This window comes from Lutra lutra, chromosome X (genome assembly GCF_902655055.1).
Source record: "Lutra lutra chromosome X, mLutLut1.2, whole genome shotgun sequence".
Taxonomy (NCBI): domain Eukaryota; kingdom Metazoa; phylum Chordata; class Mammalia; order Carnivora; family Mustelidae; genus Lutra; species Lutra lutra.
This window is the reverse complement of record NC_062296.1, coordinates 97840093-97902831: the sequence shown is the minus strand read 5'-3', so window position 1 is coordinate 97902831 and position 62739 is coordinate 97840093. Positions and strand designations below refer to the sequence as shown.

Sequence of the window (62739 nt, the reverse complement as noted above, 5' to 3'; positions counted from 1 at the left end):
AAGATTTTATTTATTTATTTGACAGAAGGAGCAAGAGACCACAATCATGGGGAGCAGCAGAGGCAGAGGGAGAAGCAGACTCCCCACTGAGCAGGGAGCCTGATGCGGGGCTTGATTCTAGGACCCTGGGACCATGACTTGAGCTGAAGGCAGATGCCCAACTGACTGAGCCACCAGGTGCCCCAAAACCTTTGTTAATTCTAAACCAAGCTATGAAAATTGCCTCCTAACTAATTTTACCAGAAGCCCAGTTCATTTTTCTCAATGGGAATCAATCCAATTCTCCATCCCCTGCAATTAATTTTTTAAAAAAATTCCTTATTGGTCAAATAGTCTATGGTAGTGTCTTAAAACAAACAAAGTGGAAAATATTGCAACCCTTCCATGTTGACTATCCAATTCATTTCAGTATGGAACAGAGTTCAGAGCATAGTGCAAGGTACGTCTCCAGTGTTCTCTGGTACCCACATTCCATGAAATCCACATCCAGGCTAACTTGAACCACTGCCTGGTTCCCAAGACACCAGGCCTCTGCATCCCTGTGTCTTTCTCAAACTAATTTTCTGCCAGAGAACCTTCCCTTCCATTTCTGTTTGAGCAAATCTTAATCATCTGTGAGTCACCCTCTTCCTAAGACCCCTTTTCTCTCCAAATGTATTTCCCGTGTACAATTCTCCCAACCAATCATGTTAATGAGTGTTTAGTAGGAGGTCTACTCGGTCACTGGGGACACTGGGATATCTTCCTTATTTTCTCCATGAAATAGTGAATTGTTATCAACATCAGGTGTTCGGTAAACATGAGGAGATGTGAATGAATGAAACAGATGTATGGCACAATGCTGAATCATCCTATCTGTCTAGCTTAGGAGCTCCATGCAAGATGGACTAACCTTGGAATAAACATTTGACCTCTCTTAGAAGCCCCATGCAAGATGGACTAACCTTGGAATAAAAGTTTGAGCTCTCTTAGGAGCCCATGCAAGAAGGAATAACCTTGGAATAAAAGTTGGATCTCTCTATCTCAGGAGGCCCATGCAAGTTGGACTAACCTTGGAATAAAAGCTTGATCTCAAAAGGAAACTCACTTTGTAAACACATCAGGTTGATGTTCATCAGACATTAAAACACGTAAAAGAGTAAAAATGGCACCTTCATCACATAAACCCTCCATAAAGTAAAACAGTTTGCTACCTTGAGTTGCTTACAAACACAAGACAGAGTCTAGGAAAGAAAACAAACAAACAAACAAACAAAAAAATCCATGTTTCCAAGATCCTAAACATGCAGACATGCAGAATTTGAGTGGGAAGTGAAAGAACATGAATTCTTCCAAGTTATGCTCTTATTTTGTTCCTTTTTCTAACCACGTGGAACTCATTCATTGTCATTTCCGTAGAGCACTCTGGTACACAGAGGGAATGATTTCTGTGGAAATCAAAAGGGCCAGGCTGGGTGGGAAGCTGATTTCTGAGGAGGTGAGCATGTGGACCTTCAACAAGAAGAACCTTTAGAGAGAGATGGTGGTTTGCAAGGATCTCCTGTGAATTGCACCATCAAGGTCCCACCCCATCTATCCCTTTGGTTTCAGATCTCGCTCAAAGTCACAAACCTTGATTCATCAATCCTGTGGTTTGGATGTGCTTACTGAAGTGCCTTCTGTTTATTGCGGTAAACGATTTAAAAAGGGGGGGGGGGTCTTTTCTGTATTTGATGTAGATAATTCCAGGTAGGAAAGAGTTATGTATTCATGAAGTGGATTGAAAGTCCTGCAAAGTGACAAGGTCCAAGGTGATGCATCATTTCTTCAAGGAAATCTGGGAGCTCCTGGTCTGACTACATATGTGCGTTACAAACTCTGAAAGCATCTTATTTATATGACATATCACATCTGTGTGCATTAGCTGATTACTATTGAATCTTTCCCTCATTACTAACATTTTTATCTTTTGTCCCCTTGTCTGTACATGGAATATGGTCAAAAGATATTTACTGAATAAATAAATGCATGAATGAGATATCTTTCATAATAAGTGATGGGCTAAGAAAACCAGCTCTCTGGTTTCTCTAGGAAAACACACACACTCTGATTTGTGGTGTTTGCCCATTCCCATGGTGTAAATCCTCCACTGTGGTTGAATTCAAGCTACCTATGGCTGAACAGACGGCTCACAGAATTCCTGGATGTTTGATAATTGGCTTCTCAGAGCCAAGATGAGCCTCTCTGGTGCACGACTCATTTCCAGTGATGTGAATGCGGTCTTTGATTTATTTAACCCCCTTCCCAACAAAAGAACACACTTCATAATTCAGAGTCAGAAAGATTATTCTTAAATGTGATGAACATTTGCCTCAGGCTGCCTGGTGCAGATTTTCATGAGTAGAAATGCCCCCAATTGTACTTGGAGCATCCAGCAGAACCGGAACCAGACTTAGAACCAGAGGTCTGAGGGTGACCTAGGAAAACCTGTTCCATAGACCTATTCCTTTTGCAAGGATCAGAAATGTCGCCAACCATTTCTTTGGAACTTATAGCCAGTAGATCAAAACAAGAAAAATAAATAAGAACTATGACTATGGAGAAGAGAATAAACTCAAAGTGTTCACAGGCAATATCACCTTTTAAATAGCTTAGCTTAAAATGATGCAGATTAAAAAAAAAAAAAAGACCTCCATAAGAAAATTTAGCAAATGTGTTTGAGAATTCTATGCAGGAAAGACTGGACCCTTTTTGATACAGAAAGATGTTTGTAAACGAGGCACAACTTATGACCAACTTATGACCTTGCATGGGAAGACACACATATAAAACATATGTTAATATATAGCACATAATAACATATGTAAAAAAAATGTCTTAAAAACTTTGCAAAAAAACTCAGGCAAATTTGACATTTTGGTTGAAATCTCAATGATTTTTTTTTTCTGCAGCATGAAGTACTTTTTATTTTTTATTTATTTACTTTTTAAAATTTTTTATTTCTTTTCAGCATAACAGTATTCATTGTCTTTGCATCACACTCAGTGCTCCATGCAGTCCGTGCCCTCTCTAATACCCACCACCTGGTTCCCCCAACCTCCCACCCCCCACCCCTTCAAAACCCTCAGATTGTTTTTCAGAGTCCATAGTCTCTCATGGCTCACCTCCCCTTCCAATTTCCCTCAACTCCCTTCTCTCCATCTCCCCTTGTCCTCCATGCTATTTGTTATGCTCCACAAATAAATGAAACCAAAATCTCGATGATTTTTGTCATGAAATATTTAAATAAAATTTATCTCAAGGTAAAGATGGGCAAGAAAACACATGATAATAGGAAAAAGATTAAGAAACTTCCACTGTGGCATTAAAATATATTATAAAATACTCTACAACAGACCAGAGGAAACAAACATCACACAACTTCTATCCCTGGGAAAATGCTAAATTAATGTGTGACATTAGAATAATTGGTTTAATATTCAGTCCAAGAAAAGTTAGACTTTCCTCTTATAGCACAGAGTCAAGTAGGTTCCAAATGTTTCATGTTTTAACATTTAAAAAGGAAAAATATTATAAAAGCAGGGAGGGGACTATCTGGTCTCAGAATGAAGAAAGGCTTTCTAAACAGAGGGAGAAACCAGAAAAACATGAGAGACGCAGCTACCAGCAATTTTAAAAGCTTGTGTACTTCAAAAAAAAAAAAAAAAACAAAAAAACCAAAAACTGCAGTTCTACAAACAAAGTCGAAAGGAAAAGGATGAATAACAAAATGTCACAAAACATTGCTACAAAATACTGCCAGGACACTAACGCCTGTTGGAGCATTTGCTATATTTAGGATGTGCTAATGCCTTGTTATGTCAATTACTCTTGTTACTAAAAAAAAAAAAAATGTCTAAACCGCTCAATAGAAATGTGGGGACAGGCTAATAAATGCTTCCTTTATGAAACTGCCAAGTTCAGTAGTTTGTTAATTAATGTGCTTGAACGATAGAAAGGACATACTTCTTTTCTAAGTACCAAATGAGGGGCTGTTAATACGAGAGCAAGTCTTGGGCATAAAGTAGTTTGGTCCCATGCCAGTGTGGAGAAAACAGAAAATGGAAAGCCTTTGCCAAGAACCTCAGATGCATTCTCATTGTCTACTGTAGCAATCCTACATCCCAGAACTTGGGACATTAATGGAAGATCCTTGGCAGAGATAGCCAAGAAAATAGGAAATGATCCAGATGTCTACCAACACAGGATTAAAGAGTTTATGGTGTATCCGTGCAGTGAGATATTAGTCCCATTAAGGACACTGGAGTAAGAGAATCATAGATTGTTATGGAAAGTAGGTGGACCTTAAACCACATGGTTTGGCACATAAATACAAGTGAAATATATATATATATATATATATATATATATATATATATATATATACACATACACACACACATATATATATATTTTTTTTATTTATTTTTGGCATATACACTTACCCATATTTGAGGACATTCAGTGTATTTTGAGTAGTGTGATCATGAATAATTTTCATTTATTCCCTTTTTTCTGGATTGCTGTATCTCATCTATAGCATTTACAATATGAAATAGAGGCTGTACAAAAAGTCACTGTAGTACAGACCTTATGTGTGAAAACAGTAGAAATGTGGTCGTTCTCTCCCAAGTTCCTCCTGGCCAATTCCTTCTGGCCCTCTAACAACCTGGCCACATGGTGGGTGGCCTTCTGTTCACTTTTCTCGTTTCTGCTGGAAGGCTGTCAAAAAAGATTATTTTCCCTCATTTGAGATGTCCTAAATCCAGTATTTTCTGTAGGAAAAAATGTCCTCTCTTTTTTCTTCTTCTTCTTCTTATTATTGGTTTAAATCCTGGCTTGACAAAAGTCTCATTTTCCAGAATCAACTATGAGAAACATGAAAATGCAGTGGGTACCAATCCTGTCCTCTGAAAATTGTGTTTTTAATCTTCCTTTTACTATTTATTTAAAATAGAGCTCAACCTCCTCCCATCATCCAGAAAGAAAAACAGAAAGAAATTTTTAAAAAGCTTTTAACCAGATCTATTTTTATAAGCATTCAGAGCCAGATTCTGAGGGAATATCATAACCTCCACCATCTCGTTCACGGTACCATTGAATTATTTGGACATATTGCACAAAAGCTTATACAACATAAAACAATAAAAGGGACTTTGTGATTCTTTACGTTATAAAGATTCTGTTTGTTTGCTTTTTATTATTGTTTTAAAATTCACATGGCCAGACATTAATGGAAAAGAGCCCGTTTGTTTTTTTTCCTTTCCCAAAGCAGCCTGTCTACATTTTCTTGTTCATAACAGAAATGTTGAATTCAGTTTTCACTAGCAGCACATTGCTGCTGCTCTCAAAGCACTTTATGGCTTTAAAAAAAAATAAAACACACTTTTCTCTTTCTATTTCTTAAACGATCAAGAGAGAAGCCCTCAGCATCTGGACGTTTTGACTAGAGCATTGTAGAAAAATTTAATGTGGGGCGCCTGGATGGCTCAGTCAGTTAAGGGTCTGCCTTAGGCTCAGGTCATGATCCCAGTGTCTTGGGATCAAGCCCCACGTTGGGTTTACCTGTGCATTGGAGATCTGGCTTTTCCCTCTTTCTGCTGCTGCTCCCCCTGCTCGTGTAGGCTCTCTTTTTCTCTCTCTGTCAATAAATAAATTTTTAAAAATCTTTTAAAAAAGAAAATTTTAATATATGCCATGTTTAAACATCCACCTGAAATTGTGACCTGGACTGCAGGCAATCTTTCTGGGGCTCACAGAGGAGAGGAATGTGGGATTCCCCCCTCCCACCAGTAGTTCCTTGTTCTAGAAGAAATCCTGAATGCTTAAAGTCCTACTATACATTTTAGATCGCAGCATGTAACAGAGTTTGAAAACCACGACTCATGTTCACACTTGAGTTATCCTATCTACCCACCAAGAGGATCATAATAACGGCAAAAGTCAGAGTAGCTGGTTTTTCCGCATTTCCGTAGAAAGGCCTTTCCAAGTATTAGCTCATTTAAACATGGTAGTGTTTTTATGGTTCATAAGCTAATTGGGACTACACTGTGGGTAAAATAAATGGTTTGATCTCTTATGTGGGACCATCCTATGGGTAGAATAAACCCCAGGTTTGCAGAGGCATAAACCTAATAAGCATGGGCCTCTGCTTTCAAGGTGGAAATGGTTCTCAAGACCTATGGTGGCCACGAGAGGAAGGATTTCAGAAGACAGGAGCATAACAGAACCTGCAAGTTAGCCTATGCCGTGTTCTGGATTCCTGTCTTATCATCTCTATTGCATCATTTCAGCCTGGAACGGAAACACCTGATTGGTGAGGATTGGTCATATGATTGGATCTGGAGGGAAGGAAGTCTGGAAAAGGTGGTGTATCCTTTCTTCATCAGCTTAGACTGAAAGGAGACCTCTGATTGGTGAGAATTAGTCCCATGACTGGATCAGGAGACAAGGGAATCTGGGAAAGGTGGTGTATCCTTTTTTCATCATTGGTTTAACCTGGAAGGGAAACATATCATTGATGAGAATTAATGGTATGACCCCATTTGGATGCAAGGGAGTCTGGGAAATGTGGTGCATCCTTTCTTCATCAGCTTAGACTGAAAGGAGACCCTTGATTGGTGAGAATTAGTCACGTGACTGAGTCTGGCAGCAAGGGAGTCTGGGAAAAGTGGTGTATCCTTTCTTCTTCATCATCTCAGTCTGGAAAGGAGACATGTCATTGGTGAGAATGGGTCACATGCCCCTATCTGGAGGCAAGGGAACCTGGGAAATGTAGTCTGTGCCTGGGAAATGGCATCTCACCAACATTTTGCAATATGACTGCAGATACTTGACACTTCAGAGATAGCTAATTACCTTCGGGTCATGGAAATCACATTCTTATGGATATCTTAGCAAGGGAAGGGACTCACAGACTAGGAACTGTGAGCCAGACTCAGATCCAGGCTATCATCTGTGGTAGGGCTGCTTTTTAAAAATGTCTTCTATGTACCAAAATGGGAACGACCTTCAACAGATGAAAGGATAAAGAAGATGTGGTCCATACACGCAATGGAGTATTATGCCTCCATCAGAAAGGATGAATACCCAACTTCTGCTTCAACATGGACGGGACTGGAGGAGATTATGCTGAGTAAAATGAGTCAAGCAGAGAGAGTCAATTATCATATGGTTTCCCTTATTTGTGGAGCATAAGGAATAGCATGGAGGACATTAGGAGAAAGGAGAAATGAAGGGGGAGACATCAGAGAGGGAGAAGAACCATGAGAGACTATAGACTCTGGGAAACAAACAGAGAATTTTAGAAGAGAGAATGGTGGACGGATGGGTCAGCCTGGTGATGGCTATTAAGGAGGACACAGACTGCTGGAGTCCTGGGTGTTATACACAAACAATGAATCATGGGACATTACATCAAAAACTAACAATGTACTGCATGATGACTAACATAACACAATTAAAAAAAGAAAGAAAAGAAAATGGGAGTGACATAACAAATAAAATATTACCAAGATTTTTTTTTTTAATTCATGTTTTTGGGATTGAAAATGTTTACCGAGTTAGGCATTCCCTCCTCTGTGTAACTTTTGAAATTATCCAGATCTGCACTTGGAATCCCATCTCTTCATTTCTTCATCTTTTTATATGTATTCTAAGAGAAAAAAGACTTATAAAATAAGAAATAATGACTGAACCTATATTAAGATGTGAGAAAGGGGTTGGATACCATTCAGGATTGTGGCATTTTATTTTATAGGTGGAAGGTTTTTCATAGACACATAAGACTTACCTGGCCAGATGAGGTACAGTCGGTGTGGCAATGGGTCCTGAAAGGTGTCAGGTGTGATATTTTTATGGCATGTCAACTAGGAGCTGCTAGGGCATAGTGCACACACTAAGATTTATGTGGACATTTTGGATAGTAAAAGACTTAGCAGGAAATTTAGGAATTGATTTGATAGTCTGCTCAAATATGAGTCTTTGAATCTTGAGTCCCAATATAGTCATACATATATAGTTTTTATATTGATTTGTATATATGTTGTACATGTATATATTGTGTACTCTATTTAGCCATCTACCTACCTCTCTCTCTCTCTCTCTCTTTCTCTCCTGCTTTTCTTTTTTTAAGATTTTATTTATTTATTGACAGAGAGAGATCACAAGTAGGCAGAGAGGCAGGCAGAGGGAGAGAGGGGGGAATAGGCTCCCCGCTGAGCAGAGAGCCTGACACGGGCCTCGATCCCAGGACCTTGAGATCATGACTTGAGCTGAAGGCAGCGGCTTAACCCACTGAGCCACCGAGGCACCCCCTCTCCTGCTTTTTTGTTTGCAAATCCTCACTGCTTTGCTCTCACATCTCAATGTGTTTCTGATAGTCTAGACCAGGGCTGGACTTTCTTTTTACACAATCAAAAGGTGTCACAGAATTTCTAAAACAAACAAAAATGTATCTTTATCTTTCAGATGATTGATGCTACCCTAATATGTGGTAGGCACAGCTGCAGGATTTTTGTTTTAAATAGGAGTTTTGACCATTGTCCCATGATCTGCATGTTGTCTCAGTGTTTTTCCTAATAATCCTATAAAATGAGTGGTGTCATTGTCATCTAATGGACAAAGAAACAGAAGCTCAGGTAGATTCCACCTAGGTTCTCATAGCTGGTAAGGGACAGAACCTAAATTCATGCCCACCTCTCATTGATTCAAAGCCTTGTTTGTCCTGCTCTATTTTAATAAGCCTCATGGTTGAGCCAAGTCCAACCTAGTAGATAGCTTGCTTCTGTTCTGGTTCTGGTTCTGCTACATGGTTCTGGGTGGCCAGATCACAGCCAAAGCTGCATGACGTGGGAGCGGACTATATCATCACTAAGAACTCTTCCTCGGAATTCCAGTCTTCCAACAGTGTTTGTGAAAGCTAAATTGCTTTGAAAACCACAGCTAGTTTAAAAGCTCTGGAAATAAAAGCACCGAGTATGGAAATAACAATGCATACCAAGTACGTTCAGTGGGTAAGTCTCTGTTCTAAGCACAGTATTTTCTATCTTAACAATGACCCTATAAGGCGGGTTTGTAGTGAGCTTCCTCTTTCTCTCAAGTCTGGAAACAGAAGCACAGAAGCTTAGACAATTTAACTTAAATAAATAATGAGGTACGGATGTCTATATAGGGAGGAGACACCCTGCAACTTGGTGGAAATGAGCATATTAGATCACCCCACAGAGCGTTAAACCATAAGGAAATGCACGGTGGGCTGTGGTATATGTTCACCGCACAAAATCCTGGGCAGTGGTATAAATTTTCCAGACCACCTCTTAGCACTAAACCTGCCACTTGACGATCTCAAACCTTGACCTAGATTATAGTCACAGGGGCTGCTCCCTCAAAGACTCTCGTTTAATTGGTTAAAGATACTGGTTGGTATGTTGGGTTGATGGATGGTCCCACAAAAGATATGTCCACTTCCTAGACCCTGAAACCTACAAATGGATCTTATTCAGGAAAATAATCTTTGAAGACATAAATAGGTAAAACATTTCTACATGAGTTCATCCTTGATTAGCCAAGTGGACCCTAAATGCAATGGCAGGTGTCTTTATAAGAGACAGAAGAGAAGACACAGACACAGAGAAGAAGCCATGTGAGGACAGAGGCAGAGGTGGGACGGACGTGGCCACAAGCCCAGGCATGCCTGGAGCCCCAGAAGCTGGAAGAGGCAGGAAGGAGCCTCTCTGAAGCCTGTGGAGGGAACATGACCCTGCCCCACCTGGATCTCAGTCATCTGGTCCCCAGAACTGGTAGAGCATAAATTACAATTCTTCTAAATATCCCCCCAAATTTGTGATGATCTGTTACGGCAGCCCCAGGAAATGATCACACCAGGACATGAGGAATTTTCAATCCCCCAGGTGATCCCAACACAAAGCCAAAGAGGAGATCTACTGGCTTCTTAAGATGTAACAAGGTTAACTGTTAAGAAGGCTGAACAGCCAGACATTTGGGATGTAGTCAAAATGACCTTGGACTTTCCTTTCCAGAAATATCAGCTCCTTCTGGACTCCAGAAACTCCCACACTGCCCGTCTGTTGTTTGGTCTTACTCGATAAAAAGTGGAGAAAAGGCCCACATGGGATGCAGCATCCTGTGGTCTGGATTTAGTCTGGTTTTAGTGGTCGGATGGAGGCCTCCCTCCCCACATCTAGACTCCAGTCCTGCTTCCCTGGAATGAGATATGCACATGCCATTAGAAACCCAATTGTAAAGAGAATTACCTGGGTTGGATTTTGTTTTCCAGTGGAACCCTGAGAGCAATCAAAGGTGGACGACTGATGCTACTAAGGATTTCGCTTTAAGGCACAGATTTACGAGCCCATATACTACATGTTAGAAGTTGTGGAGCACAGGGGTGGGGAGAGACACACTCTAAGTTACTATACTATCTACAGATTGTAATAGAATCATGTGCGATTCCAATTAATGATCTGAAATCACACACATTCTCATTCTGGGCAAACTGATTTAAGTGTGTTTGCTCCTGGAGGAGCAGTCCTTGTCTCCCACCCATCTCATTCTGCCCCACCATCCATCTTATGACTTCTCAGTCATAAAAATGTCCCTTACTCTTCCATCTGATGTGGCCTTTGAGTCCCCTAGAATCTGAAAGCTCGCTGAACCACCTATAATGATTCTGAATGTTTCAGGCTTGGAGTAAGCTGATCTGTACATTTGTTTTACAACATTTGACAAGACATTGAGTGCAGAGGACCAAATGCCTCTTCATGCCATCCTATCTTGCCTACAGCAGGACATGGCAAGTCTTTAAGAATGTACATTGAGCCCACCCACGAAAGTATGTCATCAATCCATCTATCATCTATCCATCCATCCATCCATCCTTCTGAAAATCCCTGTTTCCCTTCTTCTCTCCCATCATCCATCCACCCATTCATCTATACATCCATTCATCTATCCCTATATCTATCATCCACCCTTCATATCTATCTATCTATAAATCATCTATCTAACGACCCATTCATCTATCCATCCATTCATCTATCCCTATATCTGTCTGTCTGCCCATCTATCTATCATGCATCCATCCATCATATCTATTTATCTATCTACCATCTATCTATCTATCATCTGTCTATCATCTATCTATCTACCTACCTATCTGTCTTCTTCATCTTCATCATCATCATCATCCATATTTTTAGCATCTAGGGCACTGGTTCTGAACTGGGGACAATTGAGCAGTAACATCTGACAATATCTGGAGCCAGCTTTTGGTTGTCAGCTTTTGGTTAGTCCCCTAGACTGGGACGTGCTACCTGCATTTGTTGGGGAGATACCAATGATGTTGCTCAACACCCTGTAGGGCACGGGATACCCCATTCACCCAGATGAGTACAGACATTGAGAAGCCTTCTAGCTGAAAGTCCATGTGTGGAGCATGAACTCTTGAAACAGGATGTGTTTCCTACACATCTGGGTATTTGCAGGGCCCCTCCCTGTGCCTGGCACATAGCAAAGGCTGTGCTGCATGAGGAAATGCTTGGGTTAATGAGTGAGACATCCTCTGTGCATACCACAGCATCACGAAAAGCCACACACTCTTACTTCAGTGACTGCCATTCATCAAAGACGGACAACACTGTCCTTCTGTCAATGGTGCCCTTCATGATTTCCCAAAGCTTTATCTTGCTTTTTGTTTTTCTTCTTCAGGGAATGACCATTTTTGCATGTTTCAGGAAGGCTAGTATATGTCCCCCAGATGTGGCTTTCCTAAAGAAAATTTCATGAGCGATTGCTAAGGAACCACGTTCCCATCCCCAACCCCAGACGGTCTTGCTCCATATTGGAACTGTCACGCTCCAGGACCAAGGGATCCCACCCTGTATTCCTGTCAAATACATCTTTGGAGCCACTGCCTTTGACTCTGTTTCCTTGCCTGCTACACCCTTGCAGAGAATAGAATAGTTCTAAAATTGTGGGAAAAAAGCAGTTTTTCCAAGAATTGCGCTTTACCTGCAAAATCACTCAAAATGCTCTTGCCCTGGAAAATAGGACTATTATCATTGCCCAGTTACTTGGAAAATATTATTTTATTATCAAATGTACATTATATTGACCTTAAAAATACAGTAAAGCAGTCATGGGGATAACATGTGTCCTAGTTTCCATGAGCACACATTGATAGGGGGTTGGATGGAGGAGACAGTTCCGGGCTTTTCCAGGAGGCTTTGGATTCACTGTGCAGGGTCATGGCTTAGCTCTCTCCTGCCCTCTCCCCCAACTTCAGCTCTCAAGATAAACCCACAAACAAGGAAATCCAGCATCCCAGCCTCCGAAACCATAGGGTTGCTGGGGAAGGTAGTAAAATAGCAGTTACTGAATTTGCTCAAGGAACTATAGGGGATTTGTTTTTACAATTATTTTTCCATGCCTGCTCGCGTGTATCCAAGTCTTGTAAAGACCAATAATTTATTATTTTTAATGAGACAGAAAGCATTTCTTTCTTTCTAGCCTCATCGTCTGATTGGAAAGAAAATATAAAATGTCTTTATGTAAGACATTATATAAAAAGTGAGTTCCAGGGAGAGAGTGAGTTCCATTATATAAAAAAAAAAAAAAAGTGAGTTCCATATAAAATGGTAGCTGTATTGTATGGAAGTCATATGTTACAAAAACATCAGTCCCTGTGGTTCTAAGCCCTTAGAGGGCAAGCTGGAGTTCTAAAGTGACAGGAAGTAAGTAAAAGATGGGTAGTCATTCTAGAACATTCTATTATGTTAAGACGGCAACAGGTTAACTAGGGGACGTGTCTTCAACAAGGCAGCAAGGCACCGGTCATCTCTATGGTTTATGTTCAGTGAGTGCTCCTTAGGTCTGCTACACATGCCCAGTGGAGCACATATGGTGTCTTCAGGATGAGCCCATCTCCTGCGAAACGCCGGATGCGAGTAGGTGGCATGCTGTAAACGTGAATGAAAGTCCCCGGAGAGGCTGAACCATCCTTCCCGTGTCTGCATTGTTTCCTTTTGCTGGCAAGCAGAGGTCAAAATCAACATGAACCTGAAACCCGGCCAGGGGCCACCGAGCACCATGACAGATCAGTTAAGAGTTCTGACCAACCGGACGCGGTGTCTTTCCTTACAAATGATGCTTTGTTCTAACTTCCCAAGCAATGGCGGTGGAGTCCGTGTCTTGGGAGGAGGCATTTCAGTAGACGTGGATATAAGTAGTCTTTGAGTCAGTGCCTAGGATGTTCTTTGCAGTGCACTTGTAGAAGCCTGCATCTCTGTGCGTGGCCTGCTGGATGGTCAAGGAACCTTGGGGGTGAAGGAATCTGTTCCCATAGAGACGGGCCTGCGCCCCGGCCGTCAGGTGCGATTTGTCTGGTAGGTCCCAGGAGATCTCGGCTTTGGGAATCCCCATGGCCATGCAGTTCATCTTGACGGTGTTGCCGGGTCGCGTGTAGATGACGGGTGTTGGCTCGCTGGTGATCCGGGGAGGATATGCTATCACGATCACCGGAAAGTTCATGACGGAGGAGCCGTACTCAGTGTCCACCTTGCACATGTAGGTCCCCCTGTCAAACACAGAGGCATCACGGACCGTGAGGGTACCATTTTCCCAGAGGGAAAAGCGTCCCCGAATTTGGGGGCCCTCTAAGAGCATGGTGTTGGGAAGTGTCCAAGAGAAACGAGCCGGCCGGCCCCTTGGAGGAATACAGGACAGCTGTAGGGTTTCCCCGTTGATGATGCTCACCAGATTGTGGTACTGGTTGCTGATCTCGGGTTTCACGCCCACCTTCAGAGAGACCAGCCTCTCCGTGTAGCCGGCAGAGTTCCGGGCCACACAGCGGTAAGCCCCAGCATCCATAGAGGAGAGGCCACTGATGTGCAACATGCCATCACTCTTATGGTAGAACCTCTGTAGCTGTTGGCCGCTCTGGAGCTCCGTCCCATTGGGAAGGACCCACAGCAGGGTGGGCGTTGGGGTCCCTGCGGCCGAGCAGTTGAGACTGATGGTGTGGCCGGCCATGGCCGTGATCTTCTCACTGACGGGGTCGTGGAAGATGGGCTTCTCCACGGGCTCCAAGACAGTGAGCTGGACAATCAGCCTGGCTTCCCCGCCCTCATTGCGGCCGATGCACGCCAGTTGCACAGAGTCACTCTTCCTGAGACTCCTGATGTCCAACGTGCCATTGCGATGGATGGTGATCCGGTTCCCATAGTATGGGGCTGGCAGAACCACGCCCTCGGGAAAGGCCCACAAGACTCTTGGGGTGGGGATGCCTTCTGCCTGGCAGTCAATGAGTTTGCGGCTCCCGCCAGCAGCGATCTCCCGCACTGTGGTGATGGCGTTGGGGTGCCCGTTGATGGTGGGCGACTGGACGTTGACGTGAATCCAGACCGTTTTCCTGTCCTCCCCGGCACTGTTCCTGACCACACAGGTGTAATTGCCGCTGTCTGAGCGCTGAGCTTTCTGAATGAGGAGAGTGCCATCCTGATAAATCTGATACTTATCGGAGGAGGCAGGGATCAGCCTGTTGGTTGGAGAAAGCCACGTCACCCTGGGTGTGGGCTCCCCTTTGGCTTCACACGCTACCGTGACCACATCACCGTAGGGGACCTGGACCACGGAGTATGTCTTGTTCCGGATGGCGGCGGGCTGGGTCACCACCTTGACCCGCACCCTCATCTCATCTTTACCAACCTGGTTTTCAGCAAAGCAGGTGTAATCCCCTTCCTCCCGCATGCCCACCTCATTGAAGTAGAGGGTCCCATTGTTAAAAACAACGTAACGCTTGGTACGGCCACCACCGTCATCAGACTGCATGAAGGAGTTGACCAGGCTGCCATCCGGGAGGCTCCAGGAGATCTCGGGGTTGGGAAGCCCAGTGGCCACACAGTCCACTTTCAGGTCACCCCCGTAAAAGACCTTGTGGTCATTCTCCTCCTTGTGCTCAATCTTGGCTGGTTTCATGACCACGTTCACCTTCAGCACGACAAAGTCATCTCCAACCTTATTCCTGGCAACACACAGGTAATCCCCTGCATCTTTGTCTGTGACGGATTTCACCACCAGGGTCCCATTGGCAAACACCTTGATTCTGGTGTCAAAGCTGACCAGAAAAGAAAAAGAGGAGAATGTTAGTCTCTCGTACATTCTAATCTGGCTTTTGGTCACTGGAATGAAATGAAAAAATATGGTTCTCAGAAACCATCTGGGTACATGGTTGCTACTGCAAAATGTCTCATTGGTTTTGCAGGCTGTCCAGGACACTGATTCAAGGGTGTAAAATGCAGTCAAAGACTTCTACCCTGTTAGTGTGGGTGTACGTCCATTGCGTATTTGTGTGGTAGTCAGGGCACAGCTTGTAGTAATGATAAAATCAGGCAAAATGCAACAGCCATAGAGAGAATGAATCTGAGTGAACCCAATAAAGAAGTGCACTTCTTCCTGAATAAAACGGTTCAGATGCAATGTTCACCCTTGGCCATCTTGTATTATGTCATCTCCCATTATGAGGCAAGAGGACTGCCAAGTGGCTACTGTATACATCATGTGATTGGAGTTATTTCCAGAGTTTTAAGGCTAACATTGGGTTCTTGAGAACATGACAAGATCAGTGTGATGTGTTCTTACCTAGAACTTGTACCTAAAGCTGGATGACATTCACCAGCTAGCACGCCCAGTGGCGTTGCATTCCCCCACGTGAAAAGATGACTATGCACCTCTGGGTTAATTGAAAATCAAAAGATTTTCAGTTTAAAGGAGCCAATAGTGGGGGCAATGATAGGAAGGTCTTCGCTATGCATGTGACCTTTTTCTAAAAGTTGGGGTGTCCTTGAGTGTCAGAATTCATGCTTTGAATAAGAGGTGAAAAGACTTGGGAGGTTCTTCCTTTGTACATGTCCTGATTGAAAAATCGGAATTACACATAATTTATGACGGTTATATTGGGGAAGGAGGTGGTTGAATTTAAATCCACAAAGAGTTCCTAAACATTGCATTATTTGAACAGCATGGGTGGAACTGTGTTGTAGAGCTACAGAAGAAGAAGAACGGGGAGGAGGAGAAAGAGAAAGAAGAAGGAGGAGGAGGAGGAGGAGGAGAAGAAGGAGAAGGAGGAGGAGAAGAAGGAGGAGGAGGAAAAGAGGAAGAAGAAGGAAAAGAAGGAGAAGGAGGAGGAGGAGAAGGAGGAGGAGAAGAAGGAGGAGGAGAAGAAGGAGGAGGAGGAGAAGAAGGAGAAGGAGGAGGAGAAGAAGGAGGAGGAGAAGGAGGAGGAGGAAAAGAGGAAGAAGAAGGAAAAGAAGGAGAAGGAGGAGGAGGAGAAGGAGGAGGAGAAGAAGGAGGAGGAGAAGAAGGAGAAGGAGGAGGAGGAGAAGAAGGAGAAGGAGGAGGAGGAGAAGGAGGAGGAGAAGAAGGAGGAGGAGAAGAAAAAGAAGAAGGAGAAGAAGGAGGAAGAGGTGGAGAAGAAGGAGGAGGAGGGGGAGGAGGAGAAGAAAAGAAGAGGAGGAGAAGGAGAAGGAAAAGAAGAAGTCTGCCTATGGTAGAACCGACCTGATTATTGTAACTAAAACACAAACAACTACTAACAATGACCACATAAACTGTTTTGTTGGATGACAGTGCAAACCAGGTCAGCATAAATCAGTAGGAGAGGAGCAGACACAGATATTTCAATGTGTCTTAGTGTTTAGGATCCAAAACTGTGTGCAGTAGCTCATGTCTGCCAGCGTTTTGAAACTTCAGAGTGGTGATTCCAGCCTGGGTTGTAGTCACCGTCCATGGAGCGACCCAGCACGACAGACGTGCCTACCCAACACTAGGGATTGGCCTTCAAGAAAAGATCCAAAATCTGTATTTTTAAATAGTCCCGATGTGTAGGCAAGGCATAGAGCCCGCCCTTTTACAAAACCCACATGCGTTGTTTAATCACACGTTCCTAAGAATGTCATTAGTCAAAATTTATTAATAAAGAAGCCGCAGAGACAGCGATTTATGACTTATGGGGAGTTACTAGCCGAACCGCTCGCATTCGTAATGAGATCACATTCTTTTTCTGCCGTTCATTCAACACTGTCTGACCCGTGCCAAGAAGAGCTGAAAACAGTTCTCCCGCACATGGCAGGACATCTGCTGAGCTGGGAGATAGTCCAGGGGAAACTGCATACGTGGTATTCTGGATGGAGCATGCGAGGTTCACCAGGCACCACCCAACTGTCTAAAGTTACCACTCAGGCTGCGAGAAAGCACGTTTGCCTTGTTCCTGCATTCGGAAGAGACAGGGGAGGCTGGGCACTGCTGCTCAGAGCCCCTGAGTGCTGGCTTCCCTCCTCGCCTCCTGTGGGGGACTGATGTCCATACGCATTCCTGCCTGAGCAGCGGAGCTGTGGATGCTGAAGACACAGCGTAAGCCAGGGCTTCTCCATCATGGCACCGCTAATGCTTCCGTGATTCCATTTTGCCAACCAATGTCTCTATGCCCTGTATCTTGAGATGGGACATGAAGAGACATTGGCTCTTTTGGACTTAGCCCATGGTTTCTCAGCGTGAGCACTGCTGACATCTGAGGCTGGATGGCTTTCTGGGGTAGGGCATCCTGGGTTCCATAGGGTGCTGAGCACCTGTCCTGGTCTGCACCTACCAGATGCCAGTGGCAGACTCCACTCTAGTGTGACCACCAACAATGTCCCCAGTCACTGACAGGTGTTCCCTGGTGGTGTATCTGTCTAGCTAAAAACCACTGTGATAGATAGATAGATGATAGATAGATAGATGATGGATAGATGGCTGTACCAATAGATAGATGGATAGATACATACATAGATAAGATGGATGGGTAGATGGATGTATGGATGGATATATATATAGACGTATAGATATGTAGCTGATGAATGGATAGACATAGATAGATGATAGATACATAGGATGTATGGTTAGATGGACCTATGGATGGATAGATAGATGATAGATAGATAGATAGATAGATGATAAAATGGATGTATGGATGGATAGATAGATAAGATGGATGGATGGATGGATGGATAAGATGGATGGATACATGGATGGATGGATGGATGGATGGATAGATGGATAGATAAGATGGATGGATGGATGGATGGATGGATGGATGGATGGACAGATAGACAGATAAGATGGGTGTATGGATAGATAGATAAGATGGATGGATGAATAGATGACTGGATGCATATATGGATAGACAGATGTATAGATGATAGATCAGTTGTCTTTCCTGCTAGGTCAGAGTGTCTCAGCCTGGACACTACCAACATTTGAGTCTGAATGACTCTCTGGGGTGCGGCATCCTGGGCACAGAAGGGCTTTAAACAGCATCTCTGGTCTCTGCCCACCACATGCCAGTGGCACTCCCCCATTCCCTGAGTTATGTCAATCAAAAATGTCTCCAAACATCACCCAAGGTTCCCTGTGGCCAAAATCGCCTCCGGGGGGGGGGGGGGTGGAGAACTAGTGCTCTAGGTCCATACATGTGGGAAATGGAAAGCACTGGATGAGAATCTGACTTTCTTTGCAGCCAAAATAAAGTGTTAGAATTGGTTGTGCCCAGCCGGTGGCATAGTCATGCCTTTAACCTTTTTGTGTTCAACACCCTTTCATCCTTAAGCTAAAGTCCTTTTACGATAATATGTGCAAATGCTTCTGTGTTTCGTTGAAATCATGCAATACAGAGAAGGCAACCCAAATGTTGTATCTACTATTATCTCTTAACATACGATTAAAATATAATCATTAAAACAAAAGTTATTGGTTCATTTTTCCCCCCTGCGGGGTGGGAAAGGACAAGGACAAAGTCCCAGTGTTTGTCCCCAGTTTATAAAGACAAGATCTCAGGAGAAACAGCCCCTCCCCCGCGCGGCACACACCGGGATTCAGTTCTGTGCATCTTCATTCCAGACGCATATCCCCTTCTCTGACCCGCCCCGTGGAGAGGATTCCCAGGATGGCCCCATGCACGTTTTAGGATGCGGCCCCCAGCACCCAAAGGGGAAGCAGGTGCAGGAGAGCAGTGACCAACGGCGAGCCCGGAGCGGGCACATACCTGAAAATAGAGTCCATCATGCGCTTGGATGGCAGTCGCCAGAGAATGCGTGGCCAGGGGTCCCCCGAGGCGCTGCAGTCCAGGCGGAGAGTCCCGCCGTAGCGCACATCGGTCCTCTGCGGGGAGGTGCCGGTGATGCGCGCGTTGGCCGCCGCGCGCTGTACAGTCAGCTGCACCGTCCTGCGCGCGGAGCCCACCAGGTTGGCGGCCACGCACTCGTAGCGGCCGCTGTCCTTGGGCGCCAGGTTGCGGATGTAGAGCGTGCCGTTGGGGAAGACGAACAGGTTCCCGTTGATGAACTGCGACGGGCGGATCTGGGTTCCGTCCCACAGCACCCAGCGCAAGCTGGGCAGGGGCGCAGCCTTGGCCGTACAGTGGATGTGGATGTTGAGCCCCGGGGGCAGCGAGATGTTCTCCAGCTTCTCCTGGTGGATGACCGGCGGCAGGGCCGCCACGTGGAGGCGGATGGCCAGGCTGTCCGCGCCCGCCGCATTGCTGGCCACACACTGGTACACTCCCCTGTCTGAGAAAGAGGCCTCTTTGATGGACAGGGTCCGGTTTTCGTGCAGCGTGATTCTGCCCTCCACGCGGGACACGGTCTGCCACACCCTCCTGTCCGGGAAAATCCAGGAGATTTGGGGAGCTGGGGTTCCCTTGGCGAGACACTCCATGGCGATAGTGTCTCCCAGGTAAACGGTGACGTCCTGGTAGTGGGAGGCGAGGATCTGGGGCTGCTGCACAGTGACGGTCAGCAGGACGGCCATCCGGTCTACCCCATGCAGGTTTTTGGCGGTGCACAGGTACTGGCCTCGGTCCTGCACTTGCACCTTTTGGATGACAAGGGTCCCGTTCTTCAGGACCTCGAACCGTTGCACTCTGGTGTTGGGGGTCATGAGAGCACCTGCAAGACAGAACAGGTGGAGTCAGGTTCTGCGCAGACACACCTTTCAGGAAAAACCAAGAGGCACGACTGTTAGTGAGGAAGCCGAATTCTCCCCTTTATGTCCCCAACAGCAACAGCAGAGAGCAGCCCCACCTCCAACATGGAGAAGACAGAACTTTCCCTTGCAACATTTTCAGCTCTTACGCCGATGCCCCCTTCAAGAAACAGGCAGCTGGCGTGGGTTTCGCGGAGTGTTCTGGAAGCTTCCATGAGGCCCAGGCCTTCCCCAGGGGACCTCCTGGTTCCTTCAGCTCCTAGAGACACAGGCTTGCCTCCCTGGGACGGGTGTTGACCTCCTGAGCTCCCCAGGCCTGCAGCCACCTCCCACCTCTCCCCGGCCATGCTCTGGAGTCCAGCACGCGCCAGCGTGAACAGGTCATTCACTGCCCATTGTGGCTGCATTGGATGCCAGCTTCTACAATCCGGGGTCTGGGCTCCTCTCTTTCCTCCCCTGTCCTCCCTGTGTTGTATGACACATCTCCCTGGGGGCTCTGCCAGAGAGAGGATCTATGCTAACCAAGTGTTCCTGATGCTTGGACATCTGGGTCAGGCTGACCTTAGTGGGAGGATGGCCCCTTCCAGAGCTAGGCAATTCCTATACTCAGCAAGCCATTCTCCTTCTACACGCAAAGCAAGCGACACAGAGTCCAAACCCCCACTGCCTTGTCTACGGGGCTCTCCCACATGCCCAGGCCACCATGCACCTGCCTTCATCGTCCCAGGGCAGGTCCTACGGAAGTAGGGGGTTGCTTGTGCTCCAGAGGCCACTGAAATCATTCCAGCCAGCCGGTGCTAAGTCTGCTCGCCCTGCCTCACCTGTTTCTTCTCGCAGAAACCACAATAAAGGTTCCTGTGCACGTTTCCCCCTCTCCCTCTGCCTGCCGACAGGCCCCGGTGCTCCCCTGTGTGGTCCCCTCCTCGTGGAGACTGAATTATAAACGATCTTCTGTGGCAGGCATTTCCTGATGGGCTGGCCCAACCTTTCTGAAGGATAACAAGTCCCAGATTTAAAAACTGGAAAGCCCTGAGCTATAACATTCTCTTCATCTCCCACGCAGCTGGGTTCCGGGGTCCTGCCAGCCATCGACTGAGCTCTGGCCAGCTCCCTCTGCTGCAGCCTGCAGGAGAAGCTGACTCGCGGTGAGGCATATGCATGTGTATGTCTCGTGAAGGGGCATGGCCCCGGATGCTCTGGTATCACACAAGATATAGAAAACCCTACAGATTAATACAAACGGGATTGCCCAGTAGGGAAACAAAGGCACCATCCTTTTAGCATGAAAACCCCATGGTGTTCCCCATTCGCCCTTCGAGCAACATTCCTTATTAAATTATTATGAAAACGTATGACATCAATGTTGAGCTGATCAAAGACGACTGTAATTCCCCTGCACCCAGAGCCTCTGCTGAACTTTGGAACATTTCCAACGTGGGTGAGGTAAGCCTAAGCAAAGAATGCACAGGTCCCTCAAGTGCTATGAACATAAATCATCCCTGTATCACCAAAATGGAGAAGAAGAAGAAGGAAAAAAAAAAAAAACCCTCTGATCAGAATCCAGGCCTCAAGGATATGGCCGTGTTCATGGTGCAGAGAAGAAAAAGAAAAGGGACAAGATAGGATTTTCACGGAGGCTGTGACTTCTCAGATGGTACTTTCCGCTGTCACCAGGTAATTGTTTTGACCTTCAAGAAAAATGGTCATTTTTACAAAGCTTAGTGCTCTTTGGACATCCCAGAATTCCAAGTAGAAGTCAATGTTACAGGCTGAATGGTGTCCTGCCAAAATTCATACTCTGAAGTCCCATCTCCTAGGATCTCAGAATATGACTGTTTGGAGATGGGGTCTTTCAGGAGATAATGAAATTCAAATGAGGTCACCAAGGTGCACTGTAATCCAAGATGACTTGTGTCCATATAGGAATAAGGGATGAGGACACAGACTGCACAGAGGGACGACCATGAAAGGACAAGGGGAGAAGATGGGCTCTACAAGCCAAGGACAGAGGCCTCAGGAGGAACCAGCCTTGGCCCCACCTGGATCTCAGACTCCCAGCCTCAGCCCCACCTGGATCTCAGACTCCCAGCCTCAGCCCTGCCTGGATCTCAGACTCCCAGGCTCTAGGCTGCGATGCTTTGTAGGGGAGCTGAAGCAAATTAACGTGAGCATATCCCTAAGTTCAAATCAAAGTGATGTCTGATGAGCCCAGAATAAGCTGCTTTATATCTAGTGCCAGTGGAAGGGGAAGGGGGACCTGCTCACTCCTCCTTACCCTCATGGTACCCCACATGGGTGGTGGAAAACTTCTGTGCTAGGCTTCTCTGGGAATAGGCAAGTGGCTACATCGTGAAACGTTCCCAAGCCTATGTCATTCCCTACCCAAAGAACCTATGACATGTCTCCATAGTCCCATTAAAATATCATATACTTTAGAGCTGAAGGAAGAGCTCTCGGTCCTTACTTCCTATCCCCTTAAAGGCATACCCTTGTATCTAGGTTCAGATGTCCCCTTCCATCCCATCCATCTGTCCTTTGCCCAAACCCTATAGTTTTGCCTGAGGTGACAGACTCAAGGAACCTCCTTCTACACGAGTTCTAGTTAAAATGCAGACATGTAAACGCCTTACCTGTAGAAACCTTTGTCCATGTAATGAAAGGTGTGGGCTTTCCTGTGGCCTCACATGGGAACACAGCATCTGTCTCCGCAGTGACAGACACAGTCTGAGGGGATTTGGTGATGATTTGGGGCTTTTCCCCAACCGTCCAAAAGTTGGATGCAGGGGGTCCTGCAGCAGAGAAGAGCTTTGAGCTGCTCTGATGGAAGCTTCTGGAAGGCTGGCCAGAAGACGCCATGAAGGGTATGGAGCTCCGGGTGGAGTAGGCCACAGGGATGTTCTGTAAGTTTGTGGAGGGTGGCCCCGTGGCCTGGGGTGTGTGCGATAATGGAGGTGCCGGGGGACCAAAGTCCACGTGGATGATGCTCTGAGAATGTATCCTATTGTAGGGACCTGGGTTGACTTTTCTCTCTCTTATCACGGGGGCAGGAGAGGTAGGCGTCTGGGGTTTCAGAGTAACTCCCAACTGCGGGAAAGACAGAGTCCTATTGAAAAAGAAAGGGAATCTTCCATTGGGTTGATGCAGAACTCTTGCACTTGGAAGCTTGCCAACGGGGTCTCTGAGATCCGGGATGTTGTTGTTCCCAAACACTTTGGAGTTGCTGTTGAACTGGTCCATCCCTTGGTCAGTCAACTTAGTGGGGATGCCAGGTTTGGGCTTATGCACTGGAACAACGGGAGTTGTCCTACTTGATAATCTTGGAGTCGTGAACTGCTTGTTCTCTGGCAAAACCCTTGAAGGATACGCCGTTATTCCTGGTTTGTTGGTCAAGTGACGAGGGGGCTGGAAAGTTACAAAGAATCTAAAGGAGCCTTCTGTGTCCGTATGTGGTGGTCTCACTGTCCCCCTAGGCGGGATCGGTTTGGCAGGAATTCTGGCTGGCTGGGGGAACATTTGGACTCTCCCGTTCTGGTGGTTACCATCGCGGCCATGTGGAAGACTGTTAGGGGTCTTTCCATCCAAGGCTTCCTTTTCCAACTGCTGCTTTGGAGCTGGGTTAAATTTATCCTGGTTGGAAGAAGGGGTAGATAATTCATTTGGTGTCCATATATGTTGAGTCCCCTCATTATTCACTGGGGGTGCTTTGGCTTCTGGAATCCCCACGTAATTCAAGAAAACATTTTCCTTGGAATCTGTTGATGTTGGAGGTGTCTTTGAAGGAAGAGGTGTGGGCTTCGTGAAGGTCTGTACCAAAGACACAAGAGTGGTGGCCGGGGGTGGGGATGCTGTCTTCTCCATCTGAAGAGGAGTTGTGGTGTGATGCCGAGGTCTAATTTCAGCTGGAGTGCTTTCATGATGATCTTGAGCATGGATGGTGGTTTCTGCCTTACTTGAAGATGGTTCTACTTTTATGCTTGAGACAGTGGTTGAAACAACCTCTTTTTCTGGTTGAAACAGTGTAGAGGCTGCAACGGATGGTGGAAACTCAGAAGGAACACCCAGGTCCTCCACCTGTTTAAGAAAAGGTGAGTCTGTAAAGGTTTCCGTGGAGCTGGCAAGAGGTATGTCTGTCTGCAGCCTCCCAGGCTGGTCTACCCTTGGGGTATTCCAGTGTGAGGTTCCTGGAAAGCCAGAGGGAGCGGATTCCTCCTGAAATTCTCCCACAGTGGAGACCTCCGAGCCAGGAGGTGATGTGGCATTAGTGAAGGAGTAGTCAGGGACTGAGCTGTCAGTTTTATAGTCCTCGATGTTTGTGACACCATAATTCTTCATTTCTTCTCCATCCCATATAGGCTTAGGGGTGAGTGGAATCGTCTCTTGGAATTTATTGGATGGTAAGTGCCTTTTTGTGGTAGTCACAGCAGCTCTCCCATGAGGGTCCCCAGTTGTCAGGGAAATGGTTATCGATGAGAGTACAGTTTCCAAACCAGGGGCAATGACATTTTTATGTTTGTTTTCCAGAGAAGGGCTGGGTGTGGTTGCAGAGGCTGGAGAGCTCACCATAGAAGTGAAATACCGATGTTTATTTGGTCTCTTCCCATGTTTCCTTCGTGGGGTCCCCTTGGCTATGGGTTCTGCCTGCTTCTCCATCTCCGACTGCTTGGGGATACCAACGGTGCTGTCAACCCAAGATTTTGCTCCTGTTGTACTCCACACGCGGTCTGGAGCCTTTCCTTCGGGTGCTTGAGTTGGTCGAGTAGAAAACGCCTCCACTGGGGCGAAAGTCGTGGGCACAGTTTGTTTATGACGGTGTCGGAATCTGTGGGGACGAAATCTCCTCCTCCCATTGGGTCTCTTTCGAGAAGGCTGAGTGGTCAGCTCCAGAGGCAAAGTGGCCTTCTCAGTTGGCATCACTGCTGCCACCATGGTGGTGACTTTGTCAAAGAGAGAGCCAAGTGTGGTCTCCCTGGGATGTTTAAAGGGAGTGACACCATTCACTCCCAGAGCCGAGTCATGAAGAGTGGTAGATCCCACATGCTTTCCCATACTCTCAGGACTTTGGGAGCTTGTGGGGTCTCTCTCTGGCATATCTCCTTCCTGTAGGGCCTCGGAATTCTCCTCTCTGCCCTTTTCAGTCAACAGGTTGCCTTGAGTGCTCAAGGCACCTTTCACAAGGTGTCTGTCGTCTGTTTCTCCCTGTGGATGGCCTTGTGATAGAGCATCTGGCTCCCCCAATGTGAGCCCTCCTATGGGTTCCGATGTCCTGGAGTCATCAACCCATAAAACGGTGGTGGGCAGAAAGGGAGTGGAGGTCAGCTCTTCCATGTTCTCTGCATCTGGTTGTGGGTTAGTCTCCAAATCTGGGGGCATATACGGTATAGTCTCGGACTCAGCCAAAGAGACAGCATCCAATGGAGACTCATACTCATTTGACGTAGGCTCTGGAATGGATCCAGCATCTACTGGAGGCCAGCTCTCTGTGGCTGTATTTTCACTGGTGGACTCCTCAGAGACCAGGTCTAGGGTTTGCAGAGTAGGAGAAGACTCATGAGGCATGAATATTGGGGTGCTGGCTGTAGCCCACCTTGGGTCAACTTCAGCAGGAGTTGTATCCTCAGTGTTAGAAAAGTCATGGTCAATGAATTCTTCCAGATGTGTGCTTGTGACTTTGGGCTCAGAAATAATTCCTCCATCCTGTCCACTTTCCAGTCCCATCTTGGTTGAGGACACAGTACTGGAAACCTCATCCTCCTCACCAAACAGAGACACATCTGCTGAGGTTTCTTCGGCACTGGTTGTGGTCCATGCAGGAGATATCGAGGGAGGAGGAACAGCAGGCAGAAGGGGTGTCACTTCTGGACTCACGGATGGAGGAGTGGTGGTTTGAATGACCTGGGGTATTTCAGTTCCTTTTGGGAGATTTTTCCCACGTACTCTTGCTAAAATATCTGCCCAGTGCTCTGGATTAATCTGTTTGTTTGCCATGTTTATCCTTCGCCTGGACTCAAACACTCGGCGACCTTCTGCGATGTTCGTCTCAGGTTCTTTTTCAGAATTCTTCCAGGGTTTGAGTTTTCTTCGCCCTTTCTTGGGTTTTTTACCTCCGGTGGTGGCATCATCTTTTGTTTTGATGAGTACCTCTTGGTCCTTTGTATGTAGACCTCTCCTTGAAGTGTTCTCCTCATCTCCTATGCCTGAACCCCCTTCGTCGTCCACGACATCTCCTAGCACTCTGGAAAGAGTCTTCCCACCTGGGTGTCTGCCCTTTTTGGATGACCTGCCAGATCCTTTCTTGTTCACCATGACCCCCACGGTAAAATGATCTGCCCCTTGCTGGTTGACAGCCACACATCTGTAGTAACCGCCATCACTGACTTGGACCTTTGGGATGGAAAGAGTTCCATTTGCCAACATGTATGCATGTGAGCTGTTGGCCGAATTATTAATTATCCGTTTGTTTGGAAGAATCCAGCTGAGCTGGGCTTCAGGGACAGCCAGAGCACTGCAAGGCAACATCACTGGCTCCCCTGGGTTCTTCTGAATTGTCACCATATGACCATCGGGGGGCTGTGTGGCAGGTGGTTGGACAAGGACCCTGTACACCATCCGGTCCATTTCATCCCTCACCTGAGCAATGCACTGGTACAAACCCGAGTCTGACTGCTCTGTCGATTTGATCCTCAGCCAGCCACTGGTGAGGATGGAAAACTTGCCATTTTCATCCTCCATCGGTGCTTTGAGGACCGAGCCATCCGGGAGGACCCAGAAGATGGACGGACTCTCAGAAGCCTTCACGTTGCAGCTTAGCTGGCATGGGCTCCCTTCCAACACAGTCTGAGCTCTCTGCACTGCTCTGTTGGGCTCAATCATCACCCAGCTTCTGCTCCGAGACTGCCTTGCCTCTTTGGTGGGTATTGTTAATGCATAGTGGGAATAATAGGACAGCAGCACCTTTTTGGCCGTACTCTGACGTCGGTTGAGCTGGAGATCTATGGTCGGCTGCATGACCCATTCCGGTTCTGCGACAATGTGGGCTCTGACTCCCGTGTAGTAGAGAGCATCATCGTCCACATCTTGCCTGTACTGGTAGGTGACCTTGGGGTCTTTGCTGAGCATGAGTTCTTGGTTCAGCCTCACAGGGACCTCACTGTAATAGGCGATGAGTTTCCACAGCTTCTCATAGTTTTCCCGAGTCATCGGACACTCAAAGTCCAAGGCAACCGTTGCGTTTATGTCAATCTCTTGAGGGTCTGTCTGGTTCAAGTGAATTTTGTACACATCCATTGGCTTCTTGATGTCGCAGACCAAGTTCACTGTGTTCCCGTGCTCATCGGTCATGTTCAAAGAGATGTTCCATGGGGGGAATTGGAACCTCTCCAGAGAAAGCTGGCTGTCACCGTCCTCTTCTAGATCCTCCTCCTCCTCGCTGTTCTTACTCGTGTTCTGTCGCAGAGGGGACTCTATGGAAGGCTTCAGACAAGTAATGTCCTTCAGCTTGTGAATCTCTTGTTGGTGCAGTGTGGGGGGACTGGAGCACATGGCACATAACTGACCACCTTCATAGGCTTTGTCCTTCTTACACTTCAGAGTCCCTAAAACAGATAACCAAAAAACATCCTATAAGTTAATGAACCCAAAAGTGGCATGTCTTGTACACAGCCAGAGGACAAAGTCTCTGTGTGTGTCTTTACATCCTCAGCGCATGGCCATCAGGATTTAATACCTTACATCTGTGACTTCACCAATGACCTTAAATCCCTTTAGCACACAGTGTGGTAAGGAACTACTGTTTTTAGAACTACTTGGCAATGAATAATGAATACTTCTTTCTAAAGAATTTTTTTAAAAAGCAATTCTATTCACACACATTATACAATTTACCTTCTCAAAAGGTCCAAGAGAATCTACATAAATTCAACTAATGAAAGTAGTTCCAGGTTCAAGGACCCACTTTTGCCATGAATCACATCATATGTACCATTTATAATTCTTTTTCTGTTACTATAATTGTGCATTTCAGGCAGTATTTATATTTTGGATTCACATTCTACTCTTGGCTTCCTGAACATCAAGTCTTCCAGAATGTTTTCCTAATCTGGTCACTGCTCTGCTTCTTTTGCTGTTTTGTCTTTCTCAGTCCCCTGACCCATTAGTGATGCAGTGTTCCATGACTTGGGGTAGACCCCGTTTGATCTCGCTCTACCCCATCATCCATGGCCTAACCCACGTGTAGGTTTCTGTCAACAGCCATGATCCATTGATGGCTCCCATATGTGCTTCTCCAGTCAACACACATCTTATGAACTCCACACCCAATTTTCCACTTGATGTGCCTATTGCAAAGTCCCAAAGTCTCCTCCGACTAACATTTGCAAGACCAAATTATGTTCTCTCCCTGCTCCAGACCTAGATGCTCCTTCTATACCAATAAATAGGACCCACACTTTCTTGCATTAGGAAAAGGAGAAAACTACAGTCCTCTTGATATCTGTTCTTTTATTTTCATTCCTACTGGGAATAAACCAGTCAAAGGGCCATCATCTATGACTTGGAAGCACATGAAAGTAGGACATCAGGTGTGTGTGTAGGAAGGTCCTAGATGGGCACAAGACAAGACGATAAGTAGAAATTGAGGACAGCAAGACCTCTTAAAGGTGGTGATTTAAAAATAAAAATTAAGATTTTATTTATCTGGAATTGAGAGAGAGAGAGAGAGAACATGAGCTGGGAAAGGGACAGAGGGAGAAGCAGACTGCCCACCAAGCACAGAGCCCCACGTAGGACTCCATCCCAGGACCCCATGATAGTAACCTGAGCTGAAGTCAGATGCTTAACCTACTGGGCCACCCAGGCGCCCCGAGATAGGTGATGTTTTAACAAAGCTCTGAGTGCTGAAACTAAGCCAGACCCTGGAACATCTAGCAGATGTTTGGTCTTCATGGGTCCAATGACACTGAGTGCAAAATAAGTTTGGTAGGTGTAAGGAAGCCAACGGACTGCAGTGCGGCTACAGTGAGTGACTAAATGGAGGACTCTCATGTTGCAGAAGAGTGGGCACAGTTGTGTAGGAACTCCTACAGGATTGTAGGATTGTACGTCCCATCCCAGGAGCAGTGGGAAACCAGTGGACTTTCAGGTAGCATTGGGGCAGGACCTCATGTTCCCTGTGACAATGTGTTCTGACAACTGCTCTGTGTGAAGTTGTTGGAAGGAGGGGTCACCAAGGCTGCAAAGACCTGCCCAGAAGCCCCGACTCTCCTCCTAGAGAGAAGAAAGAAGCTGGACCCAGGTTGGGGGCCATGAGGATGGACATGAACCAACAGACCTGGGATATGGTAAACCTAATGGGGTCAAGGATGGGTTACAAGTTGTGGCTTAAGGAAGGGGATAAAGGAAAGACCAAAAAAAATCTTCCTTATTTTGAATCAAAATCTATCATTTTTGCAATATCTACACATTACTCCAGGTTTTTTGTTCTCTGGATCAAGGCAGAACATCCCTCTCCCCATTCTTAAGAGAATAACATCATAGCCACTGCTGGCTTTCCCTCTTCCAAACTTCCTTGAACACCTCCTCATAGGACAGGGATGCACAGAAAGACCCCCATTTACCTGTAACCCAAAGCTGCATATGACACTCCAGATAGCCAACCAAAGACAATCGTAGTCAACTGTACATAACTGATTAAATGATCTTGACTTTAGGTTTCATGGACGGATACATCTATTATGGAACAGGGGTGTCTTAACATCAAGGTTGTACACTTTGCATAAATGTTCCTCCCACCCCCTACTGACTCGGTGATGTGCCCTTCACAAGATCAAGCAACGTCAGAACACCAGAGAGCGGAACCTTTCCAGAAGGGTCAGGAATGTGCCGGGGGGAGCCACGTTCGCTCTGCCCTCCTCTGTTACCTTTCCATTTGGCGTCCCACTCCAGAAACCACTTCATCTCACAGTCGCATGACCATGGGTTCCCATGCAAGTAAAGATTCTCCAGGAGCGGCATGTTCTGCAGCATCCCCGTGGGCAGAGTCCTGATCATGTTGTCTGCGAGGTAGAGGTGTCTTATAGTAGAGAGTCTGAAATAATCCAGAAACGTCAACGTGGAGAATGTGCCGGGATGCAGCTGGTGTAACATGTTTCCCTCTAAGTGGAGCAGCCTCAGGGATGTTAAGCCATTGAAAGCTTGTGGGTGGATAAATTCAATCTTGTTGTGGTCGATGTGCAGCCTCATTAAGCTCCAGAGTCCCTGTAGGGTCTTCCCTGTGATCACGCGCAGCTTATTATAGCTGAACTTGAAAACCTACAGGGGTGGAGTGGAAAATCCTGTTTATAATGTACAAAGCCACAAGCAGAGAAAGAAACCAGAACAAAGGGCAGGGAATAATGACACGATGCTGGTTTTTAACCTGAAATAAAAGGACAATTTTATCAATCGTTAGGGAGCATTAGGTCGTACCCACGCTTCATTAATGGTCTGCTATTACTGGTGCTCGTAAAAGTGTGGGTTTACCTGGAGCGAGCTGAGGTCTCCTAAAGCCCCGTCGGGGATGCTGGGGATGTCATTGCCGTGAATCATGAGGAGCTCCAACTTGGTCAGTCCCGCAAATGAGGTTTCTGACAAAGCCTGTATACTATTAAATCTAAAAGAAAAAAAAAATGATCATAGTAATCGGATTAAGAAATGATAATATTAATTGGATTAAGAAACAGTGAATGCTTAAATCCCATATGGGAAAGATTCTGCAGCCTGCCCAGGAGCAAGTTAGCAAAATGCTGACTCTGAGGTCTACAGGTACCATTCCCAAAGTACGTTTGTTGCTCTGTGTCCATGTCTGTTACCACGGTCAAAAGGGAAGTGATGTATTTTTATTCACCTTCATTCCATTCAGGAATATTCTCTGGGTATTTTGACTAAGAACCTGCTCATGGAGCTAGAGGTGATTTTAGGGAAACAAGTAGCATTCAGATTCTAAAGGAAGTTGGTCCAAATGTCTCTTCCTTGGAAACTTGCACTGGAAAGTGTCAGCAGTGACGAAATGACACATGGGCTGTTGAATACAGAGAATTAGCATGAATGCGAAGAGGTAGCTTGGGAAGTAACTTTGCATCATATAAACAACAGAAGGAGGCATTCCAGGCTATACAAGACCAAAAGAAAGAGCTGACCACCCAATACTCTGACACCACATTTCACAAGCACACGTGGCCATTTCTGATGGATTCTCTAAATTTTTTGTCAACGTTCTGGTGTTTTTTGTGTCTTGTGTTTGCATCCACATGGGTTAAAGATGTTTCCTTGACCAATCTGAAAACTCTTCATTGCTACATTATTGGTAGCACAACATCAACACCTGCAGAAGGGGTTGTGAGGGGAATGGAGGGTAGTTACTTTGTATCACTCCTTCTGCTGAAATAGAACACATCTATCCTGGCATTCCATGTGACCTCTCCCTATCCCCTGGATAGAAGGAAACAGATCTATCCATCCACGTATCATCTATCTAACTATCCATCTATCCATCCATCCACTGATCCACCCATCCCTCCATCCACCAATCTATCAATCCATTCATCTCTCTGTCTATCATCTATCTGACCATCCATCCATTGATTGACCCACCCATCCATCTGATTTATCTATCTACATATCCATCTATCAGCTTATCTATCCATCCATCCATCATCTGTGTACCTATCCATCCATTCATCCATCCATCTATCCATCTGTCCATCCATTATCTATGTACCTGTTCACCCATTCATCTATCCATCATTTATCTATCCATCCATCTATCTGTGCATCTATCATTTATCTGTCTATTGGCCATCTATGTATCTATCTGTCCATCTATGTTAGTGGTCTCTATCCATCTATCCACCCACCCACCCATCCATCCATCATCTGTGTATCTATCCATCCTTTCATCCATCCATCCATCTACCTATCCATCTATCCACCCACCCATCCATCCATTCATCCATCCATCATCTATCTATCCATCCATCCATCTATCTGTGCATCTATCATTTATCTGTCTACCTGGCCATCAATTTATCTATCTATCCACCCATGTTAGTGGTCTGAACTGGGTGGTCTTGCCCCCAGGGAACATTTGGCAATATTTGGGGTCATCTTTGGCAATCACACCTGGGAAGCTGCTATTGGCATCTAGTGGGGAGAGATCAAGAATGCTACTCAATACTAGGCAAAACAGGACAGTCCCACATCAAAGAACTATCCTCTGCAAAATAGAAAAGTGCCCCAAATACCAAGTAGACTGAAGTTGAAAAACCAGAGTCTAACTCAAGATGGGAGAGTCGATGAATGGAGGCACTGTTCCACTCACTTACTATTTAGGATTCCACAGTGAAATCTGTCTGGGATGGTGAACCTAACAGGGCATGAATGGCAGAATCGAAACCCCTTCCCATTTCTTGATGCCTGAGAAACAGTAAGTAAGGGGGAGAACAGTATCAGGTGAGATAGGTGGGTTTGGGAGGCACCGGGCAATCTAGGAGCTGGGAGGCCATGGGAAGGGGAGCTCTTCATTTGCTCCAACTTCAATGGAAAATGACTGGAAGGTTTTAAGAAAAGGAGCAACACAAAGGAAGGTATGTGTGAAAACAACATTCTACTGTATGCAGAGGGAATAAGTAGGATCACCCGAGAAGACCCCAAAGGCAAGAAAAGTAGAAGGACCAAAAGGAGGAGCAGGTCTTGGGACAGAGGAGGTGAGAGTCAAAGTCTCAACAAACAAGTCAGAAAGATGTTGATGTTTTTCGGTGCTTCTTAACAAGTCCCAGCGTGGTCTCTGCTCACTCGTGTCTTTTTGTATCATTGTTCCCCCAAAAGTCTGACTTCCAATTGGAGAGTTGGGTATAATGGTGGTTGCCAAGGTGCAGGGAAGGATTGTGTTTGAGGACCGAGGAACAGCCCTGTTTGGATGCCCTCACACGTCCATATATCCTCCCCTATCTAGGATGGGGCATACCTGCTACCCTGGCTTACTGTATCCTCTTGATGCTTGTTTTTAACAGACATCTGAGACCAACAGATGCACCTGTCATTGGTGCCAGAGCTATGAATAGGGGGACTGCCTCACCGATAGTGGTGTGTATCGCAAAAGAAATTTTAAAATAAAAAAAAAGGGGGCAGTGTGGGCATTTGGGAGATTCAGAAAGAGGTCATTCGAACGAGTCTTTTCATCAAGGGGGACAGAAATCTTTAGAGGTCTATAAGTATGACACTAAGTGGATGCTTTTTTTTGTTGTTGTTTACTCAAAAATACTTGGAAAGTAATTTTTGAAAAAGCTCTGGGGCTGTGCACATAGTAAACAGCAGATCTCTCTTCCCATGCTGACCGAGGACCCAAATATCTGTGTGGGAATGAAAGATTGCATTAGTGCTTTGCCAATAATCCCTCATTCCTTAAGCGTTTTCTCCTCCTTCCAGATGGCTGGAAGGAAAAGCAGACCCTGAGTTCTAGCTGTAGTAGAAGTCGCCCTTCTTCCCCAACCCCCAGCAATGAAATGCCCAATGACAGTCTCATGCACTTGGAGATTAATTTTCAGAGAAAGTGCTGAATACAAGGGTGATGGTATTGATTAAAATGAAAACGTGCCGTATGGGTTCCTGTTATCAATGAAGCCCGATGGAAGTAATATATGTGGGTACAGGGTAGGTATTCCTTAACTGGCTTTCTTTTTCCTTTAATATCATGCAACAACATCTCAAAGGACTATCGCCATCAGTAGGAAGAGAAAGCATCTTGATATCTGTGTTCTGGTCCTGTGGCAAAGCTTTTGGGGAGACCATATGCGTAGACTTTACCATTTAGAGTTGGTTCGAATACAACCCAGAGAAGCTAGGTTCTCACTGAGAAATGAAGTTTCTCCTGTACAAAATATTCCCATGTAAAGACGAGTAGAGGGAAAACATCACAGAAATTGTGAGTGTGGTATATACGGCTTGACAAGCCATGGTCCAGTGGTGTTGCTAGGACCAAGCCATCCCATCATTAACCTTGTGGTTAACTTATGGAGACATGTGGCATCTTTCCCACCCCGGTTCCCAATATGACAGCCCAGGGAAAATGCTGATGTCCCCCCACCCCAGGCTCTCAACACACAACAGGTGGCACATTCATGCCTTTGGGGCGGGACGCACAGTGGAAAACCGCTCTCCTCCATCACCACCATTCTCACTCTTTCTTACGGACTCTACAAAGGCCTGTTGGACTGTTCCTTAGACCCAGTGCTCTGCCAAGGGGTCAGGCTTGTAGGACACAGTGGCGAATCACATTCGTATGGGATAATATGCTGAGAGTGGCTCATGAGAACAACAATCCCGAGACAGAACCACATTGCACACCAGCAGGCGCAAGAAAGAAGAGGAATCCCGCATGGATTCCATTTCCCTTTCTACAAACATAGCACGGTGCGTCCTTCCCTGATTCAAATCGGTCCTGGCTCGTTTTCCTTTCCTCTCTCTCTCATTTCACAAGTCATGTGGCCCCACAGAACTGTAAGGCTGTAAAGGGAACCTGGTTTAGGATTCATATCCCTTCTTCTGGCAAATATGAACTGCTTCCCCTACTGCGCTATCCTTTCTGTAGGTTGGATTTTTAGATAATCCAATCATAGGTCTATGAAGATTTTACTGAGAAAACTATGCAATGATCTACTCCTTTCAATTAGGGAAATTCCTATTTCTCTGTCTTAATTCCCATTTCCTTCTTCTACTGCTACTGGCCTTTAAAAATTCAAGAAGTTTTCTATTTTTTGTTTGTTTTTCTAAACTCTGTGCTCTAAGATGTCCAAGCATATACACAATGATCTGTTCATTGACTCAGGTTTCGCCATTTCATTTCAGCCAATTTTCCCATCAGTACCCAGTCATCAAATCCTAAATTATTTTTGTTGTTTTGCAGGTGGTAGAAAATGCATTTTGTGGAGGAAGCCCAAGTAATTGTTGATAAAGTTACATGTGTGTACCTATAATTCATCGCAACTAATACTGATGTGTAGAAATCATTTCTGCATATGAAATGGAATTTTAAAATATGAGAGTTCTGCCTGAAATGCTGCATAAAAATGTCTTTTAAAATATATTCGTATTTTAGGGGCACCTGGGTGGCTCAGTGGGTTAAGCCTCTGCCTTTGGCTCAGGTCATGATCTCAGGGTCCTGCAATCGAGCCCCACATCAGGCTCTCTGCTCCATGGGGAGCTGCTTCCTCCTCTCTCTCTCTTCCTGCCTCTCTGCCTACTTCTGATCTCTGTCTGTCAAAAAAATAAACAAAATCTTTTAAAAAATAAAATATATTCGTATTTTAAGGAGGCAAAGTCTGCCGGAACCCTTTCTTTCCCCAAGGTCCCAATTACATCATCCAGGTAACTTACAGAACTGTGCGATTTATTTTCAAATTATTTTTAATAACTTCTGAAGTCTATTTCAGTAAGCCTAGTTATATATTTACGTGTGTGTCTGATGCATTTGTTCATACCTACTATGTGAAAATAAGTTATCGAGGAAAATCTTTGGACACCCTGAAGTTGTGCTGGATGCTTGGTTATTAGGCTTCATGAGAGTGGCTGCAGCTGATGGATACATTCAGATAATTGTCCCCCCCCCCAAAAAAAAGGACTACATGGAGTAGAGCAAAGACCCATCACTCCCCAATTTTGCTCATCTTGAGGTACACAATGCTCGACAGAGAGACCCAGAAAGGAATATATACGTTTGCATTTACATCCATGCACATACATGTATGAAAAAAGGGAAAAAAAAAAAGAAAAAAAAAAACATAAAAAAAAAAAAACGACCACACAAGCAAAGAGGCTGAAACTGTTAAGAATGTGGTACAAACCCCAGATTGATTCTTTCCACATGTTTAGAAATCCCAGCGGGCACAGAAGCGAGGGAGCGAAACGTACAGTGGACCTCGCTAGCAACGTAGCAGGTGCAAGGATGAGGACAGGCCAGCGTGGGTCGAGGATGCCCCCAGAGCAGGATCAGCACCACGGAGAGGGCTGGCCAATGCGCCTGCGCCGGCATCTTGTCCCGGGGCGTGGTTCCTGGACACCTGTCGGGGAACCACACAAGGAAACCCGATTATGGCCAGGTAGCTCTTACGCTCCGCAAACGTTGTTCCAACTGTGCGTTGGAGTTTGGAGCTTCCCAAGACATCCCGTGGTATCCTTTAGGGACACAAGTCATGCGAGCCAAGACGCACAAAAATTCCTTTCCTCCCCTTTCCCTCCCGTTAACTTTAATCATCACATAGGATGTCACTGCGAACTGCGGACTTTCACACTAGGATTTGGAGATCTCAATCTGCGATGAGCGAGGGTATGGGATAGACACACACACACACACAAATATATATACATCAGCCCCTATATACCTATGAGTGTATACATTTGTATATATATGGGGAGGAGAGATACATTTATGTTTCCATAACAATACGGTAATTAAAATAACTATGTATCCGCCTCCAATGTCAATTCTGAGCCGTTACATTGTGTACATATTTGAATAAAAAAAAAAAAAAAACACTTTCCCAGCGGGTCATTATTAACAGTGTTTTCTTTTTTTAAATGAAAAGACTTAAAGTTTTCACTATATCTTCTGAAAGTGTTTCAAAGTGTTTGCATTCCCTAAGGCAGAATGCATTCCATTATATGCGGGTTTCTGTACGATCCTTATCCTTATTATTATTATTATTATTATTTTCTTGGAAGAACCACAGGTTTGCAGTGATACAGCGTCGTTGTTCATCGAGGACACAATTCGTAAAATCTAACATTAAATGGCGAGGAGAGGAACTACCTGGTGAGAGTTATGTTCAGGCAAAGGAAAGCAATCTGTGAAGTCATACACAGAAAAATGGAAACGCTTGGATATTTCCAGTAACAGGCGGCCTCAGAGGTCTCGTTTAGAATACCTGTGGATATTTATTTTTCTCAAGCACTGGCCATCCATCCCTTTGTCACCTTATACGTTTGTCATCTGTTGAATGAAGTTTCCTTAAAAATAGCAATGCCTGTGGAAAGTAAAGTGCGCGCCACAGAAACGCGGCTGCCCTGGGCCAGTGCTAAGTGTTGATATCAAAGTCATCCGCGCACACAGGTTACGGGTCGCCAAAGCCCGGAGCTTTTCCATCCGAGAAATACATATGCGCTTAAGCCCGCGTGCGTCCTCTCTCTGAGCAGATGGTGCAGGCAGCCCCGCGAGAGGGAAATTCAGGCTCCACCTCTGCGCTCGGGGACGAGAGGGTTCCTGCAGCCCAGCCAACTGTAGCCTCCCCGGCCGCCTGCGTGCTTGGCCCCGCCCGCGCCCACAATGCGCGCTGTGCCCACCGGTGGCCTGCGCTCTTGCCAGGTCCTCCCCGGAGACCGAAAGCGCGCACCCCAGGGAAGCCCAGGCCTGGCGCCGCGGGAGGAGGCTCCCTGAGCCAGCTGGGCCGCGGGGGCCCTCGGGGAACCCCGGAGAGCCTGGGCCGGGGCGGGCTAGCCAGCGCCGCGGCCCTGCGCCCTGGCCGTGTTCCAGCGCTGGTCCAAGGGAAAGATGGGCTTTCCCGGAACGCAGCTCGGGTGGCCCTGCTGGGACCCGCACACCAGGAGCCACCTCTGCGGGGTGATGACTTCTCCAGCTTCCGTGCGGCTCAACCCTTGGCGAGACGAGGGTCTCCCCCCTTTGCGAGAGGAAGAGGAGGAAGGGGGGACCTTCAGCGCAGGGCGCCGAGGAACTCGGGGGAGGCCCCGCAGCTGTGCTGTCCCCTCCAACGCAGGGCGGGCTCGCTTTCCCTTGGCGGTCTCCCGGGCCCCTCGTTGGAAATCAGGTCAGACTGACGTTGCCAGGTCAGGGAGGGAAGGGGTATGGGAGAAAGGAATCCACCCGCAGGATTCGGCTTCTCTCCTGCCTCGGCACTGGCCACTCAGCTTCAGGGCCACGGACAGTGCCAGGCGTCTCTTCGCCCTCTCGCCCCCGCCCAGCCCTTGCCTATGCCGACCCCCAACTCCATCCCCCACAGACGCCCAGGCTGCCCTTGGTGCTCACCTGTCCTTTGGAAGCCGCGACACACGGGAGCGGGACGCCCTGAGCATCTGCGGGGCCGGGGCGCGCGAGTCACCTCCGGGGGTCCGCCGGGGCCATGCCCTTCCCGAGCCGGGGGCGAGGCAGCGAGGCTTCCCAGCTCGGCGCGGCGAGCCGTCTCCCTTTTATTCGCGTCGCCGAGAGGCTTCCCCGAGTCCACGCCTCGGCCCACCCCCACCCTGCCCTGCCCCACCCCGGGGAGACCGGGCGCGGGCCCGAGCCAAGGGACCCTGGCCGCGCGCGCTCTGCGCTCAGCCCTCCTTGCGCCTCTTCATTGCGCCTCGGCCCGGGAGGGCAAGCCTCGCCTCCTCCGGCTGGAGGAGCGGCCGCGGCCCAGCGCGCACTGCTTTGGGGAGAGTGTTCCTGGTCCCGGAGGCAGCCCGGGACCAGGGGCAAGGGGAGAGGCGAGGAGCGCGCGGCGAGCTGCAGCACACAGTCCGCGCCCGGAGCACGCTTCCTAGCAGGGCTGGGATGAGGCTTTCCTTCTTCCCGGGGAAGCGAGAAGGAGCAGGGTTTGCACTCCTCCGGGCGCGACGGAGTTTTGTCTGGTAGCTTCTCGGCACCCGTGTGCAGGCGGGAGCCGGCTGCGCCCAGCCGGCAGCCCCCAGCCCCCCGCTGCAGGCCGGGCTGCAACGTGAGACCCGCCGCCACGCCCTCCCGCCTCTCCTGTTGCTCCTGGACGCCGGCCCCTCTGCAGCCGCCAGGGCCCTCCTGCCAAAAAGGTGGAACCGCGCTGCTCCTGCCTGAGGAGCCTGCGGGGGCAGCGCCAGGGCGCGGAACTGTGGGGAGCCTCGGGGTGCTAGCTGGGGGACGTGGGAACGACCTGGGGAGAGCGCAAGGGACAAAAGCTGCAGAGCGTGGTGTGCCTATAACCCAGAAGGGGAGGGAAGAAAGGCCATCTGCCTTCCAGAAGGAACCAGACAGGGAGGAAGGGCTCAGGTAAGAACAGGCTTCAGCGGAGGACCCCCGACCCGCCCTGGGGCAAAAGGACGGAGCCACTGAGAAGAGGACCCAAAAAGGCTGCCCAAGTGCCAATAGCCGGGAAAGGAAGATTCCAGAGGTTGCAGCAGGACCTGACGGGCGCCCCGCACTCTGCCCAGGGCTATTAGGAGGTGGCCCCACACGAGCCTGGGGCTGAGTTGCTTCGGATGCATGGAATCTGGGCTGCCTCAGTTTCTCCTGACAAGCCCAGCGTCCAGAATTCCTCTCTGCCCCTTGCCCATGGTGGCGCCCACAGGGTAGGTCCGCAGGAGGCACTTTATCCTGAATGGGTTGACTGCCTTGTTCTGTTGTGTTGGTTTTCAACTATGTGTGTCGATATGTTTTTCAGGGATTCGTTTTAGGGATTCTCCTTCTGGGTGTGCCCCAGACCCACCGACTGGATTTGTAAAAGTGTTGTCCCCAGGACATCTTCGTGTATTTACTCATGGTATTGCTGTCCCTCTACTCCACTGAAGGGGAAACTCACATCATCCTCCCCATGGGTGTCCTCTGTGGGACCTCATGGTCAACTTGGGACCTCGCCAAGTCAAGGGGATCCTGACTCAGAAGAATGGGTGGGCCCCCACACCCAGCTGTCTCGCTGCCTTGTTAGGGGTACCCATGCCTAGCCTTCTGGTACTTCTGCCGACCTCTTCCTCCACCAATTCCTCCTTTATTAAATCTCCAGTGGGTCACCCAAATGGGGACGGTTGCCCTCCTCCTCAAAACAAGTTGGGTCTGGGTGGTACATGACATCCAAGGTCTTCCCAGATGGTCCCAGTGATGTTGCATCTGCTAGCAGGCCTGATTTTGAAGGATCAGTGGATCTTCATGGAGATCGGAGATCCCATGATCTTCTCCTCCCCATGTCCGTGCAGGTTCTCTTCTTGAAGTACCTGCTCAAGTCCATTCTTTGCTGCCCAACTTCGTGTCATAGCATTTCCCAACATCCCTGCCTGTCCACCTGGCCCTCTGCTTATAGCCATTTACCTACCTGATGACGTGTGTTCAGGCGAAAGGAAGCAATCAGCATCTTCTAATTAAATGGTAATATTGTGAAACCTGGAAACTGGCATGGGGATGACCATACCTGGGGGGCTCAGTGGAACTCACTTGGAGCATGAACAGAGTGCATGACCAGATGACGTTCAATTCTGATAAGAAACGTGTTGGTTAACTCAGTCCATGACTTGTACAACAAATGCAGGAATATATCATTATGGATTCTCAGTGATTCCATAATTTAAAAGAAACAACACTTTGGTGCATTTAATCCTTTTGTTTTGACTTTGGTGTTGGCATCACTGCCCGGGTCCTTGATGGTTAACCCCATGGGCGGGACCCATGTTCTACCTGTTGAGTCTCCACAGATGCCAACAAGATTCCTCAAATGCAGAAGGTTTAGAGATGCATGTCGGTTGAGTTAAACTCACCTGTTTGCTCACTGTTGTCCTATAGGGCAGGTTGGGGAGGGGAGAGGATGGAGGGCAGGTCAACCAGCTAGGAGAGCTTGTAGCTACCTCTAATGTGCCTGGAGCCGAGGAGTGGTATTGACCTCAATATTGGCCAGAGTCCATAAACTCTTCCCACTAACCAAATGCGTGGAACTCAGTAGATGTGTGGTCCCTCTACAATGTATCAGTTATTACCTTTCTGTGTTCCTCCATGAACTACCAATTCTTGCCTGAAACCAGAATTTTGACAAAAGGTGTGCTGCGGCCTGGACTGTGTCACATCCAAAGTCGTATGTGCAAGCCATACACCTCCTCAGGATGGTATGACCAAGTGGGGCCTTTCGCACGTGATTGGATTGAGATGAGCTCATAAGGATGGAGCCGCCATGATGGGATTCATGCCTTTGTAAGTGGAGGAAGAGATCCGAGGTCCCTGTCTCTCTCCACCATGTGAGGTCACGGAGAGAAGACAGCTATCCATAAGCCAGGAAGAGGGTCCGCTCTAGGAGCCAGATCTGCCAGGTTCTTGACCTTGGACTTCCAGCTTCCAGAACCACGGGAAACAAATATTTTGTTCTGTAAGACCCCCTCCCCCCAGCCTATGATATTCTGTTAGGAATGTCTAAGCTACGACAATACACTTGGTCATAAACTCTTGCCTAATGTGGTCTTTGATCTATCTACAAGAGACATCTGTTAGCCCCAAAACACGCTTCTCAGAGGCCCCGTGATACCATTTACGGGGGCAGCGACTCCTGGGTGCCGAGATGCCCCAGAGGTAGGCTGGTAGCTGGCAACGTTTGGGAGGCAGTACCTGGAAAAGACATCACTGAGATGTGTGTGCTCTTGAAATCCAATGCTCAGCAGCTGGGCATTCAGATGGAAATCCTGATGGCTTTCTCGGACCAGTCCCCTGCCTCCAGTTCCTACTCTCCACCACACTTTTCTTTTTAGGAACAAAGGCATCAGAAACGCTCATGGGTGGGAAATCCCTACTGTCTTTTGCATCAGGGGACCTGCCATCCGTGAGGCTCATATCATGAGAACCTTAGCACTGTTCCTCTTATGAGAAGGGTATGGACGTCCCCTGGAATGGCACAGCAATTGGTAACTCAGGACTCAGATTTCTGGGCTCGAGCCACCCCCATGCTCTTTCCAGACCATGCCATGCGCCCTCCCTAAAATCGGCTTTTCCGAACATAAAAGAAGGAAAATGACGTCCGCCTGTCAAGGGTAGGGTATTGACAATCGGGATAGGAGGCAGAGAGAACCCAGGAGCTGCCCCGTGTTAGCGTCTGCCTTTGGGCGAACCTATCCTCACTTGTTTTTAATGCATTCTCGCAGTTTCCACCAACCCCCCACCCCCTAGTCTTACCCCCAAGGCGGGATGGCTGGGGGATACACTGGTTCATGAATAACGTGAAGCTCATAAGGGTAGTGGGTTTTGAATGGCAGTTTAATACTCCAAGAGACGCCGCGCATGGCCAGGGTATGACGTGGCTCTTGGCTCAACAGGGACTTTTAAAGTCAGTTCTGAGTCCCGCGACGGGCCCCCTTTCCTGTTGCTGCCAGGGCTGACCCTCCGTCCTGTGGGATGACCTGGAGACAGAGAAAAATGTCGACTCAGGAAATGTCTACTTGCATAGCTCAGGAACCCAGGGTACGCCTTCTGGGTCGATGCAGGCTACTGGCAATGTTGTCGAACACAAGGGGGTATTTTTGCTGTTTGCTCATAGGGAGTAGAGTCAGAAATAGCCTGGTCGGTTGCGTATACTAAAAGGCATCCAGGTTTTCTCAGCAGCGTAATTTGAAGTGGCACAGGGTGTCAAGGGAAGGAAGGGTGCCCGTCGGAGACACTCTGCAAATCTCCACAGCACAGCGGAGTTACCTTTGCAAAACAGGCTGGAGAAAATTCTGCTCCACTAGTAGGGCAGCAACGTACAGAAACATGTCGTGTGTCGTTGGGAAGTCTGCGAGGCCCCTTGTGGGGGACACACCCCATGGGGTTTTTGGGGAAGAGGAAGGGCGTCCGTCCATCAGTGCCCCTTGGCTGAGCAGAAGCATCTGGGCAGAAGAAAAGTCATAGGCATAGGCTCCGTCACTCTGGGTCTCCAAATTCTGCTTGGTGGAAAACCACGGCAGGGGGATGAGATCATGGAATTATTCCTCCCTCCTCCCCCCTGCACACTGCCCAGGCCGGTGGCCGGCTGGCAGACGGGGGCAGGCAAGGAGATGGAGATGTCAGCGCTCACTGAAGCTTCCCCTTGAAGACCTCAGCTCCGGATGGCCATTTGCCAGAAACCGAGATCCGTCTCACTTTTCAAAATAAAAACCGCCAAAGGTCTCGACTTGAAAATGGTCATCTGAGAAAGACGTCCTACACATGAGGACTATTCAACATTCTCAAAAGGTATTGTGCAAACTTTTTTCTTTTTCTTCTTCTTCTTTTTTTTGGCCTGCATTCATGCCGACTCTAGCAATGCAAACCAAGTCCCATCAAGGTCATTTCTTTCAAGGGCATTTCCAGGGGAAAGCTGATCTAGAAGGCAGAAGGACAGAGCATCCTTTACAAGCTCCGTCGGAGCTCTGAAGGCTGGTGGGACCCAGCGTCTTGGCGGGTCCCCCGAGGAAATTGTCCAGGGGATTCCTCTCCCTGCGGATGTATGAATTCAGGACACCAGGTAAGGCTCCTGATTTTTGGTGACGTCAAGTGGAAGAAGTAGCCTCATCAGTGGACAGAAAATGCATTATAGAGAGAGTTTAAGTCACTCTGGAAACACACAAGTAGGAAAAAATCCTCATTCCCAGTGGCCTTACCCTGCATGCCAGGAAAGAGAAGAATGCTGACTTCCCCCGCTGGGCAAAGCAGGTGTGTGTTTGTAGGCACAACAGCTTAGAAGTCCCAAAACAAAACAAAACAAAACAAAAATCCAAACCAACACACAACCCCAAACTGAATTTCAAAGTTATCGACATGCTTCCGTGGTCTTTAAAGACCTAAATAGAATGCACTTGCGAAAAACGTGGAAGGAACACATGACTCAAGTGGTTATAAATTTTTTAGAGGAGAAAATGACACTCCTACACAAGGCACTGGATTCTTACCAAGGAGGAAAAGGCTAAGAAAATATGCCGATGAAACAGAAACCGTGTCGTGTGGTAGTGACTTCTCATTAGGATGCAAACTCGGATACCACCTGCATGAGTTTCCTGGGGCTGCCTTGATAAATTAGTACCATAAACCAGGGGTCTGAAGAACCTGGGAAAGGAATTCATCCCCCTGGCCCCATCTTTGGAGACCAGAGTCAGGGATCCAGGCAGGGCAGGGATGCTGAGATCCAGGTGGGGCAGGGATGCTGAGATCCAGGTGGGACAGGGATGCTGAGATCCAGGTGGGGCAGGGCTGCTGAGATCCAGGTGGGGCCGGGCCGCTGAGATCCAGGCTGGTGAGGGGCTGCTAAGATTGCTTCCCTCTATGACAGGTGCTGGACATGATGCGTTCCTGTCCTCAGCTACACCTGTAGAGAAGACAGGCTACCTTCCCCTCCCCCAGCCATGCTTTTACTGCAGATTTCCTGTTGCTGTTGGTGTCGCCTTGCTGTCTCCAGATGTCCCTGCCAACAGGGGGCCAAATAACTCAGCCTTATGTGGTCATCACCATTCTGTGCCAGAACAACCCAGGTGTGCTGGTAAGCACCTGTCCACCTTCCCGAAACTTCCAGGAACACGTACCAGTTCCCCCAAGGCAGCTCTGTGCTAGAAGCCACTTCCTCCTGGGCTGAAAAAGAGAACATGGTTGCGCTTCTTCGGAAACCAACAGTTTTACCAAAGCCTTCCCCATTCTCTGACACATTTTTGTACATATGTAGAGTATATAGAGAATATATATGCTGCTGCCCCAGGACCTTTGCACTGACTGTGTCTGTTATCAGATTGCTTTGCTTGCAAATCCCTCCATGATCTCCTCCAGCCCCTTGTCCCGGTCTTTGATCAGTGGCTCCCTTTCGGCAAGTCTTGCGCTGACCATTACCCCTATGCTTTCCAGTCTTGCCCCCTGGTTTATTTTTGTACAGTCTGGAGCCGTGCAGAGGTACGTGGACCCTAAGAGAGGCAGACGTGACCAGCAGCTTCAAGTCGAAGGTTAGCATTCCCAGGGACAGCACAATTCCATGATTCCCAGAAACATTAACAGGACCTTCTCAGTGTCCCCTAAACCCATACACTCCTTCCCGCTTTTCCAAATTTGAGCTGAGTTGGCTTGTTGTTGTTCTTTAACGTTCAGTGGGGTAAGTTCTCCATGATAGAACAATCAGGTTCAGATATAAACCCCACCCTTTAAAAAATATATATTTATTTGAAAGAGAGAAAGTGAGTGTGAGAGAGAGCATGAGCAGGGAAACGGGGAGAAGCAGACTCACAGCTGAGCAGGGAGCCTGACAAGGGAGGGACTCGATCCCAGGACCCTGGGATCATGAGCTGAAGGCAGATGCTAACGCACACCTAAACTTAACTTTTATAAAATGGTGTCATTTAGGAGAAATGATCATAGGAGACCAAGCACTTTCTAGAGCAACAAAGCTAGGACTACCCCGTTAAGAAAATGTGCAAAAGAAAGGATACGTTTGCTTTCTTTTCTGTCTTATGTTGTTTTATTATTATTGTTATGATGCACGATGAGGTCTCCATGAGTCTCAGTTCTTCCTGAAAATGACCACCAAGAAATGTTAAGATATTTCAAGCCACGTCTTGTGCATTCACGGTGCTGTGCGACCATCATGACTATGTAACTCCAAAGTGTTTGCAACCTCCTCAAAGAAGACCCGTGATGTGGTCACTGCCTATCCTCGTGTCCCACCCACCCTGGCAACCTCACACCTGCGTTCGGACCCTATGCATGAATTTATCTGAGATGCCAATGGAATCACTCAGCACGTGGCTTTCCTTGGCCAGATATGCATGGCCTCTTGCTCATCTGACCGTCCACAGGACACCATACATTGGATGGTTACCCCCTCCACTTTAGCAACTTTACCTTCAAACTTCTGACTCTTGATTTCAGCTCAGGTCAGGGTCTCAGGGTCATGAGATGGAGCCCCATGGGCATGAGGCTCTGTGTTGAGTGTGCAGTCTTCTTAAGGGTCTCTCTGCCCCTCTCCCCCTCCACACCCCCTGCTCAAGCTCCCTCTCTGTCTCTCTCTATGTCTAAAAAATAAATCAATACAATAAAGGTATTTTTCAAAAAGACACAAAGTTAACAGCATCATCAGAGCCCCTGCTATGTCGAGTCCTAGGGGAAGGGGCAGAGCACGTATGAATTGGGGTCTTGAAATAAGAGAGAGACTCGTGTTGTGAACGACCCGCCCACCGTCTCCCTACGTGTCCTGCGGGAACAGGGAAGAGGCACCGGGGTTTGGTTTACTGAGCTGCCTGGCCTGGATCCTTCAGGGATGTTATGTAACCGTTTCCAGCAGAGACTAAACATTTCAGGACTGTTAAGTAAGTTAAAAAGCAAGGGAACATGTTGATACATAACCTCAACCCTGGGGCCCAACCACCTATTAAACACCTGGAAAATTGTATATTGTGTGTGTGTGTGTCTTTAAGAAATACAGATACAATGTACGTACTTCTCACATATGGAAACCGTATCCTGCATATGTAATGCAAGCGGCAGAATTAATTGCAACTAATGACACTCTTGCAATGATGGGAGCATGACCTTGGTGGTGGGAATCCAGACGTCACAGGACCTGCGTCCTCTCCTAGCTTTGGTTGCTAAGCTCCATCCGGTTTCGGAAATCAGAGCTGTTGAGCTTAACTCTAGAATGACTGAAGGAGCAGAGATCTTTGGGGTTGCAAAGGAAATGGAATGTAGCGGGGACAGCTTCCTACTTGGTTATATGCCCCCATGGGATTTTATTACCCCGTCTGTGGCTCAATTAATTGCATTACCTCCTTGCCAGGTGCCTGGCCAGCCTTAACGGGTTGACTCTGCATGGTGGTAGCAGTTTCTTTCAAAGGCAGGTGTATTCTACATTCAATCAGCCCCATTACCCTAAAACCCCATCTGTGTACATCCCATGGGCCACAGGTGCACCCCAAAAGGCCAGGTGGGATATGTGTGCGACCTCATCTGCATGGAGCCTTTTGAATGTCACAAAGAAAATGTTCCCCGTTCTTCCTGTGCATTATTTTCTTTAGAATAAATACATGCTTGTACCTGTTCTGGCTGAGAGAACTTGAGCCAACCTTCACGTATCTACACGTTTTTCCAAATGAAGCACCTGGCCTTGGCGGAACCAGGGGGGCTCCCATCCAGAAGACTGCAGGCTGTCCCTGTCAGCTGATACAGATTATCAATGTATATGCCGGAAGTAAGACATACACACGGCGCTTTACAGGAACGAAAACGTAATTTTCTTTTACTCGAAGCCAGCTCCGTTTTTTGGGCTGTGCGTCCAGGCATGAAGGGGACTGGCAGGATTTAAGTTGTCCAGGACGGGCGTAATGGAAATTGAACAGCGTGAAGGAAAAGTTAGTGGGTAGGTTACAGTTGCCTGTGAGCTCCCAAAGGGAATGAGAGTGGTTCTTTCCATGCAATTTCATCCTCAGGAATGCATGTCATTCAGTTCCCAGAAGCCACCTCGAAAATGATGGGATACCCCGTCCCCCGAGACATGCAATGCAAACAAAAGCTTACATGCTCCCTGAGGCTGGCCAGGGTCTCCACTCCTTGTCGCACACCATGAAAACACCAAGAAGCCATTGAAGACTATGTGGGAAAGAGCATTGGACCTCCTCTGCGGAACCCCATAAAAGAAACCGGCTGGAGAGGCCAAGGGACCATTCTGTAATGGACACAAGGCACGGCAGTAATTCTTCTACTAAGAAATACCACAGAGAGAGCAGAAGGGAGAGATTATGTCGCCTTCATGTGGGAGGAACTCTGCAAGCTGTGTGCACACCATCTCTACATGTCCCCAGGCCACAGACAGATGGGCTGTAGATGTGGCCCTGAACATTTGACGGGATCAAGGGACATCCCTTGAACTGAATGGTTTGAGGACAGTTGGCTAAGCCAACCAGCATTGCGCCATGTTTCCTGTCCTCCACATGAAAGGCTGAAATGGGTCGTGCCTGTCTGGTGTTTCAGAAGCACGTGGCTATAGGAACGTCCACTCAGACAAAATAAGAAAATGCTACGTAAATAGGACGGCCTGAAACATGTAAGAGGAAATGTCTTTTTCCCCCCTTCCTCTCTTATATCCTCTCTTCTTCCCTTCGGACTATACAAAGTATTCCCTCGGACCTGCCTGCCCGTCTTGGTTCATGACGTCTTCTCCTTGGCTCATGATGCCTTCTCCTTGACTCAACCTTGCAAGCAAGCCAGCGATGTTGGGTCAAGCCTACCTAAGCACCCACTTCTCTGGTTCCCTGTCTTCGGCTTCCACTTCCAAGCTTGTGAGCTCTTGTGGTTCCATTGGGCCCCCATGCATAACCCGGGACCATCTCCTCATTTTAGTATCACCTGCCTGGCAACCGGAATTATCTCTGTTACCTTCATTCCCCATTGCCATGAAAGGTAACAAATTCCAGGTTCCAGGGATTAGGACCTGGACAACTTTTCCAGGGAGAGACACATTCTACCTGCTTCTTCCACTGATACTTTTAGAGTTTTCCCTTCTAAGAACAGGTCTCCATCCACTGCACCATCTTCTGTTGGATTTCCTCTTTGTTTTAATAGACATCTCTTGAATAATCTAAATCTTAACCTCTTGTCAGGTTGATATACCACGTGTGGGTAGCTGGAGGGGGATACCTTTCTGTCTAGTTTGTACATTCCTTCTTTTCTCAGAATCCAAATGCATCACTATGATACATCGAGGTACACTTTTTTTTTTCAATGACTTTCATCTGGGAGTCATCAAAAACCAGATGGCCAAAATGTTCCTAATCATCTGATAAAACGATGTTAATTTTGTCAGTGTGAGGAAAGCCACAGTTGATTCCTTTCAAAGAAGTCGATGCATTCCCTTGATTCTCTTCATCATCCCAGAGTTGATTCTATAGGCATGAAACCATCAGAGGACAGCTCAGAGGAGAGCTGGAGGCCAAGGCTTCTGTGCAAGTCATTTACTTGGGGATAGAGGGCCAGGAACACAAGTTCAGGAAGTGGAGGGGGGTGAAACGGAGAAGGAGGGAAAGCCAATTTGAGGACACGTTAGTGACTTAGCTGTCAGTGCTGCCAACGGGAGCTGGGCCTGCAGGTCCTTCTGAGGATTTTAATATCAGGGCTCCACACTGGGAGGATGAGAGGGTAAGTTCTTCATCCGTGTGGTCCTATCCCCCCATTGGCCCAGGATGGCTCCCCCTCCCTTCTGAATGTGCCTGCCTTCAGTCTTCCAACAGCTGAGTGCCTCCAGCCAGGATGGATTCTCGGGAAGCTGGGGAAGCAACAGTAGCTGACATTTGACCAGGTGGGTACCTTCTGATACGATGGATCTGAAGGGTCCGATCTGCCATAGATTGGACAGATTCTGAAAGATTAGTAGGTAGATTCTTCTCATTGGCTCTCTCATAGCATTTAAAATTACATTAATGCAGGGCACCTAGGTGGCTCAGTTGGTTGAATGATTGCGTTCAGCCCGGGTCATGATCCTGGAGTCCTGGGACTGAGTCCTGCCTTAGGCTCCCTGCTCAGCAGGGGGTCTGCTTCTCCTTCTGTCCTACCTCCTTGCATGTTCATTCTGTCTCATTCGCTCTCATTCTCTCTAATAAATAAATAAAATCTTAAAAAATACAATTTTTGTACAAATTACAAATTTTGTGCAAATTACAAAAACCAATGCCAACCATAATAGTTATTATTCTTAGTAGAAGGGTCATATACATGTGTCACTACTGCTTGTCTACTTTCACTTTTCCAGGATGCAATGACCTCACCAACATTCTGGAGCAACATTATCTCTCCTTCTTCAAAAAGGGGAAGAAAATAAATGCAATAATTTCTGCAATCAAGAATACTAAATTAAAATCAGAATCTTACCACTGAGAACAGATGTGGCATGGGTTGGGAATATTGGTCCCACTTGTCTCAACCCAACAGAGGGTTTATATTGGCTTATATGGAAAATAAAGTTGGGTTAATAACCTAGGGTCAGAATATGTGGGTGGTTTGAGATGGTGTGCATATTTTTGTGAAAGGAATGTAATAAAGATCTTGCAAACTGAGTGGGTGGGTGTAACCAGGTTAATCCATATGGGTAGGTGCATAGATCAATGGAGAAATAGGTAGGATGATTGATAGATGGATAGATGGATGATAGATAGATAGAAAGATGGATAGATAGATAATGGATGGATGGATGGATGGATGGATGGATGGATGGATGATGGATGGATGATGGATGGATGGATGGATGATTGGATGCATGGATGGATGGAAAGATAGATGATCGATGCATGGATAGATGGATGGATGAATGGATGGATGGTTGGATGGATGGTTGGATCATTGGATGGATGGATGGTTGGATGGATAATAGATGATGGATGGATAGATGGATGGATGGGTGGATGGATGATAGATAGAGAAAAGATGGATAGATAGAAAATAGATAGATAGCAACTAAAATAAAATGCAGTACCACATGCCAGGCAAGTACTACACATAATGCTTGAGGAAGAGGAAAAATTCTCCACATTAGTCCATGTTAATCAGAGATTCTCCACATTGGGGGAGAGGGTGAGTCAATTTCATATGAAATCCTCCTGCACTGACGAGTCAACTCTCCTCTCAAAACCAGCTACAACCCACATGACATTGGCATTGCGTTAGCTTTGTGGGGGAAAAGGAAGAAAGGGGACATGGAATGGCAAAGAGAAGCCAAACAAAACCGAGAGAGAGAGAGCACATTTGCAAGAATAGAAGCTTTTTTGTTTTTATCCTTAAACTTTAGTTTGCTCAACCACCAAGAGAGTGAAGAGCATGGGTTAATAGGGCAACATTGGGTGACAAAGGATAATCTACTCTCAAGGACAGGCTGGGCGACAGGTGTTTAGGGGACAGGAGGGCTTGGGACACCCAGGTGTCAACTTGTCAATATGCCTTGTTCTCAGGAGCCCTCAATGGACAGTAGGATGTCCTCATGAATTCATTCTGTGGCTACTGTATCTTCAGCAAAGGGAGAAAGTAGGGCTGACTCTGTTGGAATGGTCCCAGCAGCAAAGCTGCCTCAGGACCAAGTGATGGATGGAGCAGAGTTTCCCAGAATGCCTTTCTCCCTCCTCATAGCAAGTGACCCACACCTGTTGCATCTCCTACCTGGAGTTCTACATTGACAGACAGCAGCCCAGACCTCTTTCCTGGGGGGACAGTCTTGTCCCCTGTTACTTTCCGGGGCAGTGCAGATACAGAGTTCCCCAGACATAGTGGGATTGCACAATTAACTACAAGACTTCAGTTCCATTAGATTTTCTAATGAATAATGTTTCTTTTTAGTATAAGTATATCCTACATATATCAGGGGTTACACTTAGATGAAAAAATTACTCATCGTTAATCTGAAGCCCCCCCTTTCGCTGAATGTTCTGCGTTTTTATTTGCTAATTCTGGCAACCCCACCACTGGCCATTTGCATCTTCAGAAGTAAAAGATGACAAGGGGGTTGGTCATCTTGATCATGTTGGTCATCAGCAAATGATCATTATTATTATTTCTTCTTGTTATTACGTTGGTTGCTTTGGGTGGAAGAACTTCCCATTTTGCCTCAAATCACACCGTGCTAGGGACCCCCTGTGGTCCCCATCGGAGATGAATCCTGGTTTCCGTGTCATGTTTATCAACCCTTGGGTCCCTCCTCAAGGTCGGGATGATCACAGACAAAGATGAACCATCATACCCAAAGAAGCTGAGCCTTTTCTTTGAAAGCAGAAATGTGGTCTGAATGTATTTTTTGAAAATTCAACTCCATATGCGATACTGAAGTATTAATTCTACTCTCCTTTGATCACACCCGCCTTGTGCCTTCTGGGTGTTTCTAAAGGATGTTCCTCACATTTGCAAACAATTACATGACCAGCATTTGAAAATAAAAGTGACATCAGTTCAAAAGACTGGAATGTCTTCATCCTGGTGCTGGAGTCAGCAGTAACCTTTGATGATCTTCAAACCCTTTGGATCTTTAATCCAACTACGTCCAAAAAGGGGGAGGGGAGAGTTGGCGTTTTTAGAAATTTCCACTCGAACTCTTCTTAGAGGGACCACAACCCAGAAAAAAATTTTTTTTCCATGATTTTGGTGTAACATAATATAGCATCAATGCAACATGTAACACGTTTTAACTGAAAGATGCATGTGGAGAGTCTCCATTACACGTGGAAGACAGACCCATGAAAAAGAGGATAAACCATGATCTACGGCATGTCAGTGCCTGAAGGAAAAAAAAAATGTAGCTTCGTAAAGAGAAGCAACTGCATCTACTTATACAATTTTGGAAAAGACCTTGAAAATTGCAGCCATCTACAATGCACGCACATTTTCACTGTCGCTAAGCAGGTAGATTAAAAGGAGGGAAACATGGTGGTTAAAAAAATAATTTGATCAGAAGCGTTTCCAATTGAATGAAGCAGATGGCAAGTGTCTATCCGTTCATTAATTGCTGCACATCTTGGAAAGCAAATGGAAAAAGGAAGCCAATTTCCAAATTAAAAAATAAATCCTGAGCCGGAAGAATGTCTCCTGTTCTTTCTCTTTTCTTTTTTCTTTTTTTCCCCCTTAATTCTTTATAAGTAACTCTCTCAGTGACTGCTCATCTGGGGACTTGTGGTTGCAAATTGTTAACGTATAATTTGTTTCTAAGACGCCACATGGTGCCCTAGAATTGGACCAGATGCTCTTTTGGGGTTTCGCCTTGGTTTGGAGGTGGGGGGAGAAAAAATGATGAGCTGTTGTAGGGCTCTTTCTCAATACTTTGAGAAAGAGGTTTAAGATTCCTTTTTGGCTCACAATTTATCCTGCGTGAAGTTAAAGGATTGCGAGAACAAATCTCTGTTCAAGAAATCTTTAAAATGTTTAAAGTGCAATTTTCCTATGGAGGTATGTGGACTGTTCTGGGGTGAATGGGTTTCTTGGAAGCATGGTAAAGAGCTTTTTAATATAAAATTGGTACTTTGTACTTCAGTATTTGTGATATTGTGTGGACCCCTTTGCAGTGAGGAGAACCAAAATATGAGGGTGTGAGAAATCCTTTTAGAGCAGTGCTTATAAACATTTAATGGGCATAGAAATGGCCCAGGCTTCTTGTGAGAGTGCAGATTTGGAGTCCTGGTAGCGGGTCTGCAGTGGGGCCCCCAAATTTTGCATTTCCGCTGGCTCCCAGGTGATACTTTGGCTCAGGAACCACACTTGGAGAAGCAGACCCATGAAGGCAGAATTTCCCAGAGCAGAACGTAGCACTGGACCAGCTCTTGAACTCCCCAGGTCACTCTCATATGCAGTCAGGGTTGAAAACTATAGATTTAACACAAATGTCCCGGTTTTCCAGAAGAGGAGAATAAAATCTTTTCCCCTGTGGACTTACAGCATTCTGTTCACATGAGCGCAGAATGGACTCAAGGAACCACCACCTGGGAACCTGCTTCTCAGTTTCGGACCGTCAATTCTCCATCACCCTAGCAACTGGGATCCAAGGAACTTTGAGCAATCAAAAAAATTTTAAGTCCTAAAAGCCAAAAAGGGTCCACATATAATACATTCTATCACAAATGGACTCTTTCTGTCACTCCTTTGGTGTTGACGTTGTGTATCAGGTAGGAAGAGACTGTGCCTGTAGAAGGAGGCACCATCATGGCAAGGTGTAAGGTAACAGGGCTCATGAGGGAGAAGAGAAAAGAAACAGACAGATGGTTGAAACAGAAGGTCGACCTGCACTCCATGGGGCTCGAGCCTAGGCAAGAAATTGCCCTACAAAATCACGTCGTCCACTAGGATGACACAGCCTTTCCGGATACATCCACGCCACTACATCTGAAAGATATCACCATAAGTTCTAAATACGTGCTTATAGCCTTTTTTTCCTACAAAACTTATTTCCTAAAGAACTACTGCAGCCCTAAGGGCAACAACCACACAGTGCCATCAGCCTGAACCCTCCTTCCTCATGAGAACATTAGCAAGACACAACAGATTGGCCACCATGCAGAGTTATGGAAACGTAGAACAAGCAGGGGTCAAGAGAAGAGAAGCCTAGAGCTTCAACGCATGTTGCCCCTGGTGCAACTGAGCCATGCGGGGTAGACCCAGGGCTACCCCAAATTCCGTACTTCTAGAAACACATTTTGACAGTGACGAGGGCTTCGGGAGAACATGAGAAACAGATCTGTGCAGATTTTCTGGTCGAGGAGTTTCACATTCTCTGAGAAATATCCGTTGGCCCCTTATAGAAACCGCCAGTAAAACCTACGTTGACAGAAGTCATCCATTCCAAATTCAGAGGACGGGGGTGGCTGAGAACTGGCTTCTCCTACGGCCGCGCTCCCGGTTTGTGTTGGAACAAAATCACAAGGGTATGTAGTATCTTCTTACGCATAATAAGCTATTCCTGCTTGAGCGGGTTCACCATTTTTTCCTCAGTTATAATCTTCTGCTTGGACAGAGATCAAATAGAAAAAGCAAAAAAAAAAAAATTTTTAGTGAAAAGTTTCTGTTTCACCAAAAAAAAAAAAAATCCCATTTATTTATACTTTGAAAGGACTCCAAGATCCTGAGGTGAAAAGAAGAGTAAAACCCACATATAATGATTATGCAGAGCCCTGAAATGCTCTGTTGTGTAGACCAGCGGTTAGGAAGTCAAAGGCTAAAGCCAAACGCTGAGTTCAGACGGCAGCTCCCACTTGGGTAATCACAATCCTCCTGACTCACTGGTTTCAGGAAGATAATGTCTGTGAAGCAATTAGCACAGGGGTTAGCACACAGAAAACATCCAACCAATATTATCCTGATGCTTTTACAGCATTTTGCTTTCTTGACAACAGAGGAGTCGGTTCATGTGTTTCTCCTCCTTTATTTATTTATTTATTTTATCTTTACCAGCTGGAAAATTAGCCCTTTCTTTTATGTCTTTGCTATTCCAGACATGCGAACAAGACCTAGGAACAGGATGCTGAAGCCATGAGGTAATTTAAGATTTGTGTGCAGAAGGAGGTAGACCATTAGGCTATGAAAGCGTCCCCCAGGGAATCACAGGATAACACATGGAAACAAAAATGACCAGCAATATGGAGACCAGGAAATAATGATTTATCATAATCCGTCACTCTTGCCAAAAATGATCTCAGCAAGCAGGGTTTTAGGTAAATAATACGTGGGAGGTTTTTAGCTGAAGATAGCCAATGCACCCATTGAAATTCCAAAAGGCAGTTCATGGGCGGTAAGTCATATCCTCTGCGCAGCAGAGAAGGGCCCGGGCTGAGTACTCAAAGACCTTTGGTAGACCTCATCAGCTCCCTCTATCTGCATGAGCAAAGCCAACCCTTTGCCAGGCCTAACTCACTGTCTAGACAGAGATAATCTGCTGATTAGACCCAAACATGGAATCTTTGTAGGGGTGCCAGTTGCAAACGTAAGGTGCCAGATTACGCCGACCATATCTCACCTCCGGTAGACACCGTATCCAACTTACAATGGCTTCTTTTAAAGCAGAAAACTTTATTCCACAACTGGGATATTTTCTTTGCAACCCAAAATGGCATGTCTCTTGGAGCAAAGAGTCGTATGTGTGTGTGTCTGTGTGTTTGTGTGTTGTCTTATCCTCCTGGCTTATTTCTCTGGCCCTAATAAACACTTCACCCTGTATTGGTGATTGGGTAAATTTGACAAAACTATTAATATATCCAGGGTTCGAACTCAATCGATTTTGCTCTTTATTAGGATGCTCTAAAAATGCTATCTTGTTCGTGTTTATGTTCTTTGTATATCAAAAGGGCTCACGAGTTAAGAGTTTCCATGAACTTACTAAAGGGAGACATACTTCTTGATCACCTTTCTGATTTACTCTGGAATATTTTAAGTGACTGGACATTGAAGTTACTAAGAGTTAGTTCAATAAATACTTGTTACAAGTTACTAACAAATGACAGTTTTATTGCTAATGGGAAGAGAAATACACAAAGTCCATTAATCTGTAAAATTTGAAACTCCTTCCATGAACTCTCTGTGCCAAAGTTTCAAAACCCTATAAACCATTGTTTTAAAATAAAGATTTACATGATTTAAAGATCATGTCTTCTGCCCCTTTTGATTGGATTATTTGAGGGTTTGGTTTTTTTTTTTTTTTTTTTTTTTGGTGTTCGGTTGTATATGTTCTTTATATATTTTGGATACTAACCCTTCATCAGATATGTCATTTGCAAACATCTTCTCCCACTGGGCAGGTGTTCTTTTAGTTGTGACTATTGTTTCCTTTGCTGTGATAAGTTTTTATCTTGATGTAGCCCCAATAGTTTATTTTTGCTTTTATTTCCCTTGCCTCAGAATACATATCTAGAAAAATGCTGCTATGAGAATGTCAGAGAAATTATGGCTCTGTGTTCTCTTGTAGAATTTTTTATGGTTTTAGGTTTCACTTTTAGGCTTTTAATTCATTATGAGTTTATTTTTGTTAACTATAGTGGAATTAAAATAAAAATGAAAAAAATAAAGATCATGAATCTAATCTGAACATTGGGGAAGGGGGGGGGGGGAACATGAAAAAAATACCTTGAAGTAAATGGCCCCGGTTTTCATTGACGTTGAAAGACCAAAGAAGATGGGCACTACCCAGTTCAGGTATGGGCACAATGCAGACAGGTGTAAGTGGTGTGATGGAGAGATTGCCATCTACTTGCCAAGGAGAGAGGCCTCAGGAGGAACCAGCCTCAGCCCTGCCTGGAACTCAGACTCCCAGGCTCCAGGATGGTGGGAAATCATTGTGTAATCCCCCCAGTCTGTGGTTGGTAGAAGATGAAGATTCTGTTGCTTTGTTACGGCGGCCCTAAGACCCTAACTCAGAGATGGATGTGGGCGTTCAGAGCCATGTCCTAAAGCCCTGAGATTGACTGCTCACTGAGTCAAGATCTCTGAGTTCTGGCTGTCGCTCTAAATGGATTCATCATCTCATCCTCTTAACCTTTTACTCACCTACAGAAGCAGCTCTATGCATCTCAATGTAAAAAATCTGCCCGGCATTAGTCGGGGTCACAGGGAGACCCACCCTGAGTCTTGGGGAGGTGGAGGGCTGCCTTCATGGCTCCATCAAGTCCACCAAAATGTGTCTTCAGATCAACAGTGTGCTCATCTGTCCCCTTCTGGAAGGTTGCAGAGGGGACACCTCTGTTTGCAGGGTAGAAGGGTCTTGGATGCAGAGGCAACATGTCTTGGAAGAGACCATGGGAGAAAAGAGAATGAGGGGTCAGTCAGCTGAAGGCCCCATCATTCTCTGGGACTGGGGGAAGGCAGAAAAGAGGAGGCAGGTCTTTGGGGAAATAGTGTGGAAAGAGGGAGTGAGGGAGAATGGGAGGACCCAGGAAGTGGACACTGAGACAGAAGGGACAAAGCAAGGTATGCAGGGACCCTGGCCACCTGACTGGTTTGCTTGTAGCTCTGCTCTTCCCACTGGCCACAGTCCTCATGCTGCCTCCCCTCAACCTGGAGCTGCTGCTTCTCCCGCTCCGTTCCAGACTGTGTCTCCAGAAATTTGCTCCCCCAGGGAGCAGCTAGAGTCTGACAACATTTCCCGCGATGTCCACGGGAGACGACGGCATAAAACCCCATTCCGTCCAGAAAGAGAGCAGAGCCTCCTGATTGGGCTTTCTGGATGATGCACGCTGTCTCCTGTCCCTCAGAAGGTCTGGCTTTTGGCCACACACTGGCCACCGCAGAAGGGGGGGGCAAAACATCTGGACGAGAGGGACTCCAAAGACGTCCAACCTGGTCAAGCACCGGCCTTCACGGGTGGCCATCATTTGTCTGCATCTTTGCATGGCCAACACAGCCAATCTAGTATAAACTATCATTGATTCTCACCCGGATGCTATATCTACTCTTTAACTGACCACCCCATAAATTCTGATCCATATTGATTACCCCAAAGCCACCATGATGTTTACAAAATCCCCCTCCAGTAGACACAACCCTGCCTCTTTACCCCTTCTAACAGCTGGCCATTGCTTCTACAATGGACACTACCCTTGGTGTGCTATCCAAGACTCTAAGCTCTGGCTGTCCCTCTGTCCCTGCTTGCATGTCTCACCTGTGTCCCCTTTCCACATGCCCTCCAGTCACCCTGGCTCTCTCCCTCTTCCACTGCTGGACACGTTTGGATGGACCATGTCTTCCATGAAGAGCCTAGAGCAGAGCGGATCCATGTCTGACCTCCTAGACCAACCCACTCCCTCTGTTATAGGTTCTCTGGAATGATCTACGTGTCCATCACCACAGCTACCACGGTCTGTCATGATGCCTCTACTAGCCTGACTGTTTTAATTAGTGTCTCCATCCTCCAGACTGAGGGCTCCATGACTACACTCGCCGGATGGTGTTCACTCCTTAATCCCCACCGCTGGGATGCCTGGACAGGAAGAAGCAACTCCCTGTCAGCAGATGGAGAGGGATACGGGTCCTGTGCTACAGACCTATTTAGAGACTGAGCTACCAGAAAGCCTGTGTTGGCCGGGAAAGTTAAACAGGAAACCGGGTCCCCCAGGAGTTGTTCCTCTGGCTCCTCCTGATGATACTGAAAAGCAAAGAATGTACTCGGGGAACTCACACAGCAAATTCATGAGTGTGTTCAAAGATGTTCCTTGTTTAGCTCATGGCAACAAATTCAGTTTAATATGGTTCACCTCCTTAGCTTTGCTTCACATCTAAACTTTGGAATTCCAAGGGTGAGGGCTCTCCATGAAGTATTTCTTGCCTCAAATCATACTAATCCTCTTAACTGCTGGATTGGGGCAATGACCCCAGGCAGGGAAGCTTGTTGTTGATCTGTTTTCTCCAGCTGCCAGGACTCAGGTTCAAGATGTCTCGTAGGGAGTGAGCCATTTAATGAGCAAATAACACGTGGCATTCCTTCTCCAGAGCAGATGGGCTCATTAGTTGGGGAAGGAAAGTGACTTTCATCAACCATTGACTTCTGGTTCTATCCCTCATTTACGTGTCCCTGGTACAGGTGACCCTTGAAAAATACGAGGGTTTGGGGGCCAATGCCTGCACTGTTGAAAACCCATATGTAACTTTTGATTCCCCCTAAAATTTAACGACCAATAATAGCTTACTGTTGAATAGAAGTCTTACTGAGAACATACGTAGTCGATTCACATGTATATGGTATGTTTTATGTACTGTATATTGTGTTCTTACAATAAAGTAAGCTAGAGGAAAGGAAAAGTCATCAAGAAAATCCTATGGAAAGGGCATCTGTGTGGCTCAGGAGGTGAAACGTCTGCTTTCGACTCAGTTCATGATCCTGGGGTCCTGGGATCAAGTCCCCCATTGTGCTCCCTGTTCAGCAGGGAGCCTGCTTCTCCCTCTCCCTCCTTCTCTGGATGCATTCTCTCTCTTTCTGTCTCAAATAAATAAAATCTTAAAAAACCAAAAATCATAAAGAAAAGAAATTGTATTTATAGAACTGTGTTGTATTTGTTGAAAAAAAAAATTTTCCTGTATACATGAACCCACGTAGTTCAAACCCATGTTGTTCAAGAGCCAACAACAGTATTGTATTTTTTCCAGTTGGTGCCATGACAGTATTTCAGAGACCCCTGGAGGCCTTCAGGCATGAGAAAAGGGAAAAGGGGTAGTTTGTGTATACCAGTATGTGGAATCCCACCAACATTAGGAGAAAAGAGGATGTCTACATTTGGTTTCAATAGCACTCTGTGACATGAGAATAGACTCACTTCATGCTGCCATGGTCACCTTCCAAATCCTAGGAAACATACATATGAGGAAAATTTGTGTACAGACCTTGGGTAGAGTCCTTGGCTTATGACATCTGACTGAATCCTGTCCAAAGCCCCAACAAGGTGCAAAGATGGTTGATGAGATATAGCTTCTTAAGAATTGAGGTCAACCAGTTGGCCAGGCCTTGCTTCATTGGGTGGGCATTAACAGTCTCAAACTCCAGGTTTTCTCCCTTTCAGGGAGCAGGGCTGAGAAGAAAATTCATCCAGTATGTAGACGCCAAGTCGAGAAATGAGTGCCTAGGATTCAACTCAGCTGGTTCAAAAGATTCAAGCTTAAAAAAAAAAAAAAAAAGAAAGAAAGAAAGAAAAGGTCAACTCTTAAAAAAGAAAAGGTCAACTCTTTCGACAACTACTATTTCTAAGGTCATGTCAAATGGAGAAAAGTATTTAATGGGCATGAGGCAAATTGGCTTCTTTTAAAGTTTTATTTTTTTTAAAGATTTTATTTATTTGACGAGGTGAGGGGAGTGAACGCACAAGTATGGGGAGGGGCAGAGGGAGAGGGAGAAGCAGGCTCCTCACTGAGTCTCACACAGGGCTCCATCCCAGAACCCCGAAATAATGACATGAGCCAAAGACAGATGCTTCACCGACTGAGCCAATCCAGATGCCTCTTAAGTCTTACATTTCAAGAATAGTTTTAGGTTCACAGCAAATTGAGAGGAAAAGTACAGGAAATTCCTCTATGGCCTCCAGTCCCCAATACCTGCACAGCTTCCCCCCATCCACACTCTCCACGAGATGGGACATGAGTTGCAATTGTTGACCTCACATGGACAAACGTAATCATCCAAAGTCCAGTGTCCATGAGGATTAACTCTTTGTACTGCAGAGTCTGTGGGTTTGGGACTCTGATATATCTGAATGTCCACAGTGTACATTGGATTAACTCTTCATACTGTGGAGTCTATGGTATTGGGACTCTGATATGTCCGAATGTCCACAGTGTACATTGGTTAACTCTTCGTACTGTGGAGTCTATGGTATTGGGACTCTGATATGTCTGAATGTCCATAGTGTACATTGGATTAACTCTTCGTACTGTGGAGTCTATGGTTTTGGGATTCTGATATGTCTGAATGTCCACAGTCTACATTGGATTGACCTTGGTTTTGTGCAAATTCTGGGTTCAGACACATGTGTAATGTTAGGGATTCACCATAAATTTGCTTTCTGACCGAAAAGCATGGGGTTTACACAAATTTCATGAAGCTAGTAGATGAGCTGATGTGAAGTCCAGATTTAATTTTGTTCTCTATGTAGATAGGGGCACCTTTCATGTGCCATGGCATGCTGGGTTACTTTCCTAAGGATGCTTCCAAAGGCATGAGGGGTTGTAACCAGGAATGTTCAGACTTATCAGAGTCGGCAACCAGCAGGCATTTTAAAAAAATGTTCTGTAGAAGGACAGAGCAGAGAGACCTGCCAATGCTGTGTGTGCATGAGGCACTAGTAAGATGAACCTTACACGTGGTGAAGTCACTGATGGCTTGTCATCAGCATTGCTGAGATTGGCTAATGCCCCATGTAGGGAATCTGGCAGTCCTTGCAGGACTGGGTTCCTCAGGAAATCAGGATCATGGAATCCCTTGATCCTAGTAAACCGATGGAGTAAAGAAGGCCAAGGGGTCAATGTGGAGGACATTTGAGAGACCGAGGCCGGCTGGGTAACCTAGGACAGAAGGTCAGAGGACAAGGGCTGTCCTGGTGACCTGAAGCACCAACAGCCCATCACCCAAAGCTCATCTTTAATCTCCTGCTCACTGCTTATCCAAAAGGCATTGAAATCATTTTCTTAGAAGGTTCAGAGCATGGACGCCTGAGTGGCTGTCTGTGAAGCATCTGCCTTCGGCTCAGGTCATGATCTCAGGGTCCTGGGATTGAGCCCCATGTTGGACTCCTGCTCAGTGGGGAGTCGACCTCTCCCTCTGCCCCTCTCCTGCTTATGTGTGCATGCACTCTCTGTCTTAAATAAATAAATAAAATTGAAAAAAAAAAAAAGAAGAAGAAGAAGATGCAGGAGAGCAGAGAGTAGGCAGGATGCCACACCCTTTTCTTGATTTTTTTTTTTACCCTAAAAACCAAAATGACCCAAGTTTGCTGCTATACCTACGGGGGCCCCACCAAGGTTCTCATTGGTTCTAGCCAAAATCCAGAGCCAAGAAGAGATTTACCATGCCTACGCGTGTGTGTCCATACAACGCACATCCGTTTTCTGCATTATGTATGTGCATCTGTCTGTGGATACGCTTCCGAAGTCTTTCATGTTACAAGAAGATGTTGGAGTGAGTATATATATATATATAACAGCAACAATCAGCCTGTTTCACTTTATCCCACTATTTTTAAACAAAAAGGTCCGCCCCCAGTTCACATGAAAGCTACAAGACTGTTCTTGCAAAAATATCTATTCCAATCCTGTGGGGACGATGGAATGAGGCCAAGTCATTTTATCTTCATCAAAGACGGATTTTTTTTTTCCTGCCCAGACATTGACCCGGTAAAAACCAACCGTTTTAGAACGCAGAGCTTGCTTTCAAGGCAAGACGCGTTCCGATTGTTTGTTTTCGATTTTCCGTGCTGAAAGGAGTGAACTTTTCTTGACAGCCCCTCCGGGCAGAGCGGAACATGGGCATATGGTGCCAACAAGTGAGCGAAATGAATTAATACATGAGTCAAATAAATGTAAGTGAATAAATGAATTCATGCAGGAAAATCAGCATTTGCCGCTATTCTGTGTCTTATCTTATACGCCCTTGAAGGATTGCTTGAAGGATGTGTACTCAGTTGGTTTTTCTGTAGAACTTAAATTACACTCTCCCCCTCAAGTCATATGGCTGGAAAGATTTGGAGTGTCAGAGAAGTCAACCTGTAGAGGTCAAGGCACTGGTGTCTCAGAGGAACGTCTCCTCAGTACCCCTTCTGCTCCATGATGGTGGCCCCTACTGGGGCCATGAGAACAAGGAGCTTCTGAAACATATCATATGCTTACGTCAAGGCACGCTCAAGGATACTTCTCCTAAATCAACCAAGACACATGGGAAAGAGTTTCTCCCAGTATCAGGTGATTTTTATTTTATATGATGGACACCATGTTTTTTTTTTTTTTTTAATGGATCGTGATTTCCTTCTAACTTTATCAAGATC

General features: G+C 46.5%; 1 protein-coding gene across 1 annotated transcript; it reads right to left on the bottom strand.

Annotated features, from left to right (window-relative positions):
• Positions 1 to 12116: 12116 nt before the first annotated feature.
• MXRA5 (matrix remodeling associated 5) lies at positions 12117 to 38320 on the bottom strand. Its single transcript, XM_047716240.1, has 7 exons — positions 38120 to 38320; positions 35925 to 36140; positions 30568 to 30697; positions 29967 to 30357; positions 22683 to 27644; positions 19115 to 20015; positions 12117 to 15151 (listed from the first exon to the last, which is right to left on the bottom strand). Exons 1-7 carry the CDS (start codon positions 38164 to 38166, stop codon positions 13243 to 13245), a joined length of 8556 nt encoding a protein of 2851 aa, XP_047572196.1. The 5' UTR covers positions 38167 to 38320; the 3' UTR covers positions 12117 to 13242.
• Positions 38321 to 62739: the final 24419 nt, after the last annotated feature.

Excerpts from the sequence above, each read along its gene's own strand:
- MXRA5 (XM_047716240.1), bottom strand. The coding sequence starts at position 38,166 with ATGCTCAGGGCGTCCCGCTCCCGTGTGTCGCGGCTTCCAAAGGACAG. Across the intron at positions 36,141-38,119 it reads TCGCGGCTTCCAAAGGACAG|GTGTCCAGGAACCACGCCCC; the intron begins GTGAGCACCAAG and ends GTTCCCCGACAG. Across the intron at positions 15,152-19,114 it reads ATGATGGACTCTATTTTCAG|CTTTGACACCAGAATCAAGG; the intron begins GTATGTGCCCGC and ends TTTTCTGGTCAG.